Source organism: Corythoichthys intestinalis, chromosome 5 (genome assembly GCF_030265065.1).
Source record: "Corythoichthys intestinalis isolate RoL2023-P3 chromosome 5, ASM3026506v1, whole genome shotgun sequence".
Classification (NCBI taxonomy): domain Eukaryota; kingdom Metazoa; phylum Chordata; class Actinopteri; order Syngnathiformes; family Syngnathidae; genus Corythoichthys; species Corythoichthys intestinalis.
In genome coordinates, this window is record NC_080399.1 from 60,046,889 (window position 1) to 60,107,836 (window position 60,948).

The 60,948-nt window shown below is 39.1% G+C and overlaps 1 protein-coding gene across 2 annotated transcripts; it reads left to right on the top strand.

Annotated features, from left to right (window-relative positions):
* Positions 1 to 25,754: 25,754 nt before the first annotated feature.
* dnajc24 (DnaJ (Hsp40) homolog, subfamily C, member 24) lies at positions 25,755 to 57,797 on the top strand. 2 transcript variants are annotated; one of them, XM_057837669.1, is made up of 5 exons: positions 25,755 to 25,880; positions 26,116 to 26,213; positions 30,336 to 30,471; positions 51,730 to 51,798; positions 54,873 to 57,797. In XM_057837669.1, the coding sequence occupies exons 2-5, from the start codon at positions 26,118 to 26,120 to the stop codon at positions 55,025 to 55,027; spliced, it is 456 nt and encodes a 151-aa protein (XP_057693652.1). In that variant the 5' UTR covers positions 25,755 to 25,880; positions 26,116 to 26,117; the 3' UTR covers positions 55,028 to 57,797. The 2 variants fall into 2 exon arrangements, with proteins under 2 accessions (XP_057693652.1, XP_057693653.1); XM_057837670.1 differs by lacking the exon at positions 25,755 to 25,880 and adding an exon at positions 25,897 to 26,011.
* The last annotated feature ends 3,151 nt before the right edge of the window (positions 57,798 to 60,948 follow it).

The window sequence follows — 60,948 nt, forward strand, 5'->3', positions numbered from 1 at the left end:
TAATCAACCCTGAAAAGGCATACTTTTGAAGTAAAAAAACATTCTAGGTTACTCCCTCTTGAAGCTTATCAAGTGAATGCCAAGAGTGCAAAAAAGTAATCAGAGCAATGTGTGGCTACTTTGAAGATACTAGAATATTATACATTTTTAGTTAGTTCACCTTTTTTTTGCTAAGTGCATAACTTCACACATGTTAATAGTTTTATTACCTTCAGTGAGAATTTACAATGTAAATAGTCATGAAAATAAAGAAACCGCACCAAGAAGTGTGTCCAAATAGAGTGTGTCCAGACTTTTGGCCTGTACTGGAGTGTGTGTAGGGGTATGTGTGTGTATAATAATCTTCTTGGCTTTCTCCACTTTCTAATCATTACTCTCCTACTTATCTTTTAAGTAGAGGTCTCTCCCCTGTCAGCCTCTTTGCTCCTCTGCTCTGACTTCTATATTATTATGTATTGTTATGACTATCCACAAATGATAATCATACGTGAATGAGCTCATCTCCTGTATTCATCTATGCGTATAGTAAGAAACACAGCTGATGCTCCAGAAGGAAGTACCCCTAAAGATAGTGGTAACAAGAGTGTCACTTCCCGTTCAGTGACTCGGTCCTCCAGTTCCTGACCTAGCTTGCTGCTAACTTGACGTTCCAGTAATGCGGTGAACGAGTCAAAAAATGAAAGGAAAAGACTTTGTCACATATTTGTTAATGTGGAGCCTATCATATGCTGCTCAAACAGACAAAAATACCACACAAACCTAGCGAGCATGGTTTAGTGTACTACTTTTCTCAACAGACTCGGGACTACCTATGACGACATGCTATCAAGTTTACAGTAGTTTAAAACATGGGTAGCTACGAGGCAAGCAAAAGCTGAGCTGCGGTCGCGTGACGGCAGTGAAGGGGGCAGAGAACTGTCACTATATGGAGGCTTCATGGCAGCGATATTTACCTCATACCTATGTGCACAGAAAAAAAGAATATTTAGCATGACCACCATAATACTGATTTGCAATGAAACTGTATATACATGTCATTTTTTCCCGAGTGTTTTATTTTTTTTTGTCATGTCAGAGCATGGCAGGTGTTGGTTGGTTTGACAAATTATGTCCATCCGTCCATCATGTGCTACTCATGCGCCCAAAAACAACGCACGCGGACACGGGAGATGTCGCAATATGCCTACATTTTTCTTAACAGACTAATGAGAGTAGAAAGGCGACATCGTAAAGAGCAAACAATTATTTCTCGTCAGTATTTGGAGATCTGAGATGAGAGGACGACAGGGGAGCTGATTGGGTTATTTTATTTGTTAATACCAGTGCAAAAATTCAATACGATCATCTTAATACTGATTTGCAATTAAACCGTCAAATATCAAAATGTAGTATTGTTTTCATTTCAGAGCAGCACATTTGACAACTAGCTATTTACACTTTAGTTTTAACAATAGTGACCAAAAATAATAGCGATGAGCATAAAACCAAAATTACAACAGAGCGAGAGGTAAATATGATATCTTGGTCGTTCCATATTTAGAAATTAAACTTTCGATTTATTTTTATTTTCGTGACAGCAAGCATGCCGCGTTGGCTGGTAGCAGAAACATTGTATATGTGATCAAGATCATGCTAAAGAAAGTCCGTGCGCCCCTGACCCCAAACCCCCACTTCCCCCACAAAAGGAAAATGTTTAACCGTGTCCTAAATCGAAATGCAAGCACGAGCCATGACTTTGATCCCAAAGAAATAGGACAGACGACGCAGAAGTTCTCCCTCGCTTTTGCAGCAGCGGGAGGGAGACGAGGCTGTGAAAGCAGAATGATATCGCCTGTCACTCATTTCTGAAACTACAACGAGCGGCCAATGAGGAGCCTGTGTGCAAGAGCGGGAGGGACCAAGCAATGTCACTTCCCGTTCAGTTATACTGCGAAGCGGTCTTTGGTGATTCGTTCGGCAACGTCACTTCCCGTTCACTAACCCAACGATTCATTTGGGCGGGGAGAGAGATGAGGGGGGCGAATGATTCATTGAACGATTTGTTTGAACGAGTCTTTTTACTGAACGAACTGAAATGGATTCGTTTCCTCAAGTGAACGACAGATCCCGTCACTAGTCGGAGATGGTCTGCAGTCAATCCGTAGCGCATATGCGCAATAATTTGAAGAATATGATAGAACAGAAATGGATTGACTCCACCGCTATATCTTGGCGGACCCGGACCGCACATGCGTCTGGTAAAATTCGGCCTTAAGAAACAAGGAAATTTATGGAGGATGTACAGAGTGGGAACTATCAAATGCAGTATTACTAACACATTTTGGAGTGTATTTCTTTTATGTTTTCAAATCAGGAATTTTTTATTTTTCTCTAGCCCTAGGCCAGGGGTTGGCAACCCAAAATGTTGAAAGAGCCATATTGGACCAAAAAAAAAAAAAAAAAATTAAAAGCCTTAAATAAGCCTAATAATAATAAGAAGGCAATACATGCTGTATGTATCTGTATTAGCTATATTAGCCTACTATCAAAATGACTAAGTTAGTTAACAATACATAATGAGCCTTCATGATTTAATCTTTATTTTCCCAGCAGTGCATCTAACGCACCACGTGACTACTTTATTGTATGCCACATCAAGTTTAACTTCATTAAAATATTAATGAATTGTTTCATTGCTTTTATGAAATTAAAGAAATGCAAAACAGAAATCTGATTTTTGATGTCATTTTTATTTTGAGGTATTGAAAAACACCAAATGGAAAGTGCATAACAAAAAATATAATTCTTAAAAATATATTTCCCTCCCCTATCTTTTTCGATTTTCAAACATTTTTGAAAATGCTCCAGGGAGCCACTAGGGTAGCGCTAAAGAGCCTCATGCGGCTCTCAAAACACGGGTTGCCGACCCCCGCCCTTGGCAGAAGTCATTGAAATACTGAGTGAGTATTTATTTTCAAGAGATGCTTTTTACGTTTTGTATGTTCACTGGTAATGGTTATACAGCGATGCCAGGGGTGGCGCATGTGACCTCGGGGAAAATACTTTTTTGCCGTACTAGAATAAAGTGTTATTGGACATTCATTCAGTGAGTGCCAGTGGCGTTCTTTTTGTCAGAGTATGCGCAGTATTTTTAACCAAAGAAGAGCACACAGCAAAGAGCACTGAAGATCTGAAGAGCTATGACCAGGAAATATAACAAAGCATATGCGTTTTTCTTTTGGCTTTGACGAGGGAGACGAGGAAAGACCAGCTTGTGTCCTGTGCCTAAAAATGTTTGCAGTCGACAGCAGGAATCCTAATCAATGACGATGTCACTGGGGTGGCGTGGCTCAGTGGTAGAGTAATTGTCCCCCAACCTGGAGGTTGTGGGTTCGATTCTTCGCCCTGATGAACTCGTCTAAGTGTCCTTGAGCAAGACACTGAACCCCACGTTGCTCCTGGTGCTGCGTCACCAGTAGGTGGATGGTGAGATAGTGTAACGCGCCTTGAAAGGTGGAAAAGCGCTATATAAGTGTAACTCCATTTACCAACACCATAAAAGACATTAGACCCCAATCACATTGATAAGCTGCTTGATTTTTTTTTTTTTTTAATATAGCAAAAACGTGTAGTATTTTGCCAACAATCGGCCTGCTTTGTTAGTGTCACATGAGTAAACAAGCGAGCACTGTTGGCATCATATCAGGTGGCATACCAAGTTCCTCAGTAAAAAATAACCCTACACCGTAGCAAAGGAGCTGATACTGCCTGCAGCAAAAAATAAAAGCTATCTACCTACCTACCAACCTGACCGACTTCGCCACCCATCCATCCATCCATCCATCCATCCATCCATCCATCCATCCATCCATCCATCCATACCCATTACCCACCCACCCACATTTGCTATGCAATCATTTAATCTGGAAACGAACTGAAACTGAACAACCAAAAAATCAATTTACTCTCATGTAAATGAATGCCACTAAATAAGGACTCCAATCGGTGCACGTTCGAGCTTGCTAAGCGACTCACATAAACACGAAACAAAACAATCAGGTGATTTGGAGCACTCACCTGCTTCATGCGTCAATTGTGTCGAATGCCACAAATCAGGTGACCAATCCCCGCCTCGCAACAGTGCTTTGGTACAACTGCTTTATGAGCTGCGGCGCATGCACCGGAGCTTTGCGTGTCAGCAGCCTATCACTTACCACACATTTTGAGAAAAACAGAGTCAACCTAACATTTATGTTTGGGAAAGTGGTAAGAGAAATTGCAGAAACCGATGCAATCAGCACCAAACCCAACATACACCGAGCCAGGAATCAAACAAAAACATTTGAGTAGTTAGATTGATTGATAAAATACTAAACAAATAGAGAGCTTTGTATCAGATGAAAAATGTGGTCGAATCAGAATGTATCTGACAGCAAATTGGTGAGAATCAGCATTAAAGACATTATTTCTTCAGGCAATGTCATCGAGGCTGAACCATGGCCCATCTGTGGCTATGATAGAATTGTGATGACGATGATGAAGACGATGATTATGATGGAGGGGAATTAGTTTTCGATCAGTGTCAGGTCATTTTGCTGCATCTCACCTCTAAGTCTGTCTGCCTGATCAATACCAACAGCTCACAGTCCATTAGCAACTTTCCCTGTCCTCCTTCACTCTATCCTTTTCTTCCTTGCCACAAGAATCACAGTTATCAATATTACTACCCTCTAACAACTATAGAACTACATCTCTCTGATACCTTATTTTTTTTATTTCAGTGTTTACCTTTATTTAGACAAATATTTTATTTTTTTTGCTGAACCTTTTAATTGCATATTTTTCAAGATCCATTCTTTATTCTTTGCCTAGCAACAGTTTTTCTGGACTTCGAAAATATATTCAATTCAAAAGTATGGATGTTGCCATATTATCACTCATGTAAGTCTATTTTGAAATGTACACTTGAAAAGCAGAACACAATTCAAACCATGACGCAGAAAGTTGAGCATTTTAATTGCAGCATAGACAGTTTTCTGTCATAAAATGGTTGTTTGTAACATTGTGCCCTGTGATTGGTTGCCCACCAATAGCGTACCGCACAAATGCTATTTTTAGACAGTGACATCACCATCTTAAACAGTAAGTGGGTCAACATAGACATGCCCTCGCATACAATCCATTTTATGTTTGCTTGTTTTCTCTGGTAATCTTTCAAAAAAGAACATGCCGAGTAAACACTGCTTCTATGGAACTTGTAGTAATGACTCTAGACATTACGACATATGAATGATGTTTTCTTCATACGTTTCCCAAAGCTAAAAACTCGGAGGAAAAAATGTGTAGAATGGATCAACTTATGCGAATGTCAAAAGACCAGTTTAACACCAGCAAGGTGAAGCCATGGTGTTATGGTGTTATACTTATATAGCGCTTTTCCACCTTTCAAGGCGCTCAAAGAGCTTTACACTATCTCACCATCCACCTACTGGTGACGCAGCACCAGGAGCAAAGTGGGGTTCAGTATCTTGCTCAAGGACACTTAGGCGTGTTCATCAGGGCAGAGAATTGAACCCACAACCTCTGGGTTGGGGGACAACTACTCTACCACTGAGCCACGCCACCCCGAAGCCATTCACCTTCATTTGCAGTAAACATTATGTTGGGGGCCATGGTCCTACAGAAGATGAAGAGGTAAGCCATTTTTATATTTTTACTTATATTTTTTAGCGTGGCGTTTTGCCATGCTGCTTCTGTCTGACAATGAATGACCTGAAAAAACTTCGCTAGACAAAAAGTAGCGATGTAAATTACCCTCAAGAACGGTCAGAGACGTAAGACAACCACAGGATTTAATATATAAGAAAGACAGGGCATATGGTGGTAAAGGATAGATTGTTGAAACAGGAGAATGTCATTGTCAGTGGCGTAAGGCAATGCACACAAGAAAAAGGTGTCTATGAAAAAGCTACCTCCGGATCAGGTCGGCTCTTTTTCCCGTCTTTTTCAGCCCTCGCCACTCAAGCCATCTCTTTAAATGAACATTTGTAAATTCTTCCACATCTTTACCAGTGAATTCGGCAGCAGGGACATCATTTTCAGACAGACTTGGTAGGTTTAGCTCGGTAAACATCTTGTTCATACACTATTCATCTAGCATGAGGGACAAACTCGACATTGACCCCCCTGGCAACAGTATTTAATGTCATGAATATTAAAGAGTTACGTGTTACGTCCCGTATGCTATTGGGGGAATGGTCACATTCTGATTGCGAGTAAATCAGGGTAAAGAGGCATGAGCTGCGGACGTGACCACACAGCGACTATCCACTTGAACGCTATGACGAAAAGCAAAGCAGTTATTGGAGGTTTGTTTTCTGGGTTTTGTCTGAAATACACTTAAATTCCCCATTAAAAGAGGAGCAGAGAACGTAGCTAAAAGCTTTTTTGACGGAAATTATGTTTTCACGAGTGTGACAAAAAGAACCATCGACCAATCAGCAGTCATGTAACTTTTGAAGGTTCCTCCCATGAAAAGGTCTCAGTTGGAATTATCCTAGATGGAGATTCGCAGGGGTGAAAGTGGCTAGAATTTCTTGCCGGAACTCCCCGACGTGAAGGTTGCCACGGAGCCAGAAATGTTATTTGTTTATGCATTTTTAGATGCATAAACAAGATGCATTTTTACAGTACTACTTACCGTTCCCTGTAGGATTTAGCCTTCCTCTTATCTCTGTTCATGTGAAATGTAGGTGTTTTTTCTATGTGAGTCCTGTCTCTAGTGTGTTTTCGTCAACAATAACTATGACGAAAAAATTTTGTTGATGAACAATTTTTTTCACGATGATGACGAGACGATAATGAGGCAAAAACGTGTCTTGGGAGACTCAAACATAACAAGATGAATGCCAATTTCCGTCTGACGAGATGTGAATGAGACAAAAATGTGCCATAGTTTCCATCACAGATTTACAATTTGTGACATTTTTATGTGTAGTTAGCCGGCACTGTACAGTAGTATCAAAAAGTATCACACTTCAGCATAAAATAACCATCAAATTTGATCCGATCTTTGTCAAAATCACACGGATGAAAAAAACAGTGTATGCTTTAACTGAAACCACCTAAACATTTATAGGTTTTCATAGTGAGTGAACCGTCCCCTTTAATTTTTTGTGCCCCCCCCAGGACTAATCTTGGCCCATTCCTCTCTACAAAACTGCTGTAGTTGGGTCAGATTCCTGGGATGTCTGGCATGAATCGCTGTCTTTAGGTCATCCCACGGCATTTCAATGGAGTTCAAGTCTGGACTTTGACTTGGCTACTCCAGAATGTGTATTTTGTTCTTCTGAAACCATTCTGCAGTTGATTTACTTCTGTGTTTTGGATCATCGTCGTGTTGCAGCATCCATCCTCTTTTTAGCTTCAACTGTCTAACAGACGGCCTCAGGTTTTCCTGAAAAACATCCTGAAAAACTTTTGAATTCATTCTGCCATTAATCCATTAACTTTGGTATCATCAGTCCACAAAATATTTTGCCCAAAATTCTGTGGAGTGTCCAAGTGCCTTTTTTCTTTTTAAATGAGCAACAATGTTTTTTTTAGACAGCAGTGCCTTCCTCCGTGGAGTCCTCCCATGAACACCATTCTTGACCATAGTTTTACATATAGTTAATGTGTGCACAGAGATATTGGACTGCGCAAGTGATTTATGTAAATCTTTAGCAGACACCCTAGGTTCTTTTTTTTTACCTCTCAGAGTATTCTGTGCTGAACTCTTGGCGTCATCTTTGGTGGACGGCCAGTCCTTTGGAGAGAAGTAACAGTGCCAAACTCTCCATTTGTAGACAACTTCTCTGACCGTCGATTGATGAACATCCAGACTATTATTATATTAGATTGGGTTTTGTATCCTTTCCCAGCTTTATACAAATCAACAATCCTTGATCGCAGGTCTTCAGACAGCTCTTTTGATTGAGCCATGATGCACATCAGACAATGCTTCTCATCAAGACAATTCTTACCAGGTGTGTGTTTTATAGTGGGCAGGGCAGCTTTAAAACACTCATCAGTGATTGGGCACACACTTGACTTAAATTGTGTGGTAAAAATTGGTTTCAATTGCTCTTTAAAAAGTCTCCTTAGGCAGAGGGTTATCTTACTTATTTTTCCCCCCTCTGTCATTGTTTGCATGCTATCCTCACTAAAATATGAAAACCTATAAATGTTTGGGTGGTTTTAGTTAAAGGGAAATTGAAGAGGTTTTCAGATTTCGCTCTTAAGTGTTTTAATCAGTTGAATTGTATTAAATGCATCATTCGCTCTCTGAAAAAGTCACATTAAAAAAAATAATAATAATTGACTGCATAGTTTCTGAGTTATGGCCATAGCAACACCATAGCAACGAGGGACGCGCCGTCCTGCCGACCGCTACCTCATGACGTAACTTCCAGGAAGCCTCGCCACCACTCTGAACACGGAAATATAGCACCACGCTATCCTCGCCATATATTGCAAACATTTTCTGGGTTTTACTCGCGGGATTCGTCATGCCATCTCGATGTGTAGCGATGAATTACTCACAGGAAGACTCCAGACTCTAGGAGTGGTCCAAAAAAAAAACTTCTCCTGCAAAGGTTTGGACTGTTTTTGTTAGCATGCGTACAGGTCCCCAATCGGCTCATTGTTTTCATCATTTCAGCCACGACAGCTTTGAAAACCTACAACAATGCAACCTTGGTTTTACGAAGACGTAAGTAGAACATTACTGGCTTTTTTTTTTTATAAACGAGGGGGACTCCTACTGCCTGTTTGTTGAAGTGCGACATTTTGTTGTTGTTGCTGTTGGCCTGTCATAAGTAGATAGGTTGGCTGACATGTTGTCTACTCATGTGATTTTATTACTATATCAATAGGTATTATGTAAATTCAAATGTCCTCAGCACCAAAAAGGTCCTTGGCTCGTTGTTTTTTGGCCTGTCCCAGGGTAGATATAAAGCCTATAACAAAAAAAAAACAATCCACTTGTCAGGCCCTAATGTATCAAATACATCTCAATAAAACAATAACTTGTTATACTTCAACATCAAGGTCTGCCTATTTGAAGAGGGAACAATAGCATCAAATAGATGCTGCTTTGACTGTGGCATTATTATTTGATCACCAAGAAACTATTATTAAATTAAAATTAGGATTCATCCAATATTTTAATGCTGCTGTGATTTTTTTTTCTCCAGGAAGCCAAACATAAAAAATTAAGTGGCGGAAACCCTCAACACGAAAAAAACGTTGCAAGTCCGTCGCCACCCAGTTTCCGAAAATCAAGAGAGAGTGGGTCGAGTCATATGATGACCCAAGTGATGCGGTGTCCAGCGATGACGACTGAAGAGATCCTATGAGGCCTGCCAGATGCTGAATTTCTTCCGTCTGCGACATCAGATGACGATGACTTAGGAGAAATAAATGTAGCAAATTTTGATGACATGAAATCATAAACTAGTCATATATACAGTACACATTTTTTAAAATAAAAATATAGTTACATTCATATATAATACATATTTATCATATAAATACATATTTCCCACTGCCATTATCATTTTTCAATGTTGCGCTAGTCCGTTGCTTTGTTTTGCTTACTAAATTTATGTTATGTTATCTGACAGCGAAAGCTGATGCTGATTCAACATAAATCTGGTATCATTTATTATTGTGGCCTATTGAATATTTTTTCAGAAAGTAATATAATTACAATATATTACATACCAATAGAATACATTAAACAGTCAACAAAATGTGTCAATGTTGTTTACAATTTATGGTTTTATTTTTTTAATGTAATTCATGCCCCTGTCAGTGCTTCAGCCTCCTCAAGTTTGGCTCTCATGTCTGGGATCTCCTGACGACACAGGCATAATGTTGGAAGGGTAATTACTTGACGGTTTACAGCAACACCTGGAAAATAAAATTGTTTTGTCATTTATTCTGAAAAATCATAACATAGCATTCATTTAGCCACATTTGGGCTAGCTTTACCATATTTAGATTGGTAGGAGCTGTCCCATTACCTAATATCCAGTTTTAGCTATGTGGAGAGCATGGAAAAATACACAACCACGTAATCGCATTCTCTCTAATAAAAAAAAATCACGATGCTGGATTTAGGCTTACCACTCACTCTACCGTTCGTGAAGTGTCGAGCTGTCAAATGGCGTCATGACGCCATCTTCTGTGTCAAGTAAATCGCCGTCATCTGACGCCTCAGGTTCAAACATGTAGGGATTAATTGTAGTTCATCTTTCCTGGGAGCCTTTGCCATCGGTAGCGTCACGAAAGAGCGATCCTGAATGGTTACCTTTGGTGGAAATATCACTGACATTGTAGTTGCTGTTATGCTAGCTGTGGGTAGTCTTCTGTTGCCTACGTCACACTTCCGGGTTTGCGAAGGGACCATTAACGGAGTGCAAAAAAACAAAAAAAACGCAAATTATCCTTAGAATTACGTGTCGATAATGTCATGGTTGTTTTGACGAACTTGTCTAAAGTTTATATTCATAAAATTACACCAAAATCTGGAAAGGTCTTCAGTTGCCCTTTAAAGCAGACACTGTTTTACATCTGTGTGATTTCTTTTGTATACATCTTTTTATTTCAGTGTTTGGATACAGGTACATGATTCCATTGTTCTCATCCAAATCAAAAATAACAATTCTATTAGTCTTTTTCATGGCCCATTTGGTGTAAATTTTGTAAATGGGAGAAAGAGAAAGAAAGAGAAACGTCTGTGTGATTTTGACAAAGATCAGATCACATTTGATGGTTATTTCATGCAGAAATGTGAGAAATTCCAAAAGATTCAGATACTTTTTCATACCACTGGAAGAGTATCTGGTTGTGTCACTCAGATTTGTTTCAAGCCTACAGTTACAGTTAGACTTCACTTTGATGGTTAATGCAGTTATTGCAAGTTTGTTGTTTTATCACAATAGATTGGTTTATTTACATTTCAAAAACCAGAAGCCATTTATTTACGAATGTGATTGCACTTTAGTTTACATATTTAGATGTTCAGATATTAAGATTTGAATGAGGCAAAATAACATGCTTTTTCTCTCTCAAATATATTGTTATAATCATTTGTTTCAGATGTACTGTAATTATTTTCCGTCTAAAAATTAATTTGGTGTTCAAAAAGTCTTTTTTCAAACTTGAGTCTTGAAAAAGAGGGGGTCGTCTTACATTCAGGGCCGTCTTATATCCGGGCCAATACGGTAATTGAAAATAATGTACTATTCTCCTGCTCAGTGTGTATTATCAGGTGTTGTCTTTGTAGATGCTACAATATGTGCTCGTCTGTCAATGTTCATTCGAAATAGTTGGAAACCTTTATTTATTTATTTTTGGAGTAAAACTTTAGAATTTTACAGATGAAAACATTTTGCGCATCGACTAAAAAGACAAATACATTTTGAAATGACTAAAATAGGACTAAGACTAATACTAAGTATTATAGTCTAAAAGATGAGGACGAAAATTAAAAGGGCTTCCAAAAACAACACTTTTCCCTTCAATTTGAGCTATTTGTAGTCTTGCTTTTAAGTACAATGGTATTAAATACAGAATTGTGTTCAAATAAGTAATGGTAACTAGTACTGCATATATCCTCTGAAACTTTCCTGTTCATATCTAAAATAGACTGTCCAGTGTGACAACCAGGGTATTTTAGATGTGTGTCTCAGGACATACTTTTGCAAGCAGTATGGAGGTGGGTCAAAAAAAATCTCATTAGCTAAATTGCTTTCTTTCACCTTCTACCTTGACACGCTGGTTTGTATGTCTACAAAGACCTGTATTGAACATGACAAAGGGCCTTGTCAAGACAACATGCAGTCAGGAAGGGAAGTAGTAACACGCACACACACATGCACGCACCAACCAGCTGCATATATGTGTGGGCATGTATTTAAGAAGGAGATGCTGCTGCTTCCGAGTCATTAAACATTAGATACATTCGTCTCTCTAATAAGGTCTGAGGTTTGTTTGAAACATTTCAGAGCCCTATAAGTAGACGGATGGACAAGATTAGATATACATACTATCCTTATCCTATTCCAAAGCAGAGTCACGGCAAAAAAAAAAAAAAAAGATAACACACTCTAATATTTCATTGGACCGCCTTTTTATACGACAGCATTTGAAACTTAAAGGTTAAAACTAAAAAGCAGCTCTTATCAAAGTGTAAAAATAAATAATATAATAAAACAAACTTGTGAATTTGTGTTTTTATTGTTCTAACATTATTTAATTCACAGTATATGTGCAAAAATTGACAAGACACCTTTTATTTTTTTAGGGATAAACTACGGTAACAGTTAAAGTCAGGTAATTATAACCATTTTTGGTAAGTTTTTTTTTGTTTTAAATAAGAAACGACCATTTTCAATGATTACACACAATTAGCTGTAAACAATTACCAGTGAAACGTCACTCCTGCATGAGATATATTTTCATATTGGCTAAAATACAATAAAACGTGCAAATAGTTCCAAAACTGAAAAAGCATCTCTTGAAATAGTGCAAAAATAAACACTCACGCAATGTTTCAATAACTTCAGCCTACGAACGAATAAAAATACTGTTACACTCTTATTACATACATTTTGTTATTATCGAGTAGCACTTTCTTTGAGCTGCATGACGAGGGACAAACATTTTGGGTAACCTTCTTACAAGGTAAATTAGCTACCTATATTTTTCCTGGATATCATTTGGAGGGCCTAATAACATAGGATAAAGAGGATGGAAGGTGTGTCAAAAGGATTGGGCGGGCGGGGTGGGGCGTACACAATTCAGCAACGTGAGGTGGGAAACCTAGTATTATGTAAACCACCTGTAGGTGTTGATATGTTGACTTCCTATAGTATGCAACCTGATCGCTAATTCTGGCATGGACAATCTCTCTACCTAAGTGTGTCTAATTTAACCCAGTCATGCATAAACCCCCTCGTGCGATCGTCCTGCAGAAAAGTAGAAGTGCTGTGCGGGGGCTGCCCCAGGGGCCTGGCACTGCCCCAGCCAACCGGGGACTCCTGCTCCGGCACAGAGGCACGCCATCCTCCCAGGACATAGTGCGGCCGTCAGGGAAGGTGTGAGGTGACGAGCCACCATCACGCCTGCCTCCACTAATGTCCGCCCACCCGGACATCCAGCCACAGCTGCAACCCCCCCAACCGATGCAGCACACCACGGAACCCCCACAGCCCATGAGGTCGGGGGCAGGAAAAGATCCCCATCTTTTAAAATAAACCACAGATTTCCAAAGATGGACAATGGACTGTCTTTTTTTCGGCTCTATGATCCAGTAGCAATTTAATTTCATTATGATTTCAGTTTAATTTCCCCAGTTTGTCGTGTTGATAATTGCGATGTTTGTTTACCGATTTTTGTCTTACTGCGGAGAAAGATGAAATGATGATCGGCCCGCCACAATATTTACATCATTAGCCTTCATGCTGTGACATGGTAATTAAACGGTTGTTTTCATACAAGCCGCATCCCAGTTAAATCCCGGACATTATACTAGGACGCGACCCGGTAATGTCCAGGTCAGTCGACGCAGATATGAGGGCTACCTATTTAAATCCCGGGACTTAACCAGAGTTCAGCGTATGTCTGAAAGGGGCATAATAGTGACACCTCTCAGCATTGATGATAAGCAGGGGTGAAAGTGCGCCAGAACGGTCAGGAAAGCAATTCCGGTATATGATTCAGGGCCAGAACGCAGTTCCAGTATATGATTCAGGGCTGGAATGCTGTTCCAGTGATTCCGAAATTATGACGGCAACTGTAACACTATGTAAAAAAAATGCTAAGCTGCCACACATGCATTTCATCTCCAAGAAGAACACAATTTTCCAACATCAGATTTACATACACAACTGTTAACAACAAGCATAATAAAGTACTTGTGTAGCGTAATCCGTTTCCACCAATATTTATTATTTATTTTATTCCACGGATGGCAGGGAGGTTTCCCCAGCTGCTGCAGTTATCTGGGTCTGACGATGATGATTCAAGTCACTGTGCGAATGCACGCAGCAAAGCAAAATGCCTGGACCCATTTACCCGTTCAATTGGCTGACATACTGACATGTGATCAGCAGAGATAGTTAGCTCCGATTGGTTCAAGTGTGCATGTTTTCTGGAACAGCAAAAAAAAAAAAAAAAGGCTGTTTAATTGATGCGACAAAAAAGGGCAATGCAACATAAAATGGATCAAATCTTTAAGAGCAACGAAAGAGTTGAGGAGGGTTATTTATCATATTTTGTTTTATTTGCTCTGATGGGGAGGTTCAGAACATCTTAGCTGTCAATGTGCACTTTGGACTTATATTTGTCATTTATGTTAGGACACTTATTCCTATGATTTAAAAAAGTCAATGTTTACGTGATCTTCAAAATATATTCCATTTCACTCTGCATAATATAAGTCATTTGTACTTATTTTTCTGAATGTATGTTACTTATGTCTTTTTTATTAAAAAAAAAACAAAACAAAAAGTATATGTTTAGATTAACTTCAATTGAAATATACATCCTATGTTCTTAAGTAGTTAAAATTGAGATTTGGCATTTAGTATGTGAGGAAATGAGGGGGGGGAATTAGGAGATGGAGGTTGCGGTTATTGCTGAAAATCAGTTTTTGTATGTGTTATAGGCATAACGGTGCTAAAACAGTTTTCTTTGCATTTCAGTAGTTTAAGAGGTTTGAAGCCCCCCGAAAAAATGAAAGAAAAAAAAATAACAATAAATAAAACTTCTGGCTACGTGGCGACCTCCACATCAGGGAGTTCCGGCAAGAAATTCTAGCCACTTTCACCCCTGATGATAAGTACAATATGTATATATGTATATATTTATATATATATATATATATATATATATATATTTTTTTTTTTTTTTTACTTTATTTCCTTAATATAACGCATAAAACAAATACATGTTTTTGAATGTTTATTTTGAGATTTAGGGGGTAGTTAGGGGTACTTAAAGGGTTTATTCCGACTTACGACGGTAGCGTAGGAACGGAAGTCGTTCGCAACCCGGGGACCACCTGTATATGCATTTTTATTATTGTTGTTATGGCATTTCTTTGCAGGCAAGAAATAATCGTTATTTACCTACAACATGTTTCATTTACAATTTTAACTGTTTGGAAAAGATTAGAAAAAAATCAATTCACCAACCATTATTATGCTCACGCAACATACTGGATTCAGATTCAGTAATTCGCTCAGTTCATGACAATGTTCATGTTTAAGTTCCTTCTTGTTTAAGTTTACTCTTGCACTGCATGAATGCACTTACACATGCTCTACAATTAATATAGTGCACGCTTCAGCACACAAACACTTAGAATTAATTCATTGCATGCTTGAGTTCATATGACACATGTACCAGGCCTTAGCATACACTCACACGAACGCAAGCGCCACGCAAGGATGTACATACGCTGAGGGAATAGGTATTCACAGTCATAGGTGGAAAAGGGGCATTGATTTTTGTAATTCTTTTTTCAAATCATACACCTACACAGCTACTGAACATTTAGAGTGTTCGACCGACTTGCAATGTTTTTTTTTTTCAACTTTGGGAGGAAACCGAAGTACCTGGAGAAAACCAATGAAGGCTAGGTGAGAACATGGCAAATTCTACACAAGAAGGCCAGAATTGACCTGTGAGGCATTGGTGCTACCCTGTCATCCATCATCTTCTGTACCGCATGTGCTAAAGTATGGTTTGCGTCATATGTTCACAATATGTGACATTTTCTTATTGAACGTGTAGTTTAGTCAGTCTGCATCATAGCAAGACATTCCCAGGCCTAGCCGGGAGACATAGTCTCCACATCGTGTCCTGGGTCGGCCCTGCGGCCTCACTTCCCATGGGACCTGCCCGGGTAGTAGCGATACAATTTTGAGTCCACCAAACCGAACCCCCTCAGTGCCACGGCTGCGCCTAGATATTCTGTTCGTAAGGTGATGAACAGAACAGGTGACATAGGGCAGCCTTGGCGGAGTCCAACTCTCACTGGAAACGGATCCGACTTACAACCGGCTACATGGACCAAACTCTGACACCGGTCATACAGGGATTGGATCCCCCGTATCAGGAATTCTGATTCCCCATACTCCCGGAGCACCCCCCAAAGGGCTCCCCGGGGGACACAATCGAACGTCTTCTCCAAGTCCACAAAACACATGTAGACTGAACACACCCTCCGGTCCACCTTTTTATAAAGAGGGACCACCACCCCGGTCTGCCAATCCAGAGGCACTGTCCCCAATGTCTACGCAATGTTGCAGAGGCGTGTCAACCAAGACAACCCCACAACATCCAGAGCCTTTAGAAACTCCGAGCGGACCTCATCCACCCCCGGGGCTCTGCCACCGAGGAACTTTTTTACCACCTCGTTGACTTCAACCCCAGAGATAGGAGGACCCGCATCAGAGTCACCAGGCTCTGCTTCCTCATGGGAAGGCGTGTCATTGGAATTGAGGTCTTCAAAGTATTTGGTCCGCATCCATACTATACACCGTGTTGGCGGTGCACTGCATTCCTCTCCTGAGACACCTGATGATAGGATGATAGGACTCCTTCAGCATAACGGCATCCCTCACCGATGGGCTCCACCAGCAGGTTCTGGGATTGCCGCCACGACAGGCACCGACCACCTTGCGGCCACAGCTTCCGTCAGCCGCCTCAGAAATAGAGGCGCGAGACATGGTCCATTCGGACCCAATGTCTCCCGTCTCTCCCTTGACATGGGAGAAGCTCTGCCGGAGATGGGAGTTGAAACTCCTCCGGATAGGGGACTCCGCCAGGCGTTCCCAGCAAACCGTCACAAAATGTTTGGGTCTGCCGTGTTGGACCGACATCTTCCCCCACCATCAGAGTCAACTCACCACCAGATGGTGATCGGTTGACAGCTCCGCCCCTCTGTTCATCCGAGTGTCCAAGACATACGGCCGCAAGTCTGATGACACGACTACAAAATCGATCATTGAACTGCGGTCTAGGGCGTCCTGGTCCCAAGTGCACATATGGACACCCTTATGCTTGAAAAAGGTGTTCATTATCGACAATCCACGATGGGCACAGAAGTCCAACAATAGAACACTGCTTGAGTTCAGATCGGGGGGGGGGGGGGGGGGGGGGGGCTTACTGTCATTGCCCACGTGAGCATTGGAGTCCCCCCAGAAGAATGAGGGAGTCACCAGAAGGACCACTCACCAGCACGCCCTCAAATGACTCCAAAAAGGGTGCGTAGTCTGAACTGCTGTTTGGAGCATAAGCACAAACAACAGTTAGGACTCCACCCGAAGGCGGAGGGAGGCTACCCTCTCGTCCACCGGGTTGAACCCCAATGTACAGGCGGTGAGTTGGGGGCAATAAGTATGCCGAAACCTGCTCGTCGCCTCTCACCATGGGCAACTCCAGAGTGGAATAGTGTCCAACCTCCCTCGAGAGGACTGGTACCCGAGCCCAAGCCATGTGTGGAGGTGAGTCCGACTACATCGAGTCGGAATTTCTCAAGCAAAAGCTCGGGCTTCTTCCTAACCAGAGAGGTGACATTCCATGTCCCAAAAGCCAGCTTCTGCAGCCAGGGATCGGATCGCCAAGGACCCCTCCTTTGGCTGCCACCCAACATTCTACGCACCCGACCTCCTTGGCCCCTCCCACAAGTGGTGAGCCCATGTGAAGGAGAACCCACACTACCTCTTCGGGCCGTGCCCGGCCGGACCCCATGGGGGCAGGCTTGGCCACCAGGCTCTCACCATCGTGCCCCACCTCCAGGCCTGGCTCCAGAGAGGGGCACCGGTGACCCACGTCCAGGCGAGGGAAATCGAAGTTCAATGTTTGTGCTCATCATAGAAGGTATTTTTAGCCATTCTTTGTCTGGTCCCTCACCTAGGACCTGTTTGCCATGGGTGACCCTGACAAAGACCCATACAAAATATATCCTAGGATCATTGGGAAGCACAACCCCTCCCCCACCCCCACCCCGATTCGGTATCACGTCACTTGCGTTGGAAAATCAATAGGAATCAATGGAAGTTTTTGTGCTATTCAAATGAATGGCAAATAGGAGCATTGGAAATCAATGGCTAATTTTGGGTATTAGAAATGAATGGGTATGTTTTGGGAAAATTTGGCTTTAACCGTGCCTTTTTAGCAAGAACTGTTTTGTGCCCCTTAGCCTCCTAAGTTTTTGATGTATAAATGATGGGATTTGGATAAAATGAAGAACAACTAGGTTTTGAAATTGAACTTAAAAAAAAAAAAAAAAAAAAAAAAAAAAAAAAAAAACCTTTTTGAGCGAACAGTCGTTTTTTTTTTTTGTTTGTTTTTTTTTCATTATTATTATATTTCATTTTTCATTAGTATAGATGGTAGCTTTTGATTTATGTGCAAACCTACCGTCAATAAATAAATGAATAAAAGGGGGCGGGGGGCTACAATATAAGGAAAAATAGGACAATACGGTTTGGACTAGTGTTATAACGATATTCCCCAAATTTGGGATTTAACATTTTTTTCTGTTGATGTTAGTGTAGGGAAAATAGGGCGTGTGTAAAAGTCAACCATGCGTCGTCTAATGAGTCTTTACTGCATTTAGTTGATCTCTTCGTCTCTAATGAACCAGAGATTGTCGTTATTACACGCTGTTATTTTTCAACTCACACATTTCTAATGAACATCTGTTCCAATCTCAGCAGCGCTAACCTGCAAATAGGCTACTATTTTTGAATGGTTAAAAAAATAATATTGAAAAAATAGACATCATTTTAAATATTCTGACTACAATGGAAGCTCCAATTTGGAGCACTTTTTTCCTCATTGAAGTCACACATTGTTAAACATTTAACTAACAAATAACAATAAAAGTTATAATACTGAACGCTATTTTGTAATAGATCTGCCAATAAGATATAAAGTAAAATATTAATGCAACAAATGAAGCACGCTAGCTTTTGCTTTTTACCAAGAAACCAGGTTTACATGGAGCCCTACATATTTTCATGGTATATTAGAAACCAAATAAAAATGATCCATAAAAACACCTGAATCAGAACAATTAGGCTGATGGCTGATCACATACCTTTCCCAAAACCATTAAAAATGTTATTTAACGTGTTATAAACAGTGACCAGAAAGTTGTCAGGCACATGATTACATCAGATTAAAATAGGTCACATGTAAAGCGTAATCATAATTATTTCAATCAGAAAGTAAAACAAGTCTAAATGAAAATGTGCATTTGTTCCATCTTATCAAATGGTAGACATAGCCAAACCAGACTGAAATACACAAAAAACTGTCACTGTTAAGATATAATCAGGTATAACTCACCTTTTCCAAGCGGTCATTGACCAATCACGTCCTAGCAATCATTGCGAAGTGGACATGGTCCACATGCTCTACGCATGCCTCCATTGTCTAATGATTCATTTGGTGGTAACAGGAGACTGCCAAATGCCTTAGAGCAGACATGTCCAAAGTCCGGCCCGGGGGCCAAATGCGGCCCGTGGTCAAATTTCATCCGGCCCCCAGCCTTTGTCATAAAATCAATAACGTCTGGCCCGCACACAGACTTAATAAATTGGTCAGCAGTACTGCAACCAGCATATGAAGTAGCTTACACACGAAATGCTGCTCCTCATTTACCCACTAAAACGCAGCAGCACCTTAACCCTTTATTGCCAAATGTATCACATTTGATACACCTAAAATTTCACGATTTTGAGACTAATTTAGAATATTGACATTTCTTTTTGAAGAAAAAAAATGATGGATGCAAGTCAACACATGCATCTGCAGGTTCCATGAGAAAAAAAAATTGATTGAAACATGATTTAGCATGGGTTATAGATATTAGAACGCTTATTACACATATTCATTTTGACTTTTCTTTTTACAAATTTGAAAAATAGGTTTCATTAGGACCTTATTTTTCAAATTTTGGGATTCTCTGATAATTGCTTCATGTTGCAGGTATTTAAGGGCTAAGCAACATTACTCCGTGTGACCCATTACTTCCATTTTTTAAAATGGCGACAATCAACAACAAAAAAGAAAGTTGACTGTGACGGCCAACACTTCAAGGATAGGTGGAAATTGGACTATTTCTTCACTAAAATACGCAACAACTGTGTCTTGCCTCATTTTTAAAGAGTCAGTCGCTGTTTTTAAAGATTTCAATGTGAGGCGATATTGCCAAACAAGACACGCTGACATGTAGGACAAGATTACAGGGAATATACGCAGTGAGAAATTGAAGCAACTTGAAGCTAGTTTAATTTCACAGCAGTAGTATTTCGCAAGAGCTTGAGAGTCGAATGAGAACGCCACAAAGGCTAGTTGCAAGATTGTTGAAATTGTTCATTAAAAAAATAATAAAGCAAATGTGACACACTGAGTGGCTTGCTAAATTTTGCTTATATTGTTCTACGTAAAAAGGACATGTGCTAAGGTCGGCCCCCCACATTTTTACCACGCCAAATCTGGCCCCCTTTGCAAAAAGTTTGGACACCCCTGCCTTAGAGCTTCCCAAAGAAGACGAAAAGGATCAACAAGCTGCGGATGTTCTTGGCATCTGACCTCTTAGCCAAATGCCACATGTTTATATTGTTGTATCCACTAAATGACACTAAGAACACCAACTTTGATCATCTGAAGAAAAGCTCTCACAATGACTTTCCAAAAAGTTGACAAATTAATCAAAGTCGAGAACAGTCATAAATAACAAGAAAAACAATGAAAACTGTCAGGAAAACAGAGAGAGAAAACTGGGCTCAGGGTCCCATTTAGCAGCACACCCCTAAGACGGTGAGGCGCGCCCAATCTCCCACCTCAGTTGCCTCATTAACCATGATCCAGCAACGGTAACACACGAACTTGACCGCCCAAATCTGCAACAGAAGAAGACTCAAACACACCACTCTTCCTACCCACGGCCCGCCCCGCGAGAGCCCTCAAAAAGACTGAATGTTTAACTAATCGTTATCATTTTTTCGGGACCCTTTTGATGACTTATGATGTGGTGATCCTGAGTCTCCTCCTCGCCAGGGTATGTCGCTGTTTTGTCTTGCCGTTTGATCGCTGTTGACCTGAATAAATTGTCAACTGTGTTTGTAAGCCTTCTTCTTCTTTCAAAATGGAGTCATTACAAGGGGTTGAAACTACGGTGAACGCGTAGAGTTTGGCCTTTTAGCCGGGTTGTCGGGGTTTTGCCGGCCCGGGTCGTTAGAGCTGTGCCGGTTCGGCTGGAATGGCTCTGGCAATCTGGCTAAAAGGTCAGATTCCTTCAGCATCCACGGTTTCACTGTATATCCTTATCATATGTAAAACACACGACAGCTCTGGATGCTAACAATCCCCAATATTGGAATAACTTTGATCAGACAATAGTTTACCGTGAAAATCTGCAAACATAAACTGGAATTTTTGACAGCAAACACTCTCCTGTTACGTCATTAGAGTAGGAGAGTGTTTGCTGTCAATACCACTGGACGAACTTGCCGCACGAACACTACAGGTTTTGTCCTACTCTCGTCTCGTCCTGTCTTTCCTGTTCATATTGACAATGCTGTCCCGCTCATTAATGTTCTTTTCAGGTTCAAATTAAAAGGGCTGAACAGATGTCATGTTTATGTCGCTAAAGTCATATTCTGAAAGCCCGGCAGTGCAACCCGTTGTCGTCACTGTCCACAGTGCATTGCGACGTCAAAAACAATAGCGACCTACTAACAAACGAATTTGAAATAATTGTTAAGGTTATTATAGTTTTTCAATGCCTTTTATTTGCAAAGTATATTGTTGGTGTCAGTGAGGGTCCTCATAATAATAATAATAAAAAGATTGCATGGAACTAAATTTTCCTAGGTCAGTTCTGCCTTTTTGTCGTGTCTACATACATTTTCGCCAATTCAGTATGTATACACATCTGCCATACGTGGACTCTGGGAGTGTAATTCATGTGGATCAATATATTGATTTGTCAAGCACATTTGAATATAAGTCAATCATAATGCAAAATGACTATACTTTGATATACTGTTTTGTTAAAGCAACACTACGTAACTTTTTCAAGCTTTATAAAATATTTTCGTAACATTTGTGATAACATGTCGACTGACAACTAGTTGAAATAACACCTCTTTTATACCTTGAGGGGGTCTGCATCACTTTCACCGGCACTAATTAACTTTGAGGAGGGTGGCAGAAAGCCTGCCACACAAAAAACTAAAAATGTTCCGACTGCTTTACTGCATATGTCACTTCCCCCTTTCCCCATTCGTCATAAAGACGGAAGCTGATGCGAACCCTTTCGCGGGAATTCTGCGAAGATGGAAGAGCAACAGAAGAGACAAAAAGTTTTGTCTGAGGAGACAAAAAAATGGATTCTACCAGAATAAAGGGTCACTCAAGTATAAACATTAGCCCGGCTTTCACTTGCTGGTATGACCCCACCCCCTAACCGAACTCGTCAGTGCTAGGCATGTGCTGGTTAACAGCTTCAAGGATTACCGTGGTATGAAAACGTCACAGTTTCAAAACCACTAAAATTTTCCGTCATACTGTAGTACGGTAATAGCTGTTATTTATGTCCCAAAAATGCAGTGAGAAATTCGTGGCCTAGAGCAGCAGCACTCACCCTTACCCCTCCGGTTGTTGCTCTGTCCTGTGTTTGTCAGTGACGCTACACCTGAGGTTTTCCCCTCTCAAAAAAGACAAAGTCGCTAGTATGGGAGTACTTAGGCTACTGAAAAGAAACGGACGGCCACGACTCAGAGGACGAAGAACAGCCGACATGCTTGCAGAGTGTGGTTGCCAGGGGAAGCAACACCTCTAACATGATTTCACATTTACGTGATCATCATCCGTCACTACACAAAATTTAAGGTAATTAAACGCTGTCATGAATGTTTCTCACCAGCTACGAGAGTTCACTCCAGGGTGTACTATAACGTAGACCTGTTAACGAGGCAGATAACATGGCTAGTTAGCATGCCAAGAAAGCTAACTGGTTTCCTCACAACCATCACCCTACTTTTGTGAAGTCTTCCGCCGTTGTAAACAAATGTTTAAAATAACATTTTCATGATACAGCCTGTGAGTTTTTTTCCCTCTGGGGAACTGGGGACTGGGCTGTGTTGAGAGAGGGTGTATAATGTGTAAATAATGATACGAGTCATATACATGCACTCTGTCTTTTACTCTCCCTCTCCATTAATATTCAACTAATTAAGATTAATAGTCGCAGTGGAATGTGTTTTACATAAAATTAATTTAAACAAAAATTGTTTAAGTCCGGTTCTCTTTTACTGAGGGTTCTAATATTGAGCAACTTGAGCTGTGGCTTTGGGTTTAGTCCAGAGGTTCTATGTATTTCAATTTTATTTAAAATATTTAAGTTATATATTTTATTTAGTTATTTATTCATATTGATTAGCCACAACTGGATTCATTACCTCATTACTATTCATCCTTCACACAGCCACTAGAAACAGAAATGTCCTTCAATCCATCTGCATGTGACCGGTAGATCAGGATTTGCGACACTGTGTGCTGATCCTCATGGGAAACGCAGTCTTCCTTGCAAAAACACTACCTTTTTTGTCCACCTGCGTCGCTACAATTGGCCAAAACTGAAAAGTTACCTATACCCCTTTCCCACTGGCCAAAAAACCCATGTCAACCCGCTAACAATCGGCTTTTGGTGGCAGTGGGAAAGGTGCAGCGACCTGCCTCGACCCGTGTCAATCAACCCGCCAAGCGACCCGCGTTAAAATCACCTCGGCTCTGATCGTCATGCAGTGTGAAAGCAAAACCCCGGGTCAAAAGTCAACACCCTAATCTACGTGGTGACGTAGGCTAGTACGTGATGCGTCATAACAAAAAACAAAAACCATGTGCTCTAGCCCGGATCCACATACGGCGAACAGTCGGTGTAACAGCGTTAGCAATAGCCATAACAGATGAAACAAAGGCTCTTCTCCTCCTTTTCTGACGTACACGACTCCTTTCAATTTCAAACCAAAATTCACGTCGCCTATGTTGCCTCAGCACAAGCAGAGTGTAGATCCTTTGCTGCATTTCGACCATTTTGAGGGCAGTAAAAAGCATGAAAACAGAGAACACAAACGGAAAGGAGGCTTCCATGTTGCTTTGCATTGTTTACTTCCTTGAACTGAATGAATTCGGTCGCACTTGTCGAAGCGCATCTTGGCGTGGTGACGTCACGAACCTTACGCACGGCTGAGGAGGGGTGGGGGGTTAGATGGGTGGAAAAAAACAAAGAGACACGGCTTTTTTTGTCAATGGGAAAGGTGCCAAATGCCAATTGCTAGTGGGTTGCATCGGCTTGGAAAAAACTTACGTTGACCCACTAGTTTCAGTGGGAAAGGGGCACTAGTGTTGCTTTAAAAAAAATTAAATAAAAAAAAAATCTTACATTTAATCAACAAAAGTGTCATTCACATAAAAAACTGGTTTGAATTTTTATTGCTTTAGGTAAATTGAAACAGATTGTGTTAAATGTGTTCATAATTGTGTTAAATGTGTTCATAATTTTGTATTAAATCGATCGAAGGCCCTTGAATTGAATCCTTTAAGAATATTCGTACTATTATCCAAATAATCAATAAGGCATTATTACATCATCAAAAGTTACTGCCCCATCTCTCCACCCCATAAATATTTTCCTAGATCCGCCCCTGCTGATAAAGCCTGCACTGATGGAATCGAAATATCTCACAAGTCAAGATGAGATTAAATCATATTTGCAGAACCAAAAAGAAATGACGCAATATAAATTATCTAGTATTTGAATGGTGTAAATACCTGATACTTGTCATGGTGTAAATACCTGTTACTTATGTAAAACTTGATAGTCATCATAAATGCGATATATTATGCTGCATTCGAGGAAGGTGGGAAGGCGGACTTATTCTGCTCGGATGGTACCAGTTGTGACCTTAAAGCGTTCCACGCGAATGTAAACAGCAAAGATGGCTGATCGTGACACTCTGTTTTTTATTTTGGCCATCATAAGACATTTTGACCTCCAGCAAACCTGTCTTCTCATAAAAATGTAACTATACGGTAAAAAATATTTTTTGTAGGGTATATAAATTACTTCATTTCTATAAATAAAGTTATATCTTTTGTACAAATCATTGGATAACTTCATGCAAAGAGATAGCAGCATATCGTTATGCTAAATCAGTAAACATCATATAGTGATACGGGTAGTTTTTTAAAATGACTAAATTCATTTAATAATAAATAGATAAAGATACATTTATTTTTTAAACGTGGAATTTATGTCTTACTATTAATCGTGTAATTTGTGTTTTATTATTGATTGAAGCAACTCGTGAAGTCGGGGTAGTTTTTTTTCCGACTTCACGACTCTGACCTCCCAGTACGAGTGGCGTTCCAATGCCATTTTTCCTGGTTGGAAGATGGAAATTCCGACTTCCCACCTTCCCCGAATGCAACATAAATCTACTTTGCCACATGGAGGTGACGTTGACGTACGAGTGAAAGGTAGTGTTTATTTATAGATGTTGTATGAATACAGTTTTGCGTGTAAAAAAATATCTCTTCGGTTTTATTCTGAAGATAAAATAAAAATAATTTAAAAAAAAAGAAAAAAAAAAGGATACAATATTTTTTTGTGAGACGCGGAACAAAATCTGCAGCCATTTCCCCTGCGGACCTACAACAACAGCGGACCGCTTGGCTCGCAAGAATGGAAGAATTCTGACATCTATTTAATTTTATGGCTAACGAAAACAAAATTTCCTCACGTCTTCGCAATTAATACGAACGAAGTAAGGGTGTGATTAAATTTTCGTTATATCAGTTGGCTGACATTTTGATCCGTCACACAATCGCAGCCTTTTACCACGCGTATGCAATATCAACGCTAACGAAACGCGGCCACACGTCATTTATGTTCGAAGTAATCACATTTTTTTATTTAAACGAACAATTTAATGTGTCAAGTTGGGAACTGTTGTTTGCCTTTTTTTATGTTTGTTGATTAATTCCCTTTTTTCACACAAGGTATGTCAGTGGAGAAGGATCTGTACGCTATTCTTGGAGCCAGCCCTACAGATTCAGTCCAGCAACTCCGGCACAAATATCAGAAGCTGGCCTTACAGGTATGTTTGTGTACTATGTCTTTTTATGTTTTTTAAACAGGATAAACACAGTGTGGAAGTGATTAGTCTATCTGCCTCACATATCCATGTTTATGAACTCAGCTCAGGCCTTTCTTTTAGCTTTCTGAAAGAATCTTACTGTTCTTACACATTCTCAAAACATGAATGTTAACTGTTATTTAATTTAGCGGTAGATAGGAGGAAGTCAATGATGCTAAGCGATAATGGAAAATCAGTTGATGCTATTGTACCGACACCAGGGATGCAACGATACAGTTAAAGTGCTTGTGACACGAAAAAGCATGTTTATTTCATAATACACGCGGTATTTTATGCTCCTGAATGATATGGACCGCGTGGATGTGTGTGGAAGCGATCGCTATATTTATTTAGTTTTTTGAATCCCGCGCCAGGAAAATGAGTGACTTCCGGCTTCGGTCTCGCATTGAGGAGGAGGGCGCTGTGACGTGTACGGTAGAAGACGTCCTCTTCACGCTACAGTGTACTGTTGTGTATGAGGACGAAGGATTCAGCTGATTTTGCGGATTAATACTTTTATTTTTTGCATCACGCCAGCCAAACGGCTGCAGAAAAATCATTCTGTATGCGGGAGAGGCGTATGCGCCTTTTTGGAGTTTCAAAAGGTTCCCATTTACCGTGGATATTTACTGTGGGACCATTGGACTTATAAGGAAGTGAGTAAACATCTTGTTTTGTATTATGTCAAATACGAATACAGTGATTACAAAGTAAACACTATAAAATTCCTTTAAATAAAGGACTACTTACGTTTGATCATTGATAGGCATGTAAAAAGCTATCCTCACGCTTATTAGCAGTTAGCTGTTAGCACGTTAGCTACACAACAATTCCAGCCACCCTCCTCCAGGGAACGAACTGTAAATTGCTCTCCGCCGGGCGGTTTGCCGATCCGCAAAGAAACTCGACAACCGGGTCGTCATGTCAAATAATCCAGGCTAGTTATGTGTGATTTTCCACTTCGAAGACTTTGAAACATCCCTCGGTTCGGGTTAGCATGTCGGCTAGCTGTCACTCCTTCTGGTCTGTTTACATTCTCCGAAGCCGGGGAAGGGAAATGACATATGTCCGATTTAGGTGTCATAAAATATCGTTCGGCAGGTGTGACAGTAAAGGTAAAGTCAACTGTTTTGACCATTATGGAGTAATTTTGCCATGTCGTCTTGAATAAATGGATTTTTATTATTTTATATTCCATTTAGCACAAGTTATTTGTCATGACCATGCCATTTATTTAGCAATTGGGGAAAGTACTTGGGTAAAAAGAATATCCTGTAAAAATATTGAAGTAAAGAGACAGAAACAATGACATTTTGCCGCTCTCTTCGTCGCGTTTTCCTCATTGTGAATAGTTCCCCCTCGACGGGCTGACTGGTCCTTCTCAAGCCATTTATATAGCTATTGGGGAAAAATACTTGGATAAAAAGAATATCCTGTAAAAATATTGAAGTAAAGAGACAGAAACAATGACATTTTGCCGCTCTTTTCGTCGCGTTTTCCTCATTGTGAATAGTTCCCCCTCGACGGGCTGACTGATCCTTCTCAAGCCATTTATATAGCTATTGGGGAAAATACTTGGATAAAAAGAATATCCTGTAAAAATATTGGGAGTAGAGAGACTGAAACAATGACATTTTGCAGCTCTCTTCGTCTCGTTTTCCTCGTTCTGAACAATTCTCCCTCAATGGGCTGAATAGTAAAACCGATGAGCCTAGTCTACCGCTGACGTCATCCACCTGTTGGGGACGCTAAAGCCCTATAATTGTAGGCGTGGCTAACCGGCAGATTAAAAGACTAATTTCTCGTCATCTGCGCTTTGCTAAATTGTTGTATATGGTCGAATCGTCTCAAAATATGATTCTAATTCACATAATAATGCCATTTAAGACTTTTTTTCTGGTGTCGTATGCTCTTTAAGTCACGGTTCGGTACGCTTTTCGATACGAGGGACCTGAGTTTTGCGTCCATTCAATACATTTAATGCACTGAAACAAAAAATACAAGTGTTACTTTAGTTTGTTTTATTTTGCTAACAAGCAAAAATAACAATGCCATCATATAAACATGCATTATAGTGCATAATATTTATGTGCTTACTTCTTACTGATCTGAAGAAATTTTGTATAAAAGTGCTGAGAACAATCTTTACTGTTTGTAAAGTGAGGCAGGGCACACTGTTGATTGCTACTGCCGTCTTAGCAGGTATGTTTACCACATGAGTAAAACATCCTATTAGTGGTCCGAGTCCATCTGTGTTACGTACTAAATTAACAATATTTGCAGCATTATCTATAGTCATTGGTATGGATTGATTTGGCCTGCTTAGCTTCCATTCAGTCATGGCGGCTTTTAATTCATCCTTGTAGTATATGGACTACGCGTCCCAAGATCACTCTGGGCTTACGCAGCCAAAGGCATGTGACTAAGGGTAGGGGGGGTCTAAGTAGCATATCTAAGTTGGTATTTGATGATATGTAGTGTGTGTGCGCGAGTGTTGTCGGGCATTAAAAAAGTAAAACGCCACAGAAGTCATGTCTGCTCATTACTGCACAACACCAGCATGTGCCAATCGGACTTTCATAAACAGGACGAGTTTGAAGTACAGCGCTCTTAATTTGCTACTCATTGTTCATCATGTAACCGTGAGATAGCTCTCAGTGTCGTCCCAGGGTGTCCAGCTGTCTATTGTGAAAGCGAGGTTGTTCGTAGAAGCCAAGTCGGCTACAATATATTGGCGGACTTTGTTGTACGTATCCGTAAAGACAGTCTTTGTTTAACATATACGAGTGGGGATAGCATATCAGTTCACCCAAAATGCTGCCAAACAACGGATCTGTACGGCATTGAAGCTGACAAGCGGCCTTCTTAAGTTTCTGTCGTTCTTCACGAGCAATGATCCCCATGCGCCACACCTCCCACCTTTCAGACAGTTTGGGGGAGGAGTGGAGGAGGGACGCTGCTAGCAGCAGAGTTTGTTTTTTCAAGGCAAAGCTGCGCCGGACATTTTAGCAAGAGAGACGACAAAAATTAATTCGGAAAGCTTTTCATTTGGATCGAATGTTTTTGCATATTGAATGCTTTGTTACTGTGGTCCCAGCTCTCTGTAGGTTATTCACTAGACCCCCCCCCCCCCCCGTGTGGTTCTGGGATTTTTGCTCACCGTTCTTGTTATCATTTTGACGCCACAGGGTGAGATCTCGCATTGAGCCCCAGATCGAGGGAGATTATCAGTGGTCTTGTATGTCTTCCATTTTCTAATATTTGCTCCCGCAGTTGATTTCTTTACACCAAGCGAAGAGTGAAGAGTTACAGAAAACGTTTGGCCTCCGTTATTGCCAACAAAGGGTACATAATAAAGTATTGAGATGAACTTTTGGAATTGACCAAATACTTATTTTCCACCATGATTTGCAAATAAATTCTTTAAAAATCAAACAATGTGGTTTTCTGTTTTTTTTCCACATTCTGTCTCTCATGGCTGAGGTTTACCCATGTTGACAATTAAAGGCCTCTAATATTTTCAAGTGGGAGAACTTTTAACCACAATTAGTGGTTGACTAAATACTTATTTGCCCCACTTTAAGTGTGGATATGTTGACATCCTATTCTATACTGCCTGATCGTTAATCCTGGCACAGATAGTTTCTGCACTTGAGCATGTCTAATTGCATCCAGTCATGCGTGAATCCCATCAGACGTGTGATAGTCCTGCAGACAAGTGAAAATTCGGCACAGGGGCCGCCCCAGCCTGTCAGGCTGAGTTACAGCCTTTAATTTTCAAAAATTAACAAATGAATTGTTAAAACCCAAACTTTTTCACTGGATTCAGATCCTCAGAAAAATTACTTGATCGGGCCGATTTCCAATCTTAAGCAGTGTCAATCAAAAGGCTGTACCAACGACACCATGACAGGGACGGTACCTTATTTGGATGCATTCAGGATGGTTATAGCATCTTGGGTGCCTTTTGAAATCTGTATAATTCCAATAGAAATCCAAACCTCTGCTGCACTTTAATTAAAGGTATGTTGTTATTTTTCTTTTTCTCATGTGTATTTTCCCACTGTTTGTGTGTTTTAACAGTGCCACCCTGACCGCCTTGGAGATGTGTGTGACATTGTTGCAGAGACTAGTAGGAAAATGTTCCTTGAAATTGACGCAGCCTGGAAAATTCTGTGTGAAGATGAAACTAGAAAAACCTATGATCAACAAAGGAGAGGTAAGAACCTATCAATGCCTGAATTAGTGGTTTCAGTCCTTGTTGGTTTCGTCAATGATGACGTTACGATGACCTGATTAGAGGTGGTAATCTTTGGGCACCTAACGATTTGATTACTATTCAGAGGCCACGATTCGATTATAAATCGATTATGGATGCGCACCCCCCCTCAGCTATTGGCTGCTTTTAAAATTTCGTACATTAGTTAGAAAAATTGTACAAAAATCCTCTCAGGCTTAAATAAACGACTATTTCAGTATCAAGTTAATTGTTCAAAACAGTAAATAATTCCCCATTCTGTATCAGCAGCTTTAAACTACATTCAATTACTTTAATGTTGTGAATCAACCGTTAAAGTTGTTAAAATTCCTCCCGTTATTCCATTATTTCCGTTCTGTCTACTTTTGACATGTGAAAGTTTTAAAACTGTTTGAAAGATAGGTTCAAGTCAAGATTTTGCCGATTTAGGAGTATTTGTAGATAAAAATTAAATTAGGTTCGCTTGGAAAGTTCGCTACAACAGCCTTCCAGGGAAGTCTACTGCTTTAAGATGGTGGGTGTTTACTAACGCCAGCAAGTCTGTCATTTGCCATCTAGCTATTTATACATGTGATATCTACCGTAGCATTATGTAGGCGTAGTTTGTAGAGGCTGTCGGCCACATTCAGGTATTATTGTGTTTTTTTATCTAGCGGCAAGAGTTGAGCCGTGAGTTGAGCATTGTCATTACCCGGGTAATGACAAGCATGACGTTTACTCTCGGCCCGTTCCTCATTGAGTCCCGAAGACCGCGCTGACTGTGTTTTAGCTCCGCTGTCCTTGACATATTTCAATAATTGGAATTTGGATGTTTGTGAATTGTTCTCGAATTTTCCATGGCCGAATCGCGAATAATCTAAGAATCGGAGATTTCACACACCTCTAGCCCTGATTATAACGAGCTAAAATATTTTTTGGGGAGATATTATGGGGTGAAGGAGAGAATGTGAGTACCGTAATTTCTGGACTATTGGGTGCCCCTGATTACAAGCCTCACCCAGTACATTTTTGAAGGAAAAACCATTTTGTACATACATAAGCCTCTCCTGCCAATAAGCCGCGTGTGCCCACTTAGTAACAAGAGACACTGACAAAGAAATACAGTTTTCAAAATTTTAATAACACACCTTAACTTTTCGTTCCAAACAGCGCTGGCAAACACGGCAGTTATATAGCAGCGGCACGGAAGTTACATAGCATCAGCATGGCGGTGCAGCACTAATTGTGCTGGTTAATAAAAACATAAAAGTCTTTGTTAGCAATCTTCATCTTCCTCCTGTGCATTCAAACCATGGAAGTCTTCACCCTCAGTGTCGGTTATGAAGACGCTCAGATGCACTTCGCCACGCACGCACCTACTCAGTCTCTCCTTCGCTGTCGCCTTCAATGTCTTCCATAATGAGGCAAATTCACTCCCAGCCTGTGCGGTCCTCCTTGTCACGCAGCAGAATGGCCCCTTTAAACCCGTTGGTGATGGCGGACTCTTTCACAGCGCTTCATGCTGCCAGGCTCCCCGGGCAAACCTGTGCAAAAGCTGCTCTTCGCATGCGGCGAGTCTTGGCAAACGATCTATCGCCGCTTGTCATCAAAGCTTCCCATACAACTCGAATGGCCAATTTAATTTCTTCTAGCATTTTCCATGATGCAGGTCTGCCAATTCTACTCATGCACAAAGACGAGCGTCCGCCACCTCTTTTCATGCACAACGCACAAAGTTAAACTACTGGTAATAGTGCAAACTAGCGTCTTCCTCGACACATATATTCCACGTGTCTCACGCCCACATTCCATGCTCACTCCCACATTCCATGCTCGAGCGCCCCTGGCGGCCATCAGAAAAATACACAAATTGGCCGCATCATTGCACACGCCGCAGGACCCAAAATGAGGGGAAAAAAATAGCGGCTTGTTGTCCGGAAATTACGGTATATTGGAAAAAAAATGCTGGATTTTCATAATGCCAGGCAGGAGGTCTAGAGCAGTGGTCCCCAACGTTTTTGGACCGGTGTAATGTGGGCCCTTTTTGTCACGGACCAGTAATATTTTCAGGCAGAAAATGACAGTAAATATAAAATAACGTGTTGAGGCTAAAAACGAATATTAAGTGCAGGGTAAAATGTCACTCACTATACACTGAAACTTTTTTTTTCTTTTTTTTTTTTTTTTTAAACAGCGGCCTCTCCGAAAACTTGTCAGCAAATATCCATGGTCGCAAGCATAATGAGTTATTCTCCAATCGTGAAAGGTTTCTTAGCTTTATCAATACGGTTCACCATGAGGTATGATGCTCTCATTGCATTCACTTCTTGCCTCGTTTGCGAGCTTTCAGCCACATACTATGCAGAATGGACTTGGTTGTAGGTTCCTCTTTTGGCTCAGCAGGTGGCCTATTTCCCATAAAAAAGCTGTACAAAGACGTCACCGCCCGCGGCACACAACCTACAGCAGCTAAAGTTCCTGTTTACATTGACTGGCGCTGGGCTGCTATAGATGTGCAAACACTCTACTAATTGCGGCCAAACACTAGATGGCGATCTATACAAATCCTTACTCTGATTAGTCTATAGTCTATAGCAGGGGTGGGCAAACTATTCCACAAAGGGCCGCAGTGGGTGCGGGTTTTTGTTGCAACCCATTAAGAGGACACATTTTCACCAATCTGCTGTTTTACAAGTGCAATCAGTCGATTGCAGTCAGGTACTTCTCATTTCTGCTGAAACCACATTGGTTATACTATCTGTGCTGGGTCAGTTGGAACAAAGACCAGGACCCACTGCGGCCCTCGAGGACCGGTTTGCCCACCCCTGGTCTATAGAGTAGACAGGCATATTGATGTGTCAAGAGCCAAAGGCCAGATTGCAGTCATTAATAAATTATTTATTTTTCTGCGGCCCGGTAGCAAATACGCCAAGGACCGGGGTAGTATGTCAGCCTGAATCGTAGCGGTGTATGGGTGGAGTCACTCATCTGACAGGTGCTGCGCCAGCCTGCCCCCTGTCCCCCACTGGTGTTTAGGATGTGCTTTAAGCTTGGCTGCGCTCCAGGCTTGCTTGTTTTGAAACGTGGTAAGATGTCTTGACAAAAGAGAATATGCAACCTTGCTTTAGCACAGTGCTTCTCAATCATTTTCTGTTACGCCGCTCAAGCAGAAGTAAATGTTTTGCCCCTGCCAACTTTCTGCCGCCACTGTAAATAGTATATTTCTATAAATTTATATTTAAGTTTATAACATTGTCTCATTGTTAACATTAAAGAAAAAAAATCAAAGATCAACTTCCAATAAAGTAGAACTTTAGTAACATTGATTTTATTCGTAACAGAAAAGACTTATAGCGCATTAATTTGCCTGAATAAAACTAAAAACGTACACTCAAGGCTAGAGATGCACGATAATATCGGTCACCGATAATTATCGGCCGATAATGGCAATTATGACGTCACACAGATAATCCAGATAAAACGAAATTCAACCGATAATGCAGTCCGATAATTATATACTTGATTTAGCCTCCAAATGTGCGCAATCAACAGGTTTGTCCAATTCTGCTAGTTTTAAGGAGGTGTTTTTGCGGTGTAGTCATGTGGTATATGTTAGGAATGGCTTACTTTTAAAGGCATTTTTGTGCAACTTGGGTGTTTACTCTCAAAATAATTGTTGCCAAAAGCTTACCATTACACAACGTCATTGCCATTGTTTAGTTGTTGGAATTTACTACATGTTCACATTTGATGTGGAAAAAAATGGCACTAAATTACATTTTTGCACAGTAACATTTGATCTTTGTATACTTTAAAATTTTACATACATATTTGAATAGAATTATCGGTGTGACATTATCGGTTATCGGGTGGAAGGGGCAGGAAATTATCGGTTATCGATATCTGTCGAAAAATGTATTATCGTGCATCACTACTCAAGGCATATCTTTGGCACACAATTTTTGCTGGTTCACTTATTTTTCCCCATTCTGTCATTGTTTGCATACTATCCTCATTAAAATATGAAAACCTGACAGACATTGACACTGTTTGTACATCTGTGTGATTTTGACAAAGCTCAGATCACAGTTGACGGTGATTTTATGCAGATATTTTAGAAATTCCAAAAGGGTTAGATACTTTTTAGTACCGCTGTAAAATTAAAAGGCTGCAAAAGACAACACTAAATGAAACTTTTTTTTTTTTTGACAAATACTTTTTAAAATCCCGCAATACACTGAATCCAAGTAACTTGAACCGCGAAATGGGAAGGGAATACTGTACACTGCTGGCCAAAAGTATTGGCACCCTTGCAATTCTGTCAGATAATGCTCAATTTCTCTAAGAAAATGATTGCAATTACAAATGCATTAGTATTAGTAATATCTTCATTTATTTTGCCTGCAATGAAAAAACACAAAAGAGAAAGGGGAAAAAAAATAAATCATTATCATTTTACACAAAACTCCAAAAATGGGCCGGACAAAGTATTCGTCCTCAGCCTAACACTTGGTAGCACAATCTTTAGACAAAATAACTGCTAACGATCGCTTCCCTCTATCAATGAGTTTCTTACAATGCTCTGTTGAAACTTTAGAACATTCTTCTTTGGCCAACTGCTCCAGGTCTCTGAGATTTGAAGGGTGCCTTCTCCAAACTGCTATTTTCAGATCTCTCCACAGGTGCTCGATGGGATTCAGGCCTGGACTCATTGCTGGCCACTTTAGAAGTCTCCAGTGCTTTCTCTCAAACAATTTTCTAGTGCTTTTTGAAGTGTCTTTTGGGTCATTGTCCTGCTAGAAGACCCATGACCTCTGAGGGAGACCCAACTTTCTCACACTGCGCCCGACATTATGCTGAAAAATGTGTTGGTAGTCTTCAGACTTCAGATGCCATGCACAGGGGCAAGGAGTCCAGTACCAGAGGCAGCAAAGCAACCCCAAAACATCTGGTAACCTCCGCCATGTTTGACTGTGGGGACCGTGTTCTTTTCTTTGAAGGCCTCATTTTTCCCCCTATAAACTCTATGTTGATGCCTTTTCCTAAAAAGCTCTAGTTTTGTCTTATTTGACCAGAGAACATTCTTTCAAAACGTTTTTGGCATCCTCAGGTAGGTTTTGGCAAACTCCGGCCTGGCTTTTTTATGTGTCGGGGTCAGAAATGGGTGAGGTCTTCCTGGGTATCCTACCATAGCGTCCCTATTCATTCAGACGCCGACGGATTGACACTGTTGTACCCTCGGACTGTAGGACAGCTTGAACTTGTTTGGATGTTAGTCGAGGTTCTTTATCCACCATCCGCACAATCTTTTGTTGAAATCTCTCATCAATTTTTCTTTTCCGTCCACATCTAGGGAGGTTAGCCACAGTTGCCATGGGTTATTGATGACACTGCGCACCGTAGACACAGAAACATTCAGGTCTTTGGAGATGGAATTGTAGCCTTCAGATTGCCCATGCTTACTGACAATTTTGCTTCTCATGTCCTCAGACAGTTTTCTTTTCTCCATGCTCAATTTGGTACACACAAGGGCACAGGACAGAGGTTGAACCAACTTTAATCCATTTTAACTGGCTGCAAATGGGATTTAGTTATTGCCACCACCTGTCATGTGCCACAGGTAAGTAACAGGTGCTGTTAATTACACAAATTAGAGAAGCATTGCATGATTTTTCAAAGGGTGCCAATACTTTTGTCTGGAGTTTTGTGTAAAATGATTATGGTTTAATTTTTTCCCCCCATTCTCTTTTGTTTTTTCATTGCAAGCAAAATCGATGTAGATATTACAACCAAAGCATTTGTAATTGCAATCATTTTCTGGGAGAAATTGAGCATTATCTGACAGAATTGCAGGGGTGCCAATACTTTTGGCCAGCAGTGTAGATACAAAGAATATCTTGTAAAAATATTGGGGTAGAGAGATAAAAATCATCAACCTCGTGTTTGTTGTCTGTCGCCTTTTTCTCGTTGTGAATCTTCCTCCTCCTCAAACATACAGTGCTGCTCGAAAGTTTGTGAACCCCACAGCGATGGTCAGATTTTTTGTAAAAAAAACTAAAATAACCTTATTAAATGTTAAGTTATACCCAAATCCACAATACTGACATTCCAAATAATGGACTGAAACAAAAGAAATAGTTATATTGTCATTCTTTATTTAACAAAAGTGGTTGATTTAAGAAAAACTCAGATATCATGTGTGCAAAAGTATGTGAACCCCTTCAGTTAATAGGATATTGCGCCTCCTTTTGCAGAGATTACCTCAACCAAACGGTTTCTGTAGTGACTAATCAGCCTCTCACATCTACTTTGGGGGATTTTTGCCCATTCTTCCTTGCAGAACGCAGTCAGTTGAGAGAGGATTGATGGGTGTCTGGCATGAACTGCTCGCTTCAGGTCCCGCCACAGCATTTCAATGGGATTTAGGTCAGGACTTTGACTGGGCCAGTCCAGAACACGAATCTTCTTCTTTTTCAGCCATTCCTTGGTTGTATTGCTGGAATGCTTTGGATCATTATCATGTTGCATGATCCACCTTCTGCCAAGCTTTAACTTCAAAACAGATGGCGTCAGGTTATGTTCTAGGATTTGACAATATTCCTCAGAATTCATGATTCCCTGGACTATGTGGAGTTGTCCAGGTCCTGAGGATGAAAAGCAAGCCCAGATCTTGACATTCCCACCTCCATGCTTCACTGTTGGGAGAAGGTTCTTTTGGTGGTATGCAGTGTTGACTTTTCGCCAGACATGGCGGTTTTGGTTGTGACCAAACAGTTCAATTTTGCACCTACATCAGTTGATGAAAACTCTTTTTAATTTAGTCTCGACAAGACAACTGTTAAAAAAACAAAAAAAAAACTACTGAATTGATTGATTAGGAAATCAGGTTGAAATAATAGAAAATTCCAAAATGTTGAGGGGGTTCACAAACTTTTGAGCAGCACTGTATATGGCTGTATGTTACATACTTCCTTTGGATCGACAATATCGTACTAAAAAAATCCACAGTTGAACCAGGATAGTTGAAAAAGGCTTCCTCCTTCATTGGGCTCAATGCTTAATTCGCTGAAATCGCTCATTCTCTGACATCATCACCAAGATGGAGGCGTCAGAGCGCTATAATGACAGGAGGAGCTAAACGGTAGATTTAAAAACTAATTTCTCGTCATCTGCGCTTTGCCAAATTGTTGTATATAGTCGAATCGTCTCAAAATATGATTTTATTTCCAATAATAATGCTATTTAAAGGGTATGTCAACCCCTGAGGAAATGTTAATATTCCATCATTTATCCATAAATGCATGCCTCTTGTATTGATATCATGCCACTTCATGTAATTACACACAAGAAAATGAGAGGAATTTGGATCGATTGTCAAGCTCAAACGACCGGCGCCCGAGATCTGGCAGATTGTGTGCGTGACGTCATTACAAGTGAAGAGAGTGCCACCGGCCGCTAGGGTGGCTGCGCCTGTCTGCATCAATTAATTCCTTCTAGTGAGGGGAGAATTAGGGGTGTTTTGAGCTGTTTATGCTGTTGCATTGTGTTCGTCCTGCACATATTCCAGGTTCCCTCATGAAGAAACACCCCTCGTTGTCAATAAAAGAGAATTCAGAATTGACAGTGAGGGGTGTTTTTTCAACAAGAAAAAGGCTCAGTGCTTTAATACTGAATGGTGGCGATAATGGCAGACAATTTCGTTTCTAGTTTCAGCGACAAATCCGACGTAGAAGGACGTAATGAATGTTCATTTAATGGTGACGAGGAGAGTTACGAAGCTTTAATTGGTGTCTTAGGTTACCAATTTGAGCCCAAACGAACGCCAATGCAGCGGAATGAAACGGTCATTGAGGGGAGCAATGACTAGGGATGGGAATCGAAATCCGATTCCAATTCGGAACCGGTTCCTAGTGTTTCGAGGCCTCGACATCACAATAAAAAAGGCTTAACGATCCCTTTAACGAGTCCTGAAAACGTATATTGCGGCGTGACTGTCTTGTTGTCCAAATGCATCAAACTAGCTTGTTGAAGTTTGGCTACACTTCACCAGGAAAGAGGGTGAAAATGAAAGGTTACGATGGTTTAGCACGAAGCACGAGCATTGCAGCCGTAAACATAACAATGACAGCACGTAGGTTCAAACGCCCGAAAGTTTGTCTTCACTTCACGAGGAAAAATTACAACAAAACGACTTGCAATAATTGCAACGTGGAGATCGGAAGGGAACAGACTGCACTGTCCTCACCGAGACAGCTATACAGCTAGGTAAACTCCGAAATGACGATACAGAAGACGTTGGTATAATTTGCTAACTTTGTTCAACCATCACATGAAGCGTGAAACTGAAAATAGAAATGAAACAAATCAATTTCGTCCCCAATAACAAACAGGTTTGTATCAACGTAAATCAGCGATGATTAGCTGTTAATTCAGTAATAACAAAACAGTTAGCATGCGTTTGCTAGCATTAGCACATCGTTCAAAACACTACACAACTGGATTTAAGTGTCCGATCGCGAGTGGAAACACACAACAACAACACAAAAGATGATACATACAGGCGTTGCCTCTGTGGATATTTTACAAGCATTAACAAAGAACGTAGGGTCGTCGCAGTGCTTCCCTCTCTCACTAACTCGCTTGGATGCGGCATTTCTTCCTCGCGTGTAAGCGCGCTCTTCTTCACGTGAGCGCGTTGTTCTTCGCGTGAGGAAGCGCAAGGGCGCCCCCACTTGAGCGTGAAAGCACCATAAAAACTAAAAGGCATGCATTTCAATATACTGGTAAATAATACACTTTAACAGGGGTCCCCAAACCACGGCCCGTGGGCCCAATACGGCCCGCCCCGACATTTGGTCCGGCCCCCTGAACAATACCAGAGACCTTTTTTTTTTTTTTTTTTTTTGTCCTAATAGTGTTATTTATTTTCTGGCCTTTTTCTGTGAAGAACTCGGAGAGGGTTATTTGGTTATTATCTATTTGATTAATAGTGTTATTATTATTAATTATTATTTTTATTTTATTTACTTTTGTTCCGTGAAAAATCCAGAAAGGGTTATTTAATTGTGGCTTTCTGAAAAACAATAATTTTTTACATTTAGGCGCTCCTGCAATCGTCACACTTCTTCTGTTACAAACTGACACCGGCCCCTCATCAGAGAAGGGAAAAGTTATGCGGCCCTCACTGGAAAAAGTTTGGGGACCCCTGCAAGTTTAACACATACAGTGGTACCTCTACATACGAATTTAATTCGTTCCAGGACCTTGTTTGTAAGTCGAAATGGTCGTATGTCGAGCAGGATTTTCCCATAGGAATACATTATAATTCCATTAATTCGTTCCAAAGCCTAAAAACATACACTAAATTCTTAATAAATACTGCTGGCACTGTTACAAATGGCAATTAAACATAGAAAAACAAATAAGTTATAAATAAATAAGTTAGAATAATATAATAATAAGAAGAAGAATTAATAATTATTCCTGTAAATAATGTAACGAATCGGATTCTAATATGGCGGACACTTTTTACTGTCCCTGAACGCACCGCGAAGGTGACGTCTCAGTGACATAGGTCGGTGCGGTAGAGATAATACTTTCGTTTTCTTGAGAGCAGTCAACTGCTTAAGACAATGGGCGTTTTGTGTTGGATAAGTTCTTAAATAAATGATAAAAACGTGACGAAGCTGGCGATTTCCTTGGCAATGTTACCACAATAATAATTGTCACCTTAACTTATAAATAGTGGCGAACGGTGGTCGGAAGAGGACCATGGAGCTGTATTGTTGAGCCAGTTCAGGGACGCGCACACCAAGCTCATATTTTTCTATAACTTGCATCTTCATTTCAAAGGTAAGCATCACTTTTTTCCTTGTTTCTCCAACTGTATCAACTTTTTTTGAAAACTGTGTTGATTTCTCACACAAGAAAATCCACCGTGCGTTCGTTTGCAGTGCTGTCATGTCGTCGTATTTCGAGCAACTCGTCGGATGTAGAAACAAATGGCGGCTCAAATTTTACGTCGGATGTCGAAAAGATCGTGTGTCGAAGTGATCGTATGTAGAGGTACCACTGTATTGCTAACGGCAGACCGACGACCTATATGCCAATATATACCAATATTTTTTATTTCTATTTGAAAAATGTTTCAGTAAAATGTTACACATTCTTGTGCATTTGCCACTTATTGCCACAGTTAATATTGAGGCTTTGTTCTCTTTTGACCTTGTTGTGAGTTTGTAATTATTATTTTTTTTATTATTTATTGAATTTTATTTCGAAAACATGCATCACATTATGGATATACAAGAATACAAACAAAACATAAGATTCGAAAAGAAATAGGAAGAAGTAATAACTTATATGATCCTACCCCTTTGTCCGCTACATACTCATCAGCATGAATCAGACAAAACTAATACAATTCACAACAGTTCAATAATGCCTAAAGAACAATTGTTGGCATCACTCAACATTTTCTCAACATAAATACTATAATTCATTTCTATAATTACAGAAAACAAGATCTTTGTATTTTCTCTTAAACACGCTCAAATTAGCGCTTTTCTTTAGGTCCTCAGTAAGTTTGTTCCACAAGTCCACACCTAAAATTGAAGGACAAAAACTCTTTTTTTGTTGTACGGTGGTATTGCTTTTTGAAATTTAACTCCCCTCTCAGATTATACCCTCCTTGTCTATTTGAAAACAAAACTTGTATATTTCCAGGTAATGCGTTTTTCCGTGCCTTGAACATGATTATGGCCGTTTTGAATTTGACTAGATCCAGGAATTTTAACTGCTTGGATTCCAAGAACAGTCTATTTGTATGTTCGAGGTATTTAGCCTTGTGCACTATTCTTATTGCCTATTTTTGAAGTACCACAAGTGACTGTAAATTGCTGGGATATGTATTGCCCCAAACCTCCACACAGTAGCTGAGGTATGGCATTACTAATGAAGAGAACAAGATATGGCGTGCTTTATAATTTAAAAAGGGTTTCGTTTTGTTCAGTAGTCCAACACTTTTTGCCAGTTTTGTTTTTATGTGCTTTATTTGTGACTTCCAATTCAACTGTTCATCCAGTATTACGCCTAAAAATTTAGTCTCAGTTACTCGCTCAATTTCGCTATTGTCTATAATTATCTTTTCTTCACTTTCTGTGTTTTTATTTCCAAACAAAATATATTTAGTTTTTTCCATATTTATTGATAATTTGTTTAGCGTGAACCAGTGATTCAGATATGTTAATTCAGTCATTACCTCATGCATCAGATTCGTTAAAAATTTTCCTGAGCATAGGATGCTGGTGTCATCTGCAAAGAGTAGAAATTTTAATTTTTTAGATGTCATACATAGATCATTGATAAATAGTATAAAGAGTTTTGGACCCAATACAGAGCCCTGTGGTACTCCAACTGTAATGTCCGATAATGATGATCTATAATCACCAATCTGTACATACTGCTTGCGATTTCCCATGTAACTTTTTAACCATTCCAGAACAATGCCTCTAAACCCGTATCTTTCCATTTTCCCAAGTAATATATCATGGTTTATTGTAGGGCTGTCCCAAAAGACTAATTTTCTCCCGATTAGTCAGCCGACTATTTTTACGATTAGTCGACTAATCTAATAATTAATTTTTCTTTTTCTTTTATTTTTATTTTTTTTTTACTAATTTAGCAATGAAATTTTTGTTGACGCTTATCAATTCACACAAAACATATCGGAACACTCAAATTATTTATTAAAGTACAAATAAACAAGTAAATAACAATAATAAATCACAAATAAACAATGAGTTCAAATGCTGATAGAATTAACTAGTGTAGCATCCCGATTGAAAAGATGGTCTCTTAAACTGATGGTTTACAACTTTTATTCCATCCTTGATGTAAACACACTGTAAGAGCTAAGGTGCACACAAATAAAGCAACACAATTAGAAATTAACAAAAACTTTTCACCTTTTTCCTTTTAAACCTTATTTGTATATCAATGAATTGCCTATATGAATTGCCTTTACCTCAATTTATTACCCTATCATTGACAATCTCTCCCTTGAGTGCAATCACTGTATATACTGTATATATTTATGACCTTTTAACCTTATATAATTTTCTATACTATAAAATAAACCATAACATGAAATAAACCTTTCAATTAGCATTAAGAACAATACAAATAGCACTTATTGGCCCATTGTCAATGAAACATTATTATTTAGTAAAGCGACAGCACCCTCTGGTGTACAAAAAATGAAAAAAACAAAAAATTACAAACTGAGTGAAGGCGCTTGAGGTGTTTATTCACGGCCGACGTGCAGCCAAGCTTGGCAGTGAAGAGACAGGACAGAAGAGTGTACTCTCCTTTGTTTCTTTGAACTAAGTCAATGTTTTGGACACTCTGGTGCGCTTTTTTTTGGCTTTGTGCCGCTTTCCCCGCTTGCAAACAGAGCATCCGACATTCTAATTTTCCACGCATATATTTTTTTAACCCTTCATTAACCGTCGACAGGATGTTGTGCTCGTCGATGGATTTACGTCATCGATGACGTCGACTATGTCGACTAGTCGGGACAGCTCTAGTTTATTGTATCGAATGCCTTTTTTAAATCCACAAAAACACCAACTACGTGATTACTTTTGTCAATACAACTAGATATTTCTTCAGTAAGGTCAAGCAGTGCAAGTGCAGTTGATCTTTGTTCTCTGAACCCATACTGGCTTTCCGACAAAATACTGAATTTTTCCAAGAAAATTTTAAGTCTCTTTTCGAATAGTTTCTCCAGTATTTTTGAGAACTGGCACAATAAAGACACCGGGCGATAATTGGAATATAATTTGCTGTCACCTGATTTATAAAGTGGAATGACTTTGGCCGTTTTCATTTTCTGTGGAAAAATTCCAGTACTAAAAGAGAGGTTGCAGATGTAGGTTAGTGGATTTACTATACTATATTACAGTTTTTACAATCGTCATGTCAATCCCATTGCAATCAGTTGAAGTCTTGTTTTTGAATGTATTTACTGTATCAATAACCTCCTTGTTTTCCACCTTGCTTAGAAATACTGAATTTGGATTTCTTGAGATATTTTTAAAAACAGTTGGATCAATGATTTGATTTCCCCCAATATTCGCAGCCAGCTTCTCCCCAACACTTATGAAATAGTCATTGAATCCCTCAACTATGTCTTCCGGCTTGCTAATGTGTTCGTCCTCCCTAAGGAAAATGTTTGGATAGTCTTGATTAGTTGTAGTGTTCCTGATTAAATTATTAATTAATTTCCACATACCCTTTACGTTATCTTTTTGTTTTTCTAACTCTTTAGTATAATAGTCTTTTTTTAAATAATTGCAATATACTATTTAATTTATTTTTATATTTTTTATATTTGAGCTCTGACTCTTTTGTTTGTTGTTTTATAAATTGTTTATATAGCAAATTCTTTTTCAAACAAGCATTTTTTAGACCCTTTGTGATCCACGGTTTATCATCATTTTTCAAATTAAACTTACTTCTTCTTATTGGACAGTTTTTGTTGTATAAATATATAAATACCTGTAAAAAGTATTCGTAAGCATCATCAACATTTTTCTTGCCATATAAAAATTCCCAGTTAAACTCTTGCATCTCATTTTTGAGAGAATTTATTGTCTCTTCTGTTCTACACCTTGAATATTTAATTGTTTGTTTCTCTTTTTGTTTTAGTACAGCACAGTCATATATAACGAAGATTGGCAAGTGATCTGAAATATCATTGATCAGTAATCCACAGTTAAGACTGCTTCCCATGTGGTTAGCAGGCATGAAAATCTCTCACCTTTCGGCGAAATTCGCCGTTTTGAAGTCAAAAAGGGCGACCTACGTGAATTGCGTAGATCCGAGGAGAAATTCTTTTTGGGGGGGGGGGGGTCGGGAGGTTTTATTTAAATATTATTATTATCATCATGTGATTAACTTAGTACGTAAAATGAGCACTTAAGAACACAGTCAGCAAATCCTTCTAGATGCTTCGCTGACGAGAACCAATCATCGGCCCAAGCTGCGTTCCATTATTCCAAACGCGCGCACTCCTTACGCGTGTACATGGAGTGCTCGGAGAGCCTTCGGTTGCATTGCAAAGCAGCGAAAACAAAAAGCAGGCCTTATCCACATCGGGGCAGACCAGAGCGCAGCATACACACTTGCCTGTATTTGCCAGCAGATTGAATTTGGTGAGTAATGGTTTTAATCGTTTTCACGTTTTGCGATATAAAAAAGTTACTGCCATTCGTTGCAGCTTGCGTTGAACACTGCCAGAGCTAGCCAAATCTCCCATGAAAAAAAAAAGCTCCCGTTAAATTGGCGTCAAGCTTGTGTATTTAACGGTAATATAAACGAAGAAACACACTGTTGAGTCAAATTAAGCGGCATTCTCTCAGATGGAGGGGGCGCCTCACATCGCTCCCGTCGTCCGCCGGAGACGCGTTATTTTCGGCTTGGATTTGAGCTGACGGCCGGTGTCGGCACAACAGCGGCCCGACGAGTGGTGGGAATGAGTCCTGCTTCTTAAAGCTTTTCAGAAATACAGGGATCCCTCGTTTTTCGCGGTTAATGGGGACCAGAACCCGCCGCAATAAGTGAAAACCGCGAAGTAGCGCCCCCCCCCCCCCCCTTTTTTTTTTTTGTGCGTGTTCAATGCATTTATTCAGATTTTACATTGGAAAAAAGATACATATATATGACATGTTTTTTCACTTTTTTCACCAAAGTATCATTTATAAATGGTTTTCAAGCACTTCAAAATGTAAGAATTATGAAAAGTTTTCAACATGTTACTGCCCCACCGAATTATTTTTAAACAAGAATAAAGTAGTTAGAAAATGCTTGGCTTTATTAAAAGCTTCATAGTGAGTCTACTCAAACCCTCTCAGGCTTTGGTAAACGGTGATTGGCACATGTGCAAAGTTTTTCTTTTTATATATATATTTTTTGTTTGAAGCAACTTATTTGATTGAATAATAAAGACACAAATGTCCTAGCCAAAATGTGGCCCAAACGCAAAACATTACTTAAATGGAAAAATTTGTTTCAATCAAGAAAAATAGTTTTCAAATGCTTTTTTTGTCTCAAATTTATTATTGCAATCAAAAACATTTTTTTTTATTGAAGCTACTTTTTGGGATTAAAAGTATATACTGTATTTTGATTGAAGCAACTTTGTTTTTGATAGAAGTAACTTTGTTTTTTGATTGAATAATACAAACACAAATCTAACTCCATCGTTATTGAGTTAAAAACACAAATCTAACTCCATCGTTATTGAGTGAGAAAGAAATTAAGAAAGCTTTAAAACTAAAAGCCACTGGGGAGTCTGTTTGTTTTTTTAAATATTTATATTTCATTACATAGACATGCGTCGTAGGGAAGGGAGATTGAGGGATAAAAAAAAGGAGTTAGATGAGGCTGCTAAAGGCAGCGGATACCTCATCAGCTGGGTGAATAGCAGACCTGGTAAGAACAAGTTTGCAAGGATAGTCGGGTATTAAATCCAATTATAAACACAATTACAATGTTACTTTTCTATAAGATTTTTATGTCATTGCTTTATTAATCATTAGGTGCTAGAGTTGTTAAGTATAGATAATAATGAAATAATAGTTTTAAGAAAACTGTGCTGTTGGTGGCTCAGTGACCATCTGATGTGGTTTGTTCTCAGATGAACAAGTTGAGGAAGGAAGCTTTGATGCAGAGGTTGAAGGAAGAAAAGAGGCAGACTGACTGAGTCACAGCCAGAAAGTGTTGATGACAGTTTTGATTTCTATTCACTGTTGCCCCCTCCCAATTAAAGTATGTCACAGTCGCAGCCAATTATTATCTAAAGCTGGTTAAAATTGAAGTTATGTTGTTTTAAGGTGTATTAAATACTTGTTCATGTGCCCCTTTTGATCTACGAGCACCCACCCCTCCACTGGTCTCTGCATGGCCCTGCTGAAACACAGTGTGGGTCGACAGAGCTCAATATTTTGTTGGGGTGTACAATACAGTGTACTGGAATATATTTCCTCCACACCCTTCTCACCTTTTTAACCCCTGACCCATTTTCATGCCTGGGTTAGTGAAGATGTTGTCAATCATTGTCGCACTATGAGCAGTTATTCTGGTAGGCTTGATTATCAGTGGATATAACCCCATACTAGAAACGGTGTAAGGTTGTGACTTCTGAATAAACAAACTCGATGCCAATCAAAACGTTTGTTCTTCTTTTCCCCCAAATTAGAATCGATAAGAGAATCGATAAAGAATCGAATCGTTAAGCAATATCGATAATGGAATCGGAATCATAAAAATCCTATCAATTCCCATCCCTAGCAATGACACTGATGAAACATTGGCAGCAGATTGTGTGGGAAACACCAAATGTTTTGTTTTGCATTTCTTTTTGTGAAGCTGATACACAGTGACCGCAAAATAAAGTAATACATAGAATAATTATCATTTATTGCCCTATCATAGCTTTTTGCTCTGCCAACAGACACAAATATGAATGGAATCAGAGGATTTGTTCTAAATATTTTACGAGCGATAATTTATACATGTGTCCAGTCCTGTATCCAATGGGTGATATTTTTTTTTATTATAAAAGAGTAGAGCTGTCCCGACTAGTCGACATAGTCGACGTCATCGATGACGTAAATCCGGGATGTTGTGCTCGTCGACGGTTAATGAAGGGTTAAAAAAATATATGCGTGGAAAGTTAGAATGTCGGATGCTCTGTTTGCAAGCGGGGAAAGCGGCACAAAGCCAAAAAAAAGCGCACCAGAGTGTCCAAAACATTGCCTTATTTCAAAGAAACAAAGGAGAGTACACTCTTCTGTCCTGTCTCTTCAATGCCAAGCTTGGCTGCACGTCGGCCGTGAATAAAAACCTCAAGCGCCTTCACGCAGTTTGTAATTTTTTTTTTTTCATTTTTTGTACACCAGAGGGTGCTGTCGCCTTACTAAATAATAATGTTTCATTGACAATGGGCCTATAAGTGCTATTACTATTGTTCTTAATGCTAATTGAAAGGTTTGTTTCATGTTATGGTTTATTTTATGGTATAGAAAATTATATAAGGTTAAAAGGTCATAAATATATTCAGTATATACAGTGATTGCACTCAAGGGAGAGATTGTCAATGATAAGGTAATAAATTAAGGTAAATGCAATTCATATAGGCAATTCATTGATATATAAATAAGGTTTAAAAGGAAAAAGGTGAAAAGTTTTTGTTAATTTCTAATTATGTTGCTTTATTTGTGTGCACCGTAGCTCTTACAGTGTGTTTACATCAAGGATGGAATAAAAGTTGTAAACCATCAGTTTAAGAGACCATCTTTTCAATCGGGAGGCTACACTAGTTAATTCTATCAGCATTTGAACTCATTGTTTATGTGATTTATTATTGTTATTTACGTGTTTATTTGTACTTTAATAAATAATTTGAGTGTTCCAATATGTTTTTTGTGAATTGATAAGCGTCAACAAAAATTTCATTGCTAAATTAGTAAAAAAAATAAAAATAAAAAATTAATTATTAGATTAGTCGACTAATCGTAAAAATAGTCGGCTGACTAATCGGGAGAAAATTAGTCGTTTGGGACAGCCCTATAAAAGAGTACTCACTCTGGCCATTTCGAGCTTGGCTGCTCCCCTCCTTTGCTTAGCCTTAGCCTCCTTTGCCTCTTTCTTGATATCTCGGGACATTTAGGTGGCTGCGCGTGTATGGTGGACACCGCATCTGCTTTGAGCAGCAATCTTTTAGCAAAACCCGATTTCACTTGTCCATAGTTTGAGAAGCTTTCAGGTGGAAAATGCGCACCACAGAAAACCGTGCCGGAGGCTGGGTCTAGAAAATTAGCCCTCTTCGCACGGATGAACTTTACCCATTGTCTGCATAGTCCAGCTTTTTTTTTTTCGCGTTCGGGAACTCATGGATACTATATTCCGATAAATAGCTATTTTTACACCACACAGCACAGCAGTTTTTAAACATTTTAGTGATGTTTTGGTCAAACAAACCCAAACGCTACTCTCTTCGATAAAAAGCTATGGCACCTGGCTCCGCCTCGACTTTCATTCACTTGTAGTGACGTCTCCGCCCCATTCGGCTGTTTCCGGAACACTTTCGGAAATGTTCGTCATTTTCGATCTATTTTCGATAATTGCTCATTAATGTGATTGATTTTTTTTGTCAACTTTATCAATATTTGTTATCTTGGCACATAACGGTTCTATTGATGTCTCACACCCCCTTTGCGTTTTCATACCCTTTAAGATTTTTTTTTTGTTATGTCACAGGTGCTTTAATTTGGTCTTAACAGGGAGCAGCTGAATCCAACCATGTTAAATGAGTTATGTCATATTCACTTAAGGGCCAGTTAATTCACCCAAATCAATAAAACTAAATGCAAACTCCTTCAAAACAAACCATTACGAAGCCACTCTAATTAAACGGATCCTCGAGGCAGCAAAATTTGATTTGAAGCTTTTTTTCCTCGAATCGAATTACTGTATTCAAGGTTAATCGATTTATCGTTGCAGCACTAGTGCGTACTATTTGTTAGGAGCATAGTATGGTATACATCTGGTCAACATATTTACCGAAGCTCTGACTATAACAAATACAAAAAAAAAAAAGATATGGAGGCCCAAACTTTTTTCATACCACTGTATGTTTAACTTCAGCCGCAATTATCCTTCACAATTTTTAAATGCTAATTAAAGCCTGAGCAAAGGTTTAACACTAATTATTCATGGATCATAGTCATTATCACTGTCAAAGTGAACAACATGATAATGACTTTTCTTCACAACCCAACTGTTAAAACCAAGTGTGAACATTTGTTCACCTGTCTATTCAGGCGTTTATTCAATTTGGTTCATTGACCAGCAGGTGTCAATTTTATTTTTGATAACTGTAATGTTTCTCTCCGTACTTATACATACTGGTTTCTTGGTCCTTTCTTTTTTTTTTTTTTTTAACATGCCACACAACTATTGGTAAATACGTTTCATCTGCAATGTTGATCCTATTTCTTAAGTGAAATTGTAACCCGAACCCTACTTTATAAAGAGCAACTTTAGCTTTAATCTCAACCTAGCTGCACTCATGCATCGTGTTCAACATTTTTAAATTTGTTTGGTGTCCACGAATCACCTGTATCATGAAAGACGTCGACAAAGTGTCCATTGTTCCATGTAAGCCTGTTGCGATATGCAATAAGTCAATCAATCGCAAGTGAAATAAAAATGAGATCAGTAATTTTCCCAGCATGGACTTCATAATGATATTGACAGGACACGTGGCGCGTAGCCGATTAATAGCGAGCCTGCATTGTTGCCGCCAAAGCTGACTGATTGGACTCGCAGACAAAGAGCTTTTTTCGTTGAAAATTCTTGTGAATAAATGCTTGAATTCTTGAGTTCTTTAAAGATATGGATGCAAAACTGTCCAGCTTTTAACCGATTCTCGGCTAAAAGCAAAAAAAAAAACGTGCAGTTAGCATTTATTTTACATAAATATTGCGAACTGTGATGCTTGTTAGTAAGCTAATGTAACGGCCGCCTAATGTAAACTGAGCTTTTCCGGTGAAATTTCTTGTGAATAAATGCTTAAATCCCTAAATTCTTTACAGATATGGACGTAAAACAGTCTCGATTCCTGGTCAAAAGCAAAAATAAATAAATAAACGTGCAGTTAGCATTTGTTTTATGTAAATATTTCGAAGTACGATGCTAGTCTGTTAGTCAATGTGGCGGCCGCCTTATGTAAACAGAGCTTTTCCGGTAAAAATTCTTGTGAATAAATGCTTAAATCCCTGAATTTGTTATACATATGGATGTAGAACAGTCTTGATTCTTTGTTAAAAGAGCAAAAAACCAGGCAGGTAGCATTTATTTTGCGTAAATATGTCGAAGTACAATGCTAGTCTGGTAGACAATGTGGCAACAGCCTTACAAAGAAGAGCTTTTTACATCGAAAATTCTTGTGAAAAAACAAGAAATATAATAATTAACTTGAATCCTTGAGCAAATCACTCCTGAGACAATCCTTAATATTAGTATGCGGTACATCTTTCATACTTTTTCAACCGAAATCCGCCATTGGATCGCTGCATGTGGCGCTGTGACCGACTGCAAATAACTGAAGCGGATTGTGGGATGGCCCCCTACTTGAAGGCGTGGCGCAGTGAAGGTGGAATCTGACCCATTTATATCACTATAAAGTCTTAAGTTCTCAGTTGTGATATATCGCCGTTTGTGTGTGCTGCGTGCACTTGGCACATGTACGTGTTGATTGCTGCCGCTAGTTTGAAACTGCCTTAAAGCTTACGGTTAGCGGCCTAGCAAACGTACAGCCAGTGAAAATTTCAAAATAAAAGCACATCATTTTCAAATGTGAATACAGATGTCTTGAGTTACTTTCACACACTTCAGATTCTATGCAAAGATAAATAATAAAGATAAAATGAAACCCATTATGAAAAATTTGATTGGCAATGAATAATTTGGCATCAAATTTGCTAATATGCACACTTTTCGCCTACTAAAACTTGTTATTGTCACAAACCTAGCTGCATGTTGTCTCTGCCAGGGAGTGTTCAGTTTTGTACGAAGTCAGCACACACATCTAGCATATTTTAGCAGAATAAAAATGTTCTGTGTTTTTCATCTCCACATCTTTGATTTTTGACACATTTTCAACTAAAATAAAACACAGTCAGTAGGAGATCTGTGACCTTGCTATTGACCAACAGAGGCGGTCATGTTTGATGGTTAAAGGGCAAATGTTGCAGAAAAACCGATGCCTACATTTGAAAAATATACAATAAAATCTTGCATAAAACATGTTTTAAAATAATAGAGTGGCATAGTTTTTATTGGCATTTTTTAAAATCAGTGACAAATGAAAAATCAATTGGTGCAATTGGGTACTCTCAGCAATTTTCTCATTGATGTTGTTCCAAAACTTTTGGAGGTAACTGCAATTTAACTCCTTTTGCATGCGAAAATTATTTTAATCGTCTTCTACTGCATTTTGAATTTTTCCATATTAACATAATGTTCGCTTGACATGACCCTCATATCCTGCTACTTATTAAGACAAATCCTCATTAAACTAATGAATATGACTAGATGCATAATCCAAAAATAATGCACAATTGCTGTTCCTCTCTTCTCCCCTCCACACCCCCCCCCCCTCGCACCCCTCAGCTCGAGAACTCAAACAAGACTGGCCAGTTGACTCGGTAGTGTCACTAGAAGATATGACGTGGGACCAGGGTAAGTACATGTGACCATAATGTGTAATTATTAACTTGGTCATTGACATCACAACTATTGAAGTGCCATGAGAGATGAGTGCTTTGACTTGTGAATCTTTAGAGCAGATGAACCCAATAATGGTTCACAGACGTCACGATTGTCCATCCCAACGAGAGCCTTCTGCCATTTTGACAGTCTTCAACATACCGCCGTGTATGCAGTGCAAATTAATGTAACTTGTCGATGAAAAAAAAGCATTTAAGGTTATCGGACAATACAAATCGGTGACTAGTTAGAGTGTAATGGTATTTATATTATTTATATTCGTCCCGTCATGGTACAGGCATCACGGTTCGGTGCACGCAGTCAGATTGCGAATACAGTGAGTAAAAAAATATATATGGCGGAAAACACTCCGGTGACTTGAACTTCCGCTTTGAAACCATCAATTTGGCCAAATTTCAAAATTGTCCGATATGCATGTGTGATACATCATTGAAAAGTTTAAAATCTCTGTTTTCTGGAGGAGGAAAAATTTTGAATAGGAGGGCATTTTTTGACACTTTAAAAGTAGGTCAAATCAGATGAGTGAAAAATAAACATTTTTGAGACCTTTGAAATTTTAAGTTTCTCATTTAAAAAAAGGTTTTGGACACCCATCCTGGTACATAATGAATAACGAATACTTCAAAATGACCCCCCTTTGTCTACTCAAGTCTTTGATAATCAATCTGCATGCACTAAGAAATTTGGGTGGATTTACAATAATAGAGGAAATTGGTGAGTGAGTAAATGTAGATTTAATTTAGCCCTGTGTTTTATTTTGTAAAAAAAAACAACAAAACATGGCTAAACAGGGAGTTAGCTGTATAGTTAATGATAACTTTACTGCATACAGTTTTTGATTTGGCTTGATTTTGATCTGTGCAAAAAAAACATTACCAAGGGAATTTTAGGGTTTAAATTCCAATACCATAATATTTTTTTTGCAGTGGGCTTTTAAAATATTTTTTCAATTATGAGTAAAGAATCTGGATGCTGAGAATAAAAGGCTTCATATGCATAAAGCGAACATATAAACGTGAGTACATAACACTATCACTTTATTGTTTTTAGCCTTGAAGCCTATTACCCAGGCTTTATGATTTAAGCATCTAAGTTATCTAATACATCGATATCATCCCATAATGAGCAATCCAAAAGGCAACAAAGGTCGAAGAAATGATGGACAGCACGCTAATCAGTTAGCCTGCTGTGTCCATAATTCTCGCACTAGTGTTCGCCTGCAATGTTTGTCTTTTTGTTGCTTTCCGCTAACTCGAGGTGAGAGCATGACAGAGCATAGATACTGACTCAGTGTTTCAATTACTCCAGCCTACTTCAACCATGATTTTAATGAGATATTATCGCGTACTTAACTTGTTTCGATCCGAAAACTCCGTGTAGCATGTATCACCGAGTGCCAAGATACAGCTGTGAATGGCCACAGCCTGACTTTGTGGGGATTTTATGGGTGAAGCACGGTAATACAACAACGGTCATGATGCAGAAATCACAGACATAAAAGAGTGGTCGAGATTTTCTTTTTCAAATATTTCCCTTTTTAAATGCTATTTTTTTCTTAGTTTGGATCGATTATCATCTAAAATATCAGGGAAAATGCAACACACACACACAAAAAAAATACAATTAAGTGATAGTGATGAGGTAGACAGCCGTAGCCTGTTTACAGACACTATATTTTTTCATTGTGACGTAACTTCTTTAAAAGTTTAGGATATGCAAATGAATAATTCTTTAAAGTTTTTTTTTTTAACTAAATATTAGTTAGCTTAATGATTGTAAGCTAAGAATTATAGACATTTTGAATAATAAATATATTCACTTCATTTTATGGCTGGGTGGAAACAAAAGCGGTTGCGCGGCGTCTGTAAATGGGGGTCTCCAAGGTAAAATGGACAAATTAAAAATAGTTCGAGAAAAAGAAGACAAACCAAAACAGATGTAGTGTATTTTATATTTTCAAATCAGGAAATGTTTATTTTGCCCTAGACCTAGGCTGAAGTAATTGAAACACTGAGTCAGTATTTATTTTTTGCACTATTTCAAGAGATGCATTTTCAGTTTTGGAACTATTTGCACATTTTTTTTTAAATTTTAGCCAATATAAAAATATACCATATGTTAGTACAGGTTTACAGTTAACTGTGTAATCCAACAATGAAAATCGTAGTATATTTTTGATGAAAAAGGTTGCTAGCTGGCTACCTGACAAGAACTGTTACCTTAGTCTGGCTACCTGACATGAACTGTTACCTTAGTCGATCCCTACAAAAAAGGTGTTCTCCATTTTCGCACATAAAGTGTGAATTAAAAAATGTTTGATTAATTTTTTTTTTTAGCTCAATTAAAACTTTTTAGCTCAAACCTCTTGCTAGCATTTGTCATGCCTGTAGTTTACAGGACTTTACAGCAGGGGTCTTCAAACTATTCCACATAGAGCCACAGGGAGAGCCACAGTGAGTGTAGGATTTCATTTCAACAAAACAAGACAATGCCTTTTCACCAATTCAGTGTCTTACAAGTGTAATCAGTTAATTGCAGTCTGGTGATGTTTGTTTTGGCAGAAACTGTCTTGTTCCCAACAGTTGAGCACAAAAACGGGACCCACAGTCAACCATGAGGACTGGTTTGGAGACCCCTCCTTTGCAGGCTGTGAAGGCATAACTACTTATTCAGAGTGTCCGACACTTAAGGTGTCCGTGCGGAAACTTGACCAGGACTTGGGTTCCGCACGTAGAGCTTTACTTGCGTTAAAAATATATTTTATGTGGAAAAAATATGCAGAAAACAAAACTGAATTGGACGCAAGTGAATCAAACCAGACATCCAAAACGGAAACAGTTCAATGCATTGACGTTAACTTTTACACCCTTAGTAGCCACACACGTACACTCTATGCTAGCTCTACCACAGTAAATGTGCAACCCTCTAACCTCATATTGCCAATGTACCTAAATGTTTTTCAGGAAAAGCATTCTTGTTATCTTTTATTGTATGATCATTTTATGCATATTCTGTGTGCTTTTCAGACGAGCTTGCGTATACATACAGCTGCCGTTGTGGTGGACAGTTTAGCTTTTCAGAAGAAGAGCTGGAAAGGAGGATTGATGAAGAGAAGACAAATGAGAGTCAACATGTGGTTGTTTGCTGTGATACTTGTTCTCTCAGTCTTTATGTCAAATAGTCATTGAATATAAGACCATGTATTTTAAATGTCATTCATATTGATAATCTAGGGTCACCTTTATACGTAACACGAATGCTGCGTTCACACCGGCCGCGGATTTTCCCTCGTTGCACAATGGGTACACATACAAAACCAATGTAATCGTGCACGTGTAATCGTGGAAGGGCGACAGGCATTCTTGTGACCATCATCATGCGTCAGGCAAGACGCAATGTCGCCTGTTTGACCAAATAAACCAGATTAATGAATTGTCACATCACGGAGACAATGCTTAAGTGGCCCTATCTGCAACAGATTTCTGCAGTGACAATTAAACGTTTATTCAAATACGTTTTCTCTGGGGATATCCCGATCTGATCACATGATCGGAAATCGGGCCGATAGCGCCATTTTTCAGAGGATCAGAATTTGGTGAAAATGATTCGGTTTTTAATAGCAAAAAATATATTTGTTTTTCTGCTTCATGCTCTTACAGCGCCACAGCCTCTCACCCTCCCTCCTGCTAATCAGTGCGGCCAAATTGTCCAGCTTGCATTTAGCACTTAAAGTTAACGATGATTCACATGTTTGTAGTTTTGATCTTGCAAGGGAAGCTTGGTAGCTCAACGATCAAAGTCACAAATGTGTCAATCATCGTTAAACTTGCATAAGCCTTCTACTAGACACAACTAAAACTTTTTGTATATTGTTTACAAAGAAACCTTTGCACATCAAACATTCAAGTGTATTTTCGGGAGGACAGGAACTACAAATTGTCTTTGAATTCAAGTACCTTGGAGTGACACTTGATTCCAGACTGTCTTTTAAAAGCCATATTAAAAGAATAAGTAATACTGTAACATTCAACCTGAACAATTTTAAACAAATACAATCTTTTATAGCACTTGGGGCTGCAAGAATGTTTCTACACTGAATGATTTTATCACACATTGAATATTGCATTACTTGTTGGCAACTGGCGGGTGTGAATACATGCAGTAACAGAGAATCACTCTACAAGAAAGCATTAAAGGTCTTTGCCAGAAAACCAATCTCATTCCATGTTTGTAACATTTTAAAAAAGTACTATTGATTGAGCCTTGAGATTTTAAAATTTGAGGACCAGGGCTGCCTTTTGAGGGGATCATAAAAAAAAAACAAAAAAAACAGCCTTTGTTCACAATTCTCCCTCTGTAAAGGCCAGTAAAATCTGGAAGTTTACAACTCTCCATGAGGGAGTCTCCCACAATATAACCCCTCTAAACTCAGCTCAAGCAGTGGTTGAAAGTAAACCAGTCCTGCAATCACTGACTTTTAGGTTCTTAGTAACCTATTATACTGTACTGTTTTATTGTTATCTTTTTTCTTTTTTGTCTTTTTGTGTTACCTGCCTAGGGACTGCGGATGTAAATTCGTATTTTTTTGCTACAATCTGGCATATTTACATCTTGTAGGTGTTCATCAATATGCATTGTCCCTATCAAATAAATCAAAAAATGTGCTGTGGCAACTTATTGTGTAAGTGAGATGCTGTTAGCAGCAGCAGCAGGTTATTGTTTAAAAATAATTCACATTATGAAGGCTGCACACTGGGACAGTAACATGTTAGGAACTTTTGTTAGAGAAAAAAAAATCAGATCGGGGTATCGGCAGATTCTCAAAATCAGATGAATCGGACACGGGTGCAAAAATATGCGATCGAGACGTCTCTAGATTTCTCATTCACATGAATTCAGTCGCTTTGCCGGAACCTTCAACATCTGATCATCAAAAGACAAAAAAAAAAAAAAAAAAAAATAGGACCACAAAAATAGTCAAAACATAAGAATAAAGTTGCAGTATTACGAGAATTAAGTTATACATTGGGTTAAAAAAGTTGTAATCTTACGACGTTAATCTCGTAATATTACGTTACATGAACTGGGAATTGGATGGTTTCCTTGGCTCGACTTTTGGCGGCATAAGGTCCGTGTTCTCACAAAACCGCTTTTGCCGTAGTATTAAGATATTATATCGGAAGTTTAAAATCGTTATTTTTTTTTTTTACCTAACGTCAACCGGAAGTTGTGCGGTGTCCGCGGACTTGTAAAGCTCACAGAACCGCTTTTGGCGATGGCTGTAGCACAAGCAACGCGTTGTTGTGCAACAGTTTGGTCTGAATGCAGCATTACACTCGGGATATTCACATCAGTGCACAATATACATCTGAGTAGCTGCAATCCAGTAAGTTAGGAGTGATGCTGACGTGACATCACGTGTTTTTTGTTTTTTTTTGTAGTCCATAAAATGGACAAATAAAGTTGCTTTAGTGACGTCTTTTGTTTTCTTTCTCTAACATGAGTGGCATACATTTATGATGATGATCCTAAGCCGTTGTGTTCAAGTTTCAGCTTGAGGGAATACACTGTTGCAGGTCTTAATGCTTCAAAGCACTGTATTTACTGGGATTTCAAATATTTGTCGACTGTGTGGGCCCTTTGTTTAGTGAGGAGTCTTCTTTTCCAAATTTTGTCATATAATCAGAATCTACCACAAATGTAACTGTCGAAAGCTCAGGAATAACCAGTTGAAACAAAGTGTACTTGAGCCATTAGAGTTACGGTTAAATTTTTGAAAACTTATTCACTTTGTATGTTCAATGCAATACAAGAAATTTTGAATTTTGCGTGGAAATCAATTATGTTTTAGAATAAATTGATTTTTAAAAAATGTAATTAGAGAACTATTGTGACAACACGAGATACCAATAAAGTGATAAGTCCTGGGAATAAAACTTAATTATTTTAAAGTGTGTGTTTCTTTGTAAAATACTTGCCTTGGCTCAATAAAGAATGACCTGTACAGCTGACAAAAACAACAAAAAATGAGAAAGCATGGACTTTACTATCATCATCTGATGGTAAAGTCTGAATAAAAAACACATATTGTGAAAGTGTCTTTGTAGGATGTCAGGGTAGTTGGCCTGGGTGATCAGGCCTAATGTTAAACCAAATTAACCCAATAAATACTTTTGATGCGGGGGGTATTTTGAGGGTTCGTGAGTGCCCCCCCCCCCGTTTTTTCAGATTTTTTAAATCTGGGGTGGTTAATAATTTTTTACTCCATTTTTCTGAGTTTTTTTTTTTTTTTAATATGAGAAGAGGGTTAATTTTACTGGTGATATCAAAAACTAAATTTTTACAGGCGTGTGACCTCTATGGCGACTCAGGGTTGCCAGATCAGAAAGAAAGTTTGTAGCCCAATCAATCACACTGTAAAACAAGTGAAATACAAACCAGCCCAAATTCAACCTAATTCAAGAAAAGATGTTTTTTCCTTATACAGCTCAATCTATCAATGTTATAATTGGTGTGGGACTCAATGTAAAGAAGTTTTGTATTTCGATAAACAGTAATTTATGACATCTTTCTTCTTTATTACAAGACAAAGTACAACTTTGACAATGTTTTCCAGAGCAGATTTGAAGTGCAGTATGGGTAAAAATATTTCTATTGAGAAAGAAAGCAGAAGCAAATCCACATGTCAGGAGGAATTTATTCAAATTTATTCACAATACATTTTTTTTTAAAATTGAAATGTCATTTATAGAATTATGGTTATATTTTTTATTTGAAAAACTAAAGTGCTTTTTAAGGCATCAAATATTATATTATATATACATATATATATATATATATATATATATATATATATGTATACAGTGCCTTGCAAAAGTATTCGGCCCCCTTGAACCTTGCAACCTTCGCCACATTTCAGGCTTCAAACATAAAGATATAAAATTTTAATTTTTTGTCAAGAATCAACAAGTGGGACACAATCGTGAAGTGGAACAAAATTTATAGGATAATTTAAACTTTTTTTAACAAATAAAAAAACTGAAAAGTGGGGCGTGCAATATTATTCGGCCCCCTTGCGTTAATACTTTGTAGCGCCACCTTTTGCTCCAATTACAGTTGCAAGTCGCTTGGGGTATGTTTCTATCAGTTTTGCACATCGAGAGACTGACATTCTTGCCCATTCTTCCTTGCAAAACAGCTCGAGCTCAGTGAGGTTGGATGGAGAGTGTTTGTGAACAGCAGTCTTCAGCTCTTTCCACAGATTCTCGATTGGATTCAGGTCTGGACTTTGACTTGGCCATTCTAAACCCTGGATACGTTTATTTTTTAACCATTCCATTGTAGATTTGGCTTTGTTTTGGATCATTGTCCTGTTGGAAGATAAATCTCCGTCCCAGTCTCAGGTCTTGTGCAGATACCAACAGGTTTTCTTCCAGAATGTTCCTGTATTTGGCTGCATCCATCTTCCCGTCAATTTTAACCATCTTCCCTGTCCCTGCTGAAGAAAAGCAGGCCCAAACCATGATGCTGCCACCACCATGTTTGACAGTGGGGATGGTGTGTTCAGGGTGATGAGTTGTGTTGCTTTTACGCCAAACATATCGTTTTGCATTGTGGCCAAAAAGTTCAATTTTGGTTTCATCTGACCAGAGCACCTTCTTCCACATGTTTGGTGTGTCTCCCAGGTGGCTTGTGGCAAACTTTAAACCAGACTTTTTATGGATATCTTTGAGAAATGGCTTTCTTCTTGCCACTCTTCCATAAAGGCCAGATTTGTGCAGTGTACGACTGATTGTTGTCCTATGGACAGACTCTCCCACCTCAGCTGTAGATCTCTGCAGTTCATCCAGAGTGATCATTGGCCTCTTGGCTGCATCTCTGATCAGTTTTCTCCTTGTTTGAGAAGAAAGTTTGGAAGGACGGCCGGGTCTTGGTAGATTTGCAGTGGTCTGATGCTCCTTCCATTTCAATATGATGGCTTACACAGTGCTCCTTGAGATGTTTAAAGCTTGGGAAATCTTTTTGTATCCAAATCCGGCTTTAAACTTCTTCACAACAGTATCTCGGACCTGCCTGGTGTGTTCCTTGGTTTTCATAATGCTCTCTGCACTTCAAACAGAACCCTGAGACCATCACAGAGCAGGTGCATTTATACGGAGACTTGATTACACACAGGTGGATTCTATTTATCATCATCGGTCATTTAGGACAACATTGGATCATTCAGAGATCCTCACTGAACTTCTGGAGTGAGTTTGCTGCACTGAAAGTAAAGGGGCTGAATAATATTGCACGCCCCACTTTTCAGTTTTTTATTTGTTAAAAAAAGTTTAAATTATCCAATAAATGTTGTTCCACTTCACGATTGTGTCCCACTTGTTGTTGATTCTTGACAAAAAAATTAAATTTCATATCTTTATGTTTGAAGCCTGAAATGTGGCGAAAGGTTGCAAGATTCAAGGGGGCCGAATACTTTTGCAAGGCACTGTATATATATGATATTAACTGACCAGTTAGGCTGCTTAGACACTGGCAAAAGGAATGCAAGTGTCCTTATGGACTGAACAGTTTTAATGTATCGCATGGGAGTTTGTGCATTTAATGCATTTTAATGTTATGCCAGTTTAAGAATAACTGTGTTAAATTTGACCTACAAGTCATTTCACAGCTCATACGCTGTGAGACTCTAAAACACCAGATAAAATGTAGTGAGAGCAAGGAAAATGCTGCTATAAGAAAGCAATGTAACTGGACTTCAAGGTATAGAAACACATGTTTAAATGGTAAAATTAATAATTCCTTCCAAAACCCACCAAATTTAGTCAAAAGTGGCTCAACTTTGATCAACCTCCTTAATGCATTTTTCTCCTGTCCTGAGTCACCTCCATGAAGTTGGCCCCTCATCAGATGCAAATTTATTAAAAATAATGTCATTCGTTTGTGCTGAAAATATTTTCATTTGTGCTGCTATTGTTTTTGAGATATTAACAATTCTTTTATAGGTCAATCGGAGGTCAACCAGCTCCCCATTTTGATTAAAAATGTCTAAAAATGGTGTTACCCATTTGTGCTGGTTTGTGTTGTAAAAAATTTCGTTCGTGC

What these genes read in the sequence shown, in the direction of transcription:
- dnajc24 (XM_057837669.1), top strand. Translation starts at nt 26,118, where the DNA reads ATGTCAGTGGAGAAGGATCTGTACGCTATTCTTGGAGCCAGCCCTACA. An exon ending in ATCAGAAGCTGGCCTTACAG is followed by an intron (nt 26,214 to 30,335) that starts GTATGTTTGTGT and finishes GTGTTTTAACAG; the next exon opens with TGCCACCCTGACCGCCTTGG. An exon ending in AGATATGACGTGGGACCAGG is followed by an intron (nt 51,799 to 54,872) that starts GTAAGTACATGT and finishes TGTGCTTTTCAG; the next exon opens with ACGAGCTTGCGTATACATAC.